Source organism: Sardina pilchardus, chromosome 5 (assembly GCF_963854185.1).
Source record: "Sardina pilchardus chromosome 5, fSarPil1.1, whole genome shotgun sequence".
NCBI classification, from domain to species: domain Eukaryota; kingdom Metazoa; phylum Chordata; class Actinopteri; order Clupeiformes; family Clupeidae; genus Sardina; species Sardina pilchardus.
The window spans coordinates 5,838,496-5,909,438 of record NC_084998.1 but is presented as its reverse complement, the minus strand read 5'-3'; the positions used below and the strand labels follow the sequence as shown (position 1 = coordinate 5,909,438).

The 70,943-nt window shown below is 42.0% G+C and overlaps 6 protein-coding genes and 1 long non-coding RNA gene across 8 annotated transcripts; 1 reads left to right on the top strand and 6 right to left on the bottom strand.

Annotated features, from left to right (window-relative positions):
* Positions 1-267: 267 nt before the first annotated feature.
* On the bottom strand, positions 268-6,630 carry oafb (OAF homolog b (Drosophila)). Its single transcript, XM_062536122.1, has 4 exons — positions 6,056-6,630; positions 3,542-3,676; positions 2,838-3,015; positions 268-1,951 (listed from the first exon to the last, which is right to left on the bottom strand). Exons 1-4 carry the CDS (start codon positions 6,311-6,313, stop codon positions 1,689-1,691), a joined length of 834 nt encoding a protein of 277 aa, XP_062392106.1. The 5' UTR covers positions 6,314-6,630; the 3' UTR covers positions 268-1,688.
* A 3,465-nt stretch (positions 6,631-10,095) lies between these two features.
* On the bottom strand, positions 10,096-15,245 carry pde9ab (phosphodiesterase 9ab). Its single transcript, XM_062535824.1, has 18 exons — positions 15,177-15,245; positions 14,839-14,909; positions 14,318-14,395; positions 13,978-14,021; positions 13,766-13,820; positions 13,555-13,625; positions 13,162-13,249; positions 12,582-12,663; positions 12,398-12,472; positions 12,111-12,197; positions 11,791-11,895; positions 11,618-11,700; positions 11,216-11,372; positions 10,949-11,062; positions 10,738-10,842; positions 10,462-10,590; positions 10,274-10,372; positions 10,096-10,140 (listed from the first exon to the last, which is right to left on the bottom strand). The coding sequence occupies exons 1-18, from the start codon at positions 15,243-15,245 to the stop codon at positions 10,096-10,098; spliced, it is 1,557 nt and encodes a 518-aa protein (XP_062391808.1).
* Positions 15,246-18,408: 3,163 nt separating this feature from the next.
* On the bottom strand, positions 18,409-33,933 carry slc37a2 (solute carrier family 37 member 2). 2 transcript variants are annotated; one of them, XM_062536120.1, is made up of 18 exons: positions 33,265-33,933; positions 32,564-32,645; positions 32,263-32,353; positions 32,029-32,107; positions 31,723-31,858; positions 30,702-30,778; positions 29,537-29,703; positions 29,255-29,292; positions 28,842-28,991; positions 25,911-26,001; positions 25,395-25,457; positions 24,557-24,642; positions 23,510-23,558; positions 23,061-23,134; positions 22,856-22,934; positions 21,502-21,599; positions 21,221-21,285; positions 18,409-18,958 (listed from the first exon to the last, which is right to left on the bottom strand). In XM_062536120.1, exons 1-18 carry the CDS (start codon positions 33,321-33,323, stop codon positions 18,943-18,945), a joined length of 1,500 nt encoding a protein of 499 aa, XP_062392104.1. In that variant the 5' UTR covers positions 33,324-33,933; the 3' UTR covers positions 18,409-18,942. The 2 variants fall into 2 exon arrangements, with proteins under 2 accessions (XP_062392104.1, XP_062392105.1); XM_062536121.1 differs by having other exon boundaries at positions 28,842-28,988.
* Positions 33,934-34,018: 85 nt separating this feature from the next.
* LOC134079954 (uncharacterized) lies at positions 34,019-46,947 on the top strand. The gene is made up of 4 exons (XR_009939140.1): positions 34,019-34,080; positions 45,833-45,940; positions 46,582-46,722; positions 46,815-46,947. It is a non-coding gene; the product is annotated as an uncharacterized LOC134079954 (long non-coding RNA).
* ccdc15 (coiled-coil domain containing 15) lies at positions 35,302-42,620 on the bottom strand. The gene is made up of 10 exons (XM_062536117.1): positions 42,120-42,620; positions 41,674-41,823; positions 41,213-41,398; positions 40,843-40,959; positions 40,497-40,670; positions 40,235-40,354; positions 39,904-40,007; positions 37,543-37,737; positions 37,006-37,154; positions 35,302-36,408 (listed from the first exon to the last, which is right to left on the bottom strand). Exons 1-10 carry the CDS (start codon positions 42,303-42,305, stop codon positions 36,290-36,292), a joined length of 1,500 nt encoding a protein of 499 aa, XP_062392101.1. The 5' UTR covers positions 42,306-42,620; the 3' UTR covers positions 35,302-36,289.
* Positions 43,899-49,971, bottom strand: hepacamb (hepatic and glial cell adhesion molecule b). The gene is made up of 7 exons (XM_062536119.1): positions 49,805-49,971; positions 47,200-47,541; positions 46,577-46,858; positions 46,264-46,354; positions 46,040-46,125; positions 45,864-45,934; positions 43,899-45,277 (listed from the first exon to the last, which is right to left on the bottom strand). The coding sequence occupies exons 1-7, from the start codon at positions 49,890-49,892 to the stop codon at positions 44,930-44,932; spliced, it is 1,308 nt and encodes a 435-aa protein (XP_062392103.1). The 5' UTR covers positions 49,893-49,971; the 3' UTR covers positions 43,899-44,929.
* Positions 49,972-52,994: 3,023 nt separating this feature from the next.
* Positions 52,995-58,022, bottom strand: nrgna (neurogranin (protein kinase C substrate, RC3) a). Its single transcript, XM_062535543.1, has 3 exons — positions 57,908-58,022; positions 55,108-55,254; positions 52,995-53,592 (listed from the first exon to the last, which is right to left on the bottom strand). The coding sequence occupies exons 1-3, from the start codon at positions 57,920-57,922 to the stop codon at positions 53,572-53,574; spliced, it is 183 nt and encodes a 60-aa protein (XP_062391527.1). The 5' UTR covers positions 57,923-58,022; the 3' UTR covers positions 52,995-53,571.
* Positions 58,023-70,943: the final 12,921 nt, after the last annotated feature.

Here is a 70,943-nt window from a genome sequence, read left to right as displayed (position 1 = left end):
CCAAGGCTCACTGCCTACAAAAACCTACAAAATGGGCAATCGATGCTGATTGTTGCTGCAATTGCATTGTCCATTACATGGTCTTAAATACAAATTACAACATTGAACCACCAGAGGGCAGTGTTCAGCTATGAATCAGAAACACAAACAACTGCCTCTGGCCTCACTACAGACATATGGGAGTAGCATAGTGTGTTGAGACATCACTTGTGTGGGCGACAAGTACGCCTACTTGGTGTAATACAGCAATTTGTCAAATGAGCCAGACCAATCTTTGTAAGAACAGCATTTTATTTAACCATCACAAATGCAGGTAATACCCTCAGATTTAGTTGTACAAAAATAGTTAAAGATTTATATCTCAATATTCTACATACACGTATGTTGCAACTTGGACCATATTTGGCTTGTGTCAGTTCACAGTAATATTAGCATCACTTTCATGTCATTAATGGTGCATATGGTCACCCGTAGTGATGACGGTAGGGCATACACATAATGTAGAGAAAACCCTGGACCTCTTACAAGTCCCATTACCATCCAACAGTGAAATTCGGTCTGTGAGTGTCAATACATGCGTGCAACATTTCTACATAATGAAAAATAAAACACCTTTAAATCAAAGGATATGGTGCAAAAACAGACACCCTTTGAGGGACGGTTTCCTGAACATAGACGCCTAGGTCTAATACCCAAGTCGGGAGCATATAGCATTTTCAACTGGCATGAATAATCTCCGTCAATAATAACCTTTACCAAGCAAGGACAACATTTGATCAACATCAATATAACACTTAATTAACATTTTATTAACACATCGAACTCCTAATGCCTCACTGCCAAGCATAACAAGACCAGCTGGAGGTGAAACAGCTCAGGCACCTCTGTAAAAAACAAGTAAGGGGGAACTTGGCACCTGGTGGAAAGGCACTGAGAATACGTTTAATATACTGTGTGGCTTAAAGCCAACATGCCATAGTGGCCCAGCATTCATTTTAAGGCAGGGCAACGTGTGGTGGAGTGGTGACTGAACCTGATGTCAATTATGATCATTTGAAACTGAGCAATGAAGAAAGACATTTGCATGAGGTACAGGTTTATGTACTGTGAGTGAGTGCTACTACCAAGTTGTGATCTACCAAGTTTCCAGTCAGATAATCTAATCCAAACTTGTCTTTTAGTGCTATAAAGATATTTCTAGCTTCACGGATATCTAACCAGCTACTGTTGTTCATAAATAATACAATAATAATAACAATAATAATAATAATAATAGCAAAAGAAAACTGCATATGTAAGGAAGTCAAACTAAGAGATAAGACTCTTCTCCTCTGGGATCAAGGCGTCCAGCATGTGACGTTGGGGCCACTGTGTGTCACCAGATCATTGCACCACTGCACAACATACTAATTATCCCTTAACACGGTGAGTGTGACGGCTCCTTGTGAAACCGTCTTCCACGTACTCTGGCCCTGGGGCACAGCGTCACACACACAGCGTCACGCACACACAGCGTCACGCACACACAGTGTCACAGAAAGGCACACATCTTTTTTGACGTTCAGAGATGCAGAGGAAAAAAGATAAAAAGATACATCTCGACTGCTTGTGAGGAGGAGAACATCTCAAGCTTGGCACACTTGGCATGTGAACATACGGGCACACGGCTGGGCACGGGGCACCGCTTCCTACGCCTCCTCGTCCCAGAGACAGAGCTGTCTGTGTGGCGTATGGAAGCTGAAGCGGAAGGTCTTGCTGCAGCTCCGGATGCCGCACTTGTAGGGGCTGGGGCCTCGGCCGCGGCAGTACTTGAGCAGGCAGGGGTACCACTCCAGACTCAGGCCGTACGAGCACAGGCAGGCCTCCCACAGGCCCGTGGCCGCCGAGCAGGCGGGCAGAGTGGGCACGTCCGGGTCGGAGGGCTGGGCCTCAAACATGGATCTCTCCAGTCCTGCAGGGAAACAGAGAATCACACACTTGCTTAAAGGCGTGGTCTATGTATTGGGGCTTTTTTGCCTTTATAGGACAGGACAGCGAAGAGACAGGTAGTGAGTGAGTGGGAGAGAGAGATGGGGTGAGATTGAGAAATTAAATTAAATGTGTGCACTTATCAAAACAATATGGTATTCATACAAAATCTTGACTCAGTATTCAGTATTCCAGCCAATCAAGATGTCAGACTGAGCCATATAGTATTCCAGCCAATCGAGATGTCAGACTGAGCCATATAGTATTCCAGCCAATCGAGATGTCAGACTGAGCCATACAGTATTCCAGCCAATCAAGATGTCAGACTGAGACATATAATATTCCAGCCAATCAAGATGTCAGACTGAGCCATATAATATTCCAGCCAATCAAGCTGTTGCTTCAGAAGCATAGGAGGGAAGGGTGTGGCTTGGTTGGCTATTGTGCTCAGATATCCTTCCTGAGCCAAATCATGGTCACTACTTGAGAGGGAGAGATTGATATCTAAAGGCCAAACTTGCTGCACAGCAACAACAACCACCACCACTACTACTACTACTACACCCACACTGTGCACGTGTCAATCAAGCACATCGTCTGGAAAGTCCTAGAAAGACTTTATGTTCTACCCAAGGCAAATGTAGGCACTAGTTTAGGTTAAGTAGGTGCATGCACATCCCACCTCACTGGGGCCAGGTGCAGGATACAATAATTGCAACAGTGATAAAAGACAGTAGATGTCCGCACACTGGAGACTCCAATACCGACAAGGTTTATTTAAAACCAATTTGAAATAAACCTTGTCGGTTTTGGAGTCTCCAGTGTGCGGACATCTACTTTCTTTTATCAGATGTAGGCACTCTACCCACCTCTGCCGGTCCAGCGGCTCACGTCTGCCTGGCTGGTGTAGGCCTGCTGGGCCTCGCCACAGACGTTGCGCACGTGGGCGCTCAGCTGCCAGGCCTGGGTCAGGTTGACGGCCACGTCCATGCTGAGCTGCTCCAGGCCCCGGCTCTCGTCCGCCGACCGCACCACGTGAGAGTTTTTCTAGAAGACAGGAAAAGAACGGAGGGGATTTTTTATTTTTTTTTTTACAAGTGTTGACTATCAGGGTGTGGGGATTAAGGCGGGGATCACACTGGCAAGCGGCAAGGAGCAAGGGTAACGCAACGCTCAGACCATAAGGCGGGGATCACATTAGCCAGCGGCAAGCGGCAAGCGGCAGCGGCAAGCGGCAGCGGCAAGCGTAACTCAACGCCCAGACCATAATAATAAATCTAAACATTCTATCTCGTTCCTAAGTTCAATCTTTGTTGCTACATCCTTAGACGAATCTGATTGGTTAAAATACCTAAACATTCTAAAACTGATTGTGACGAGCCGAGCGTTGCGCTTCAAAGTTGAACCAGGTTCAACTCTCAGTTTGCTCAACGCCAGCGTTGTCACCGTTCCGCTGCCGAACCATAGAGAACAATAGGAAGCTTGCCGCTTGCCGCTGGCTAGTGCTCCCCGCTCCAGGCTCCACCCATGTCCTGGGCAATCATTCACTCCTCAGGTGAGGTGACTCACTCACCTGGCGGAGCCGCGCCATGGACTCGGTGGGGATGAACTCTCGAGGGTCGAGGTGTGTGATGAAGCACAGGGCCTGGTACTGCGTCTGGCCCCGCTCCGGTTCCCCGAGGACCAGGGCACGGAAGATCTTCACATGCTACAGTAGAAAGAGTAGTGGTGGAGGGGGGGGGGGAATGATTCTGTTAAGTATCGCGATATTTTGTGCACACACTTATATCGATACAGTGGCTCAAAGTATCGCAATACTTAATTATAGAATTTATTTATCTATTTTATTTTTATTTGAGTTGAGTTTACTCAGGGTTTACTCAGATAACATTAAATTAGCTTATTACACCCACAAGGTGACGCTTGTTGTGGCGTTTTGTTGTGCATTCAACCATTTAAAATGGCTTCACAATAACACACAACGCTCCATCTGCTAGAAAGAGCACAGAATGATGACAGGAATGAAGGATGGGACAGCAGTGGGCTCACAAGCAACGAGGGCCTTGCCAGCAGTCTTTCCTTAATCTCAGAGTGAGTCACTGAACAAACTAAACACTAGATCATGGCTGAACTACCGACAGTAGGTTATTGTTACCAAATAAACCATTACAATGCGGTCAGGAAGTAATAAGGCCTGAGAGGATCTATTATTTTATAATGACCAACTGGTTGGACGTAATCCAATTTATTCCATGGATACCAACTAAACATACCAACCATTTCACTACGCCTATTCAGAATGTGTGTTTTTTTTTTTTTTTCCTGTTTTGTTGATAGTTTGGATTCTAAATAATCTAAAATAACTCTCCAGCTGGCAAAGTAATAGACACCAGTCGTCTGTGGCACCTGGCAATTAGGATATATACCCTCCAAACTTAGTTAACAAACCTGCTCATGGAGTAGATTATTGTAAAGAGGCTTAACTTCAAAATCAGTCATAACATGGCAGGCATTAAACAGCTTTAAGTTTCGCAATAAAAGTGCAATCTGACCTACTCAGCTAAAATGGGTTGTTGGTGACGCGGGACAAGACCCAGAAATGTGAACCTGCCGTCTGACCACTCTGCCTCCAGCAAACGTCTGCATCAATCAGCTGATCCCCTGACTAACTCACTGACCCACACGCATACCACACACATGCAAGCCCAAGTGCCCTGAAAAGGGAACAAATGCTCAAATGTTCACACAGAGCTTCTTTAAATGGCCAATAATAGCTTATTCATTCCATTCGCCTAATGATCAGTATTATAAACATGTTGAATTTGTGGCATTAGTAACAGCCAGCTCAGCAGGCATCAAGAAATGATCATATCCACTGTCTGTCCAGACTGGAAGATATTCCAAAATGTAAATTATAGAAAGGGTGAGACACGAATGAACATAATAAACACATGGACCTATGACGTGGTGGCCTAATAACAGCCGAGACGCTGAGTAAGTGTCCAGGCATGGGTAACCTCAGGGAGGGAAAGGGAGAAATGCAATGCTTGTGTATATTTGTGTGGGAATGTGAGGTGGGGAGGGGGTCAAATCTAACCTGACCTGCGCGGCACCAGTCTCCTACTGTTTCACAGCGCCCGACGTTGCATCGTAAATCACACTTGCTGACAGGTAATGTTGTGAAAAATAATACAAAGAGTCGGAGGGTTCAAAGTGGAAGGATGTAGGGGGACTTATCTGCCCCGTTTCATATTCAGGTGAGTATGCTGCGCATGCAGCAACCACGTTGATAGGCCATACGAAAAAAGGTTTACAAGTTGTTCAACAAGTAAAAGGCTTCATAAATCTGCCATTTGCAATCTTGCACACAAGTGAATGCTGCCTTACTTGCCACTTGGTGGTGGCCATATACCTAGGCTACTCGTTTATTTATTTTTCCACATAATTAGTGGAAAGCAGTGATTGGAAGCACATGGAAAGAGGCAGGCCTCTAAATTGAGTTGATGAGCTCTGGCAGAAGAGTGCGTTTCAGTGTCGTAGGCTACATTTCCAATCTACATGCAACAATACTATCTACAGTAGGCCTGGCATGAGAGAGAGACTCTTCTTCTCAGTGGAGACTAATAGATTTTAGGCTATATCACATATAACTTTGAGCTTGGTTGTATTAGCAGATGAATAGTTATGTAACTTCTGAGTTGGCATTTTAAGAACTGAGTCATTTCTGTGTCGACATTGCATTTGATGCTGCTTATTAAAGTGGTCTCAAAATGTCTTTCACGAGATATTATGAGCGCTATTACGCATTTGATTTTGTTTATTAAAAACGCGAAAGAAACACTTAACTTGAATATAAAAGAACCATCAGCCATTGCAGCTGTCCACAAACTTAGATTCATAATGAAGACAATGAATTGCATGTTTAATTGTGCTATTTCACGTCAAATACTAGATCGTGACTGCGCTTCAATGGAAGCTAACTATAATAATGCAACAACAACTCTGATGGACTATGAAGTATTCACAAGGTATTGGGTAAAATAAAAAATGTAGGCCATTATTAAACGAAGACGATATCAACACTCACCCGTTTAAAGTCAGCCAAGACTGTTATAAGAGTACCATCTCCTTGCTTGAATTCCACAGTGATAACATCCCTCTCACTGTCTGCCTCCAGAGTTTCCTCTGTAATTTGCCCATCACTCAAACGAACTAATACTTTAAGGTCTGTGCAAATACCTACCGTTAAAAATAACGTAAAAATAAGGAACAAAATCGTAAGTAGGGCTGACAAATTCTGTCGTGCGTACATTCCAAAACCTCTGGGGAATTCCAGCAAACTCATTTAACGCAGCTACAAAACATATCTCCGGAACGTGTGTTCTCTTTAATAGCAAAACACAAAGGTAAAATGGAAATCTTAAAGAGGTCTGCCCGAGCCGTTCATGTCGTTTAAGTGTTGAATATCACTCCGTTGTTTAGAGTTCTGACCTAATCCAAAAATGAAAATCCAAGTGTTCAAAAATCTAAGACGCGAGAAAAGTTTACAAATGTTGCGATACGAGACGGCATGTAACAATATGATACTTGTTTTATCAAGTCAGCTTTCCCCCCATTGTCCCCTTCTTGAAGTCCCATTACTTCCTCGGAAGTTCAAACCAACTTTCCTGACTGCCGAGACTCAAGTGCTTGAGTGGGGGGCTACTTCTTAAAGGAACATCGCCCTGAGAAATATTTCCCCATGAAAAACACCGATGAGAGAGCTAGAATCTAAGATTGTAAATGAATTTGTTATTTGATGGAGTTACAAAAAAGGAATCACTTTAGCGTAAATTTTACCAAAGCTATCTTTGGCTTATGTAAAGCTGCGTAATTTTGTCCTATCTGGTTTGGCGGTCACTCCGCGTGGGGCAATTGTGTGGCTTTTCATCTTTCTTGTGATATAGTCACCAAAATGCTTTTCTTGGCAACATAGAAATACAAATCATACATAGAGCCACATTTTGTTTTCTGTAAAGGCTTTTGCTTTCATTTAGAACAAAGGCTAGGAGAAAGTGAAATCAAAGACGGTTTGCAATGATTCTCTGTTTTTCGCAGCTAGAGGGCTGCCTTACATCAATGTTTTCTATGCCCACTGATGTATATGTCCAACAGAATGATGACTCCATTGACAGATGAGATCAGCATTTGGGGTATTATACATCTGAACACAAAAATGCACATGAATTTCAAATGACCTTTTTGATCGTGCGTGCAAACTTGTGTGATACAGTAGCTTATTTGTGTTTGGTCACAGATACGGCCTTCTCATGTTGATGAAAACCCATCCAAAAATGTTGTGATTATCTGGAGATGTTGACAAAGACTACACTAAAAACAGTGAATTCAGACATAACACTGCCAAGGTTGTCATGATTGAGAGTTTGCGTGGGGATTGCTATGGATGGCCCCTGCATCCTGAAAGCCTCTTTCATTTGAGCAAGAGAGGAGAGAGGGGCCCCCTGCCTGCCCTCAGTCACTCTTTGTCATTACTTTACAGTGGCTGGGGTCAGGAGTGACAGACAACCCCAAACCAGCCCCTTTTGTAAGGCAACACATGCAAACGCAAAAGGTCTGGAAATCACTGCTCCGTTATCTTACACATCCAGACATGCAAATATGGACCCGTCTTTCAGACATTGTTTCAGACATTCAGAGACATACGCAGTGTAGTCTTTATTTACTGCAAAACCAGCCCCTACTTTCAGTGCTGCTGCAATTGTACAGTGTAATCTTGGCTTCAAAATAAAACGACTGAACCAGTCATGCATGCGAAATAAAGCCCGTGGTGTACTTGGCAGCACTCGGCCCCTCTTGGCTTTGAGAGGGGGCGTCGGGAAGGGTGCTGCGACTGAACCACTTGTGTCTGACCCCAGTGGGCTGCTGTGGGTGATCTTGAGGATACCCTTACATATGAGCTGGTGTCATGTGTCTATTTCAAACCCCAGACTCTCTGGAGGTTCTGAAAAATGTGCTCCTCGTGGAGGTGAAACAGCAGAGAATGTGTGTGTGTGTGTGTGTGTGTGTGTGTCTGTGTGTGTGTGTTGTGCATTAATGAACAGCAGCACACACACATTTTAGGTTAACAACAAAAAGTACAGTAGGCATGGATCTGGCAATTTTCTCCCCCCCCCATGTTATGTTATAAAACACCTGGAGAAAATAATTTACAAAACTCAGGAAATAAATTAAAAGTCTGTTTACGTAAATTACATATTCTTGAGAAGTAGATCTTAAATACCAGAACACTGTTCCCCATGTAACCCCTGTCTTTTGTAGCATGGAAATTCTCATCTTCTGTATATGCAATGAATTGCTAGCACATTAAATCTGAAATATAAAAATATGTGCAGTTATAATAATGGTGCCAATCAAAACACAGAGAACCACGGAGACCACACGTCCCTCTTTTGAAAGATAAAGAACAGATTTTTAGACGCGTTACCATTCCTCTATCAGTGCACAGATGTCACAACAACACAGTGACAGAGATGAAGTGCTCCATAGGGTCGATGCTTTGTGAGCTCGGTCTCCCCCCTTGGGACCTTGGAGGATGAGATTAAAATCCACTGCCAATAGCAGGCTCTCTAAAGTGGAGGTGTCGCTCTCACCTGTGGCCAAGAGGAACACTTCCAGCACACACACACACACACACACACACACACACACACACACACACACACACACACACACACACATACACGGCGGAGCAGGTGCCTCTGACATTTTGTCTCAGGGACACACTGAGCTGTGCTGACAGGAGAGGATGTGGAGAGGAGTTGTGGAGTCGTGTTTAGGCTACGCTCCGATCTGACTGTGTCCTCTATGAGATTATGCACAACCACAGAGGCCTTCATTTAATCGGTTATCAGCACTTGTATAGTTTATAGAAAGGAAATAGGTTTGCTAATATGCTTTCCTAAGAAAGTAGGTGTCAAATGAAGTCAGTCAGCAGCTATTTAATGAGTTCTCCTAATACAGAATTACAAATGTATTCATTTATTGCCACCCAGGCATGAATGCCATGGTGCTTAGCAGAAGTATGTATTTCATCTACACCATACTGTGATAACAACATAGAATATATCAAACATTTGACACTGTACAAGGATCACAAGGATTTTGTTTGGTATCACTGAGTATGTGTAGCTGTAGTTGTTCATGGTAACAGTTTGTGAAAGTATAAATTAAGAGTATGCAGAAACAAAAACAGCTAAACAGAATCTAAAGTCACAGTCAAACATACTAACATCTATACTCTATTCAATGAAGTAAAATAACAGTTTTAGAGAACCCCCTTAAAGTTACTGCATTAAACCTAAGTCAAACTGCCACATTGGATCCTGTAGACAACTGGAAGGCCTCCACTGAATAGAATAAGGTTGTGTGAACAGTTCACATTTTTTGCAAGATCGGTCTCAGTGCCTATAGCTGACGTGGACAGGCCAGTTAAGGCTGTAGTCTGGATCCTCAGTGAAGCACAGCCCCTACAGAGCAAGAAAATCCAACAGTTGGAGGTTAACGTTAGGTGCCACAGTGGCTGGCCAAAGGTAGAACCACGCAAAGTACAGGCCCAGCACGAGCTATGATAATGTTGTGGTTGGGGAGAGAGAGGAACCACAGGAATGTGACCTAAACAGTTCCAAACAAGAGCATGTGACCTGAAGAGAATCTTATCTAGCGTGCAAGGGTCAGGGAAGAGGACGGACTCAAGGACAAAAGATTGTGGATTCAGAGTGGCAGAAAACAAGACGCTCAGAAGATGAAATAGCTCAAAAAGATATATGTTATGAAGTTATAATACGTTAGAAAGACTAAAGAATAAACAACTTACTAGAAAAGAGAATCCACTGCATTCAATAGGGGGCATTCCTCTCACAAATAATATCTTTTTCATTATATGTGCTATGTTATGGGTTGAGACGGCATCTATGTTTTACCTGAAGTTGCTGTGAAAATGCTTTTAAGGGTGAGGTTACTGAGGTTGTACAGTTGTATATTTTAAGGGTTTACTGAGGTTGCAATACAGCCAGGACACATTTTCTCACTACTTACTTAAACACAAGTAGAAGATAGTTGTTTTCGTTTTTATTTTTTCTTTCCTCCTAGGGGCATACTGTCTGTCTTCTTCTTCTGTGCCTGTAGAGAAACGAGAAAGGAAAAAACCACTAGCAGAAAATGTAGCCACCTTCTCATTTCTCACAGGCCCATAAACAGAGCAACCTGTCACTGAAATCAGCTGAGAGCATTGGAAAAAATGTGTTGCCACCTCAGTCATGGCGTCGTCAATCGTTTTCAGTTCTTCATAATGGTCACGGGAGTCCCGTAAAGGTTGCACCATAATTTCCTCAATCTGAGGGAAGAGCTGTGACAAAGAGAGGAAGCAGATACGTGACCACAAAACACCCACTAGCACCAGAAAGTCACCACATCTGAGACACCAGACCTCCATACCTTCATGACTGTCTCGAACATGGGTATCAAGACAAACTTGATGAAACCAATCTGGGCGGTGGGTTTGGTCACCTTGTCCCGATCCATGAAGGGAGCAACTGGAAGGCCTTCAGATTTCTCTCTGTCACTCTGGTGAAGAAAACGTACAGTACAAGACTGAACATCCACTATCTGTGCTTCCTGCAGCTCAGTCCAGTGAACCTACTCATCAAAGATGTAGCCTACATATGTAGAGGTAACCTCAAGCCTTTGTAGGAACGATATACATGAAGTTACCTGCATAAAGTATTCTTCAAGCAAACAGTCCACCCATGGCTCAGCTACTTCAGTGGGCCTGACTTCATTGGAGATATCACAGCACTTTATCAAAACCATCTTTAACTGCAGAAGAAAACACAAAATGATCTATGTTGGAATTGTTGTAAGGAGTGGCTGTAAAAAAATGTTAATATCAACATGTAAACAGTACATATATGTGAATACATACACATTTCACATGCTCCTCATTGGTGAAATCAAAGTTATCCACTTTCTTTTTGAACGAATCAAGTATCTCCCCATGCCTGGCCATATCAGTGGCCAATATGAGGGTAATTATAGCCTGCAAAACGATGAATGATCACAGTATGATTAGGTTAGAATAATTGCATAAAATGTTGGAAAAATGTAAAAAAATTGGCAAGACACCGTTGATCGCTTGACAGATTGTGTCTGTTAACAGTTGAATAAGTTCATACTGTATGTAGACACAGACCTGTCGTATCTGCTTGAAAGCCTCTGGATCTGTGTTGGAGAATATGTTGCACTCGGGCAGTGAGAGGATCTGGAAGGCCACTGCGCAGTGATGGTTCTCCAGAGGGGAGATGTCGTTGTACCGCACAGCCAGCTCAGTGTGTGCATTAATCTGATAACTGATTAAAGAAAGAATTCAGGTGTGAACATCCTTACAACATTACACAAAATAAATGCATTGAACTAATAATTATTCTTCCACTATATGCAACGAGAGAGCTTGTTTGCCTCTAAGCCAACAGCCAAGACCAAGGGCCAGGCAAAGTCTAAAGTTGAACATGTTAAATACATATACACAGACTATATAAGACAGTAAATTAACTCATATTATGGCCCCTGATGTTAGGGTGTATTGGTGACATACGTGTTATTATATCCTGGGTGGTCCAGATCATGGCAGACTGCTGCTGTCATAAGGATGCACATGTCTGTCATTGTGAGTGTTTCCTAAATAACAAATAATACGGTTATAGACATTAAACAGGCCAGTCAAATCATTAGGTGTAGGACTGCATAGTAATGTTTACATTGGCTCACCAGCAGGTTAGTGAGATGAATCATTCCATACATCATCTGGCTAACGCAGAAACAGTGGCGGAAGTTATGGAAGGGGTTTTCACGATAGTGTTCCTGAATACTCAACTGTAAACAGAGAAGAGATAAAAGTAAGATTGTGTTTAACAGCAAGCAGTCGGGTGACTGTTTTAACAGTAAGTTCAATGTATCCACAGAAACTGTTCACTTGTATTTTTGTATGATGAAAGTGAGGTACAGTAAACAAAAAAAACAACAACAACAAAAAAAAAAAAAACAGTAAAATTTAATTTTTCTCAATGAAATAAAGCTGAATATTTTACCAGCCATCGTTTCAGTGTGATTGGATTCATGTTAAACTCTTTCACCAGTCCCAGGTCATGGTACATGTACTCTAGACAGCTTAGCATCTACACATAACAACAACAACAACAACAACAAAACAAAAACATAATTAATGAACAAAACAGCACATTTACTGGAGTACATTTGCAGTCTCTTGCTGTCTCTGTGGGCTGCACATTGAAAGATTTTGATAAAAAAGATAATGTGTCCCAAACCCGAACAATTCTTGCAAACACACAGAGACAATTCATGCTGAGTAAAAGACCTCATTATGCTCCCAGTGCCAGACGTCAAATGTGGGTTTCTTCAAAGCCTCAATAGTCTCTTGAGATAGCGTGTACTGCGAACAAAAGAAGGAAATGACACCATGAGATCGTGTCTCTTAATTACAAAATTTCACATCTCGGTTCACTGTTCACGGTTTCACATCGTGGCTCACTTTCATTTACCTTTGGATAGCTCGGAACGTCGCGCCTTGGGGACAGTTTTTTGCCGTCATCTGTGAAGTTGTATTTACAGGCACAGGTCATTCTGAGAGAAGAAAGGAGACGCCACACAGTGACATGGTGAAATATTTGGGCTTATGGAGTTCAGTAAGAAATATGCACACTAATGAAGTACATTCTTAAAGAAAGTGTGTTGAAAACAACACAACTTGCGTTGCTTTTAGCTCATCTCTGAGTCCAGATAGGGACAACACAGCTTGTGTTACAATACAATGGGTTGCATTTTTTAAAAACACATCTCTGTGTCCAGATAGGGACAACTTTGTTTTAGAAGTGTACAATATACTCAAACATTTCATTACACCATTTGCCTTAGATTAGATTAAAAAAAAGGTTTAGATTAGATTAAAATTACCTGATACATATTGAAAGCTAAAATGCTGCAATTTTAATTTGCAAAAAGTATCTCCAAAATACCACAACTATAAATATATGTTGAGGGATAAGAACTTTGCATTAAATCATGCCTGTCAATTAAGTGTGTTAAAATTGTGGATTTAGTTTTTGCCCATCAACATTTTACCTTCCCCCTCCCCTGGAGGTCATTTCATCCCGTAGCCTTCTGAGGTCATTCTTGCATTTCTCAATCTCAAGCACCTTCAGGCCTTCCACTGAAAGAGACAGGCAAGGCATAGTGGGGCCTAACTTAAATGCTGGGAAAAGTGTCTTAAGTCAAGCTAAAGCTGGCTTAATAGCTTTGCAAATTGAATACAATGAGAAAGACAAACAACACAAACAGAGGTACTGTAGGTCAGAACTTTGCTCATAGACTGACTTTACACTTGGCTTTGTAAGTTATGGCCCATAATATCTCTGCGTAAGAAAGTAATGTTGCACCTTTTCAAAGCTGAACTATTAGCTCTAGGTCTAGTTAGGTCTAGTTATCACAGGTGGCACATAGCTGAACGAGACTCACACTCGACTCTCTTCTCAAGCATGGCCAGTCGGTTTGTCACTTCAGCTTTTAGTTCATTGATCCTGAAGGCCCTGACACATTCCCACACAAAGGAAGGAAGAAAAATAACATAACAATAAGAATATTTATCAGCAGTGATGCATACAGTTATCTTTTGGATACATTTAGCATTTTATGTTAATGATTCTTTGGAAAACTTTGATTTTTTTACCTGCTGAATTGCTCTGCCACCTGAGCCAAGACGTTCTGGAACATATCTTCTTTCTCTGGAGAGAAGAACAAGAGATTGGTCAAGTTGAATGAATGGTTAACATGTTGAATGAAATGTAGAAATACAAATACAGTAGACATAATAATCATATATTGAAATAAAGGGTGTATACAGTCAACACAGTAAATACAGTAAAAAGAGTTTAATCTTACCTCCGACTTGACTTGTGGCCTGTGGCACTACTTTATATAAACGACTGAGGAAGGAGAAGCATTCATAGTGTACTGTGAGCAGAGAACTCTGATGTTGAATGTAGCTTTTCATATGTGATGTGATCTGTGAAAACCTTTGAAAACCTGGTGCAATTTTTCCAACTTATGATTCTGATACCATCCTAGCAACATCCAAGATTTGCTAGGGGACAGTGTCCAGAATGTTGCCAAGATGGTATCAGAATCTTGAGTTGGTGAAATTTAATCAGAGAGGATCAAGGATTTTTGAGTGCACCATGTGGAAAATACGTGAAAAAGAAAGAGAAATGTAGCTGCTCACTTGGGAGAGTTGGTTGGCATGGTGGGATAGATAGAAACCATGGCTCCGTCTGGATCAACTAGGGATATGGCTGTGTTCCTGCATGGATGTAAAAGAAGCGACCGTTAGAATTTTAAAAAACGAGGCAGTCTATTATTGGAGTGATAAATACTGTTCTTAAACAATAAGCTACTGTATACCATTTGAGTATGTTTATAGTTAATGGGTGTTATATTGTAGTGTTTCTGGAAGGATGAAAAAATAGTTGATATAATTCTGCAGTTGGTATTCCATTCTCAACTGTTTTACAGTATTGTCTGTGAGCATTCATGATTTCTCACTAAATCATTGTTGCATTATTTCCCATCTCAGCCTATAGGGGGCACTTACCTAGATCTGTTTGTCGCTGGCTAAATATACTTTAGACATTAATTATTGTTTACAAATAATATTTACAACAATAATCAGTTATTTGAAGGCTTGAAGCATATTCAAACCAAACAAGTTGGTAAGTGTCTACTGTCTAGGGAGAGTGCAGTTACCTTGCTATGTTTGATGAAGAACAAAGAAGTTCTCTGATGTCATAAGGGCTGCAGCGTTGACTAAAAATCACCTAAAAGTACAAGGAACGGTAATATCACAAACTCACATCTACAGAAGAAACAGGTACAGAAATAAAATGAGACAAATGACAGAGTTCTTATTTTTGGTCTGTTTTACTAAGATTCTTATGAGGTACTTTGAAGGGAAGTTCCAGGTTGTGAGTATGTTGTATGCATGCCATGTGCAAGTGATTAACCATAATAAAAATAATGAAGAGAATGTGTCATGCTTGAGTAAGTAGGACTAAGCTCCTCGTCATTTGTGCAGCTGGACTTGCCTTCTGCATTTTGCCGTCCACGTCGAGGTAGAGAGCTCGTGGATGATACGATGAGGAAGCTGATCCCATGGTGGTGTTCTGCAGTCACTGTGATACACCAGCTTGTGTGTGTCAGGGCATTCACAACTCTGAATAAAAATAGTCAATAGTCATGAATAAAGAGTCACTTGAGAGGGCATATATATCAGAGGTGGAAGCTAAGTCATAGACCAATCACAGGCAGAAATTAATCCCTGTGAAATTTGAGTGTTTGTTTAGAGTTTGAAATGTGTAGTATTCATCTTAAACAGAATGTAGGCTGTTAGTGAATAATTACACAGAAGGATCATTACCTCCAAAAGTATGCATCTTAACTACAGGCAAAGCTTTGTATCTGAAATGAATCCTCCCAGTAAACTTGTGTTTAGGTCAACACAGATTAAAACTAACAATACACAAATGTTAATGTATCATTTCCGTGTCTGACATGGAATCAATGATGAACCTGTGCAAAAAATTATAACGAGACAACTTACCACAGCAATGCCCGTGCATGCATCCTTAGTGCTGACAGTGATAGAGGTAAAACAGGCAACTAGGTGAAGGTGACTTACATATGACTGCCAGACCCTTAAATATGAGCCCACTCCTTGAGGTTGCTTAGGAACCGTTTCTATAGTAAGGCAAGCTGTGGCTTGGGTTGGAGGTGAGGTAATTGATCCATCTCTGATATGTTCATTTTCATCTCGGTAAATCTCAAAGGGGCAATGCAGATCTGTTAATTATTTAAGAAATACATGGTAGTACATACAAGTCCGTTTGGCAATCCAGTAATCCAGCTATCTTATTTGTTAAATGACTGAGTATGCAGTTTATTTGTGAGATATGAGTAGCATGTCGGACAGCGGCGCCTTAGTTCTGTCCACAGATGGGTCTGTCAGCTTCTGACCTCTCGCCGCATGCACTTCCTGGAGCTCCTGTAAGGCTTTTATGCTGATAGCTGGTAGATGTGTTTAGATGTGTAAGTTAAGTTGGATGTGTATTTGATGTCACAGAGAGTGCATTCAGAATTATTTGAAATTATTTTTGGGGGATAAAACACAGATCATGAACAATGTGTTGGTGGTTGATGGAAATAAATAGTTGAGTTGGATGTATTCAGTTTTCCTAATTATGGAAAATAATGACTTGGAGTGACGACAATCTTTTTCCACTATACTGTCACACCCACCTAACAATTATCACATGATGGGCTGTGCAATGTCCACATGCACGGGCACATAACATACAGACATAAACACTTACAGGGGGAGTATTGAACATATCAACATTATATTTCAGTAAGTATACTTCCAGTGGGGCAATTTGCATGAATTTTTCACCAGACCTTAGTATTAACTCAGGTAATCTACACATATACAACAATCCAAACATTAAAGTCCATACGTAGAGTTATGTGTAATAAAGTGGAATGACAGGAAAAAAGTATTGAAAGAAAAGGCAGTACACCAAGGCGAGGCACGAGTTGGAATCTTTAAGGAGAGTAATCATCCCTCCTGTCTATGCAAATTAATATAAGCCAGGTTAGAAAATATTTGTTACCATGGTGTCACACAAGAAACACTTTCATAATGGATAAAAGCAAAGAGCTCTCCCAAGACCTTTACAACAGTATTGTTGCAAAATATATGAGTGGAACTGGTCACAGATACATTAAAAAACCTTCTGAATCAACCAGTAAACAGCATTGGGGCCATTATTATCTGTATCTGTAAGTGAAATCACTGCATCATCAACCGGCCATGCACAGGATCTCCTCACAAGACTTCTGACCAGGAAGTCAGAAGGATAGTCAGAAGAGTAGATAGATAGATAGATAGATAGATACTTTATTGATCCCCAAGGGGAAATTCAAGAGAGTAGCCTAAGACACCAGGACCACTCTGAGAAGGCTCCAGAAAGACTTGGAGACAGCTGGTACTATTGTTACAGAGTAAATCATAGGTGATACTACACGCCACTGTCATGACCTTTCTGCACGCTCGTCACCCCGCACAACTCCATTACTGAAGGAAAACATGTCAAAGCTCGTTTAAAGTTTGCTACAGAACATTTGGACAAGGCAAGCCTATGAACTGAGAGACTGAAGTCTGGTCAGACAAAAGCAATGGATGTCATACTACACACACCATGTTTGGAGGAGAAACTGCACTGTACATCACCCTGAATATCAACGGTGAGGTTTAGAGGTGGAGGAATCATGGTATTGGGCTTTCCGGGAGAATCTTGCCATTCACAGGGATGATGAGGATGAAACAGGGCTAGACCTTCCAGCAGGACGACGATATAAAGAACACAGCAAATTCAACTCTTAATTGGTTTCAGAGAAAGGAAATGAAGGCCCTGACTTAAATCCAATTGAACAGTTCTGGAGGTTTACTAAAGATAAGGATTTACAAGGGGGACCCCTAGAATCTTCAAGATTTAAGGACTATCTGTATTTTTTTTTTTTTTAAAGAGCCAAAATCACATTTCAATACGGCAACTGATTAGTTTCATCATACAGGAAATGTTGTGAAGCGGTCTTTACAAATAAAAGCTTTTCCACAAAGTATTCAAGAAATTTCAGGGGGCGCATTCAATACTTCTTTCCTGTCATTCCACTTTATTCCACATAACTCTACCTATGGACTTTAATGTTTTGATAGGTGGATATATGCAATTAGTCTCACTGGAGGTATACTTACTGAAAATAAGCTATATTTTGACCACAAAAACAATGTCATGAAGCACTACTTTAAATCATGTTATGATGGATTATGGAAAGTAGCCATTTAACACTACAAAAACGTTCAGCTATAAACCATAAACACTAAAGTAATTATTATAACGAGCCAATTAAGCAATAATGATTTTTCACTACCTTCCTTTGTCTCATAATCATAATAATGTAAGTGCACCATTTAGCGTTCACACTGAGCCTTTAAAAAAATAATTGGCATGAAAGCTACAACTATGTTTAGACGCACTTAACAGAACACGTTGTCGTCTCTTTGGTTTTACTGATTTGTTTAACGTGTACTTTTATTCATTTGTGTATTATATTATATACATAGCTATAGGAGTGGCCCAAATATTGGAGAGTTACAGATGTGGTGATGGGTGGTGAGGGCTATGACTTTCTTTTTTGTGGGCTTAGACAAATGAATTGATAGCGTGACTTGGATGGAAAAGAGAAAAACAGACACCAGAGTTTAAGGAATCGCACAAAAAGGCCATTTTAATGATAAAAGTACAGGCTGGATTTGAATCAGGTAGAGAGGGAGGCACATCAAGAGAGATAAATTAGTTTGTAAAAACACTCATTAATAAAAACATTAATAAAAAAACCCTTTTGTCCCCCTTTCTTTAAGTCTTTCAGTATACTGACGACTCTTTTAAACCCTCCCTGACCTGATTTTACCAAATGAATTTGTTCCAACACCAATTTGAAGTATGTAAGTCTCTTAACATATTGCTAACAAGGACCTGCAGTGTTACAGATATGAAGCACCGTGGTTGCATAACATCCCCTCAAACCCCTGCCAGAGTCAATCTCCACAGTTTAGCTCAAGGGCCCGAATGTGGGAATGAGTAAGTGAGAGTTGCAAGAGAGCTGTATGAGGTATTTGGTATTCACGAACGGCCTGCTGGTGTTTGTGGTTTCAAAATGTGGTCCCTTCATCTGTTCTGCTGGTGATAGGAAGTCCTGTGCTGAAGTGAAGGCCTCTGTTGCTTGCTTACTGCCTCAGATTTCTTTAAACCTGTAACAGAGACAGGAATGTGAATCATTATGCCCCATCAACTGTTGCAATCCCCGAGCTTACAAAGGATGGCTGTTTCAAACGAAAATAAACCAGTTGTTACGTGAAATAAATTCTTCCTCCTCTTTGAAAAATGATAACCCAAACAAATAGAGGCAGCTGGACAAAAAAAAAGCAGAATTCCCAGCAGCATCCTTCTACTGGCCTTTGGTAGCTTACCAACACGGTTACGCTACCTTCCAACTCAGGATGAAAATTCTCCACTTTTTAATTGTCTGTTCAAAGTGGTCAGCAACGCTTCCAGGCAGTGGCTGGGATCCTGCACACTGTGCAGCATAATTGCGAGTGTGGTGGGAGAAGATTGATAGTGGGTGGGGCCGGAGAGACAGGATACTGAGGCTAACTCCATATGTTTACTGTCTGCGTTAGTCCTTCTGGTCGGCCAGATGGTTACACACAGTGTTTTGATAAGCTCTCGCATATGTCCACAGTGTAGCAAATTGTGAGGTTAAGGTAGAGTTCTCTGTTGATTTTGCACGTTTTTAATAAGGCGCTTTATATTATACAAGGCGATAAATTGTGCCATTTGATAGAAAATCTTGATGTTACTAGAACTCATCCAATAACATGAAAAAACAACAAAAACAAAAAAACCCCACTAAGTCATAAGTCACCAAGTCATTAAGTCACACCCACAATATTTCCACCAGCTGCCACCCGAATGGTACCACTCACTGCACGGAATTAGCTTTTTATTAAGACTGGAACCAAGTTCCATCAAAACCCACATTCAGCTCAAATAATAGTCCACGCCTGTGTCGGCCACACTGTCAGAAAAGCAGCGTGCTGAAAAGCAGACTTGTGCAGCATGTGCTGGGCACAGGCCATTATTCCACTGGTTTAAAATGCACAGCAATGAGTGACATTAGGCATCAGGGCCAGAAGGGCTTTGCACGGGTCTCTTTCCACATGCTCACGTGTGCCAAATGAACCGGGGTCATTACCCTCCAGCAACAGCAACAGCTGACTTGTTAGGCGTTTTTAGGAAACTGACAGCTTTATGATAAAACATCTATCTTTACACTTCTCCTTCGTGTACCGTGACCGCACTTGTGAGGTTCTCTCAGAATTGTATTTTGATGGTCATCAATATTGCTGTATGAATTTATCAACAGTGCTTGATCAAAAAGGAAGGGGCCATTTCAACTAATGGATATATCAAGCACTGGCTGATTGGAACCTTCACAAGCCTAGTCCACAGAATAATGGGCCAACTAGTAGTTATACAGCATAATGAAAACTCACTTATCATAACAGAGTGACTATTTTATAATAACCTTTTTTTTGGGGGGGGGGGGGGATGGTAATAAGAGGATTCTCAATCATTCAAGCACTGGTTCCTCATTGAGTGTGTTAATATCGAGCATCAGCTATGCCGTTGCTTGAGATCTATTAATGAGCTGGGGGCTCTACCCGTCTAGCTCGCCATCAGAATTAGACGCACACTTCAGGACTTGTTGATCCGTCCCTCACCTAGGTGAAGAAAACGGCACCCTGAAATGCATCTCCTGCAAATGGGCTTTGATATCTGAATAGTCTGATTAAAATAGTTACAGTAAGCTTGTGTAACATTAGATATTGGGGGCTCTGCAGAATGGCATGTGCTGGTGGCTAAAGGGGTCTGTGCTAGTTGGCTGCCTCTTTTCAGCAGAAAACAGAGAGGCTGGTCTCTATGTACAAGCCATTGCTAACTCCCAAGACCTACAGAAGGGTTCTTAATTCAGTCAATGAATGCATGTGAGTGATATTAACATTTTTCTTTTTCTTTTTTTTCCAGCCAGTGAAAACCGCCGGATGACTAACTGATGTGTCTTTGAGACAGATGTTACATTGACTGTTCAAAGGCCCCTTGTCCCTCACAGCACTATTCAGTAAAACGGACTTTGCACTGGGGCCAGGCTGCAGTTAAAAATAGTGCCGCCTTAGAAAAGTATTGGATCACACAAGAATAACACACTGCGTCCATGCGTTCATCTCATGTGGACTCTCATGACTGCACTCTTCTGTGCATTTCAGCTGGGTGGATTCAGTCGGGTTTTCGGTCAACCAAACATCTACTAAACAGGAAGCTGCCCTACATGGAGTTTGGACAGATGGCCCTACTGGGCCTACGGTTTCCACTCCTCAACTCCTGATGTACACATTTGCTGTGCCAGCTCTGTTATCTCTCAGGAGATAGCTAGCGGAGGTGGAAGTGCTTACCCTCTCATCCTTGTGTGATATCCACACCACCCCCTTATCTCCTTATACACCAGTCGCGAGAGCAGCTGAAACAAACACACACACACACACAGATACAGTTAGAGAGACAGACAGACAGATAGATAGATACACACACACACACTGCCAGAGGTAGAGAGACACACACACACAGCCAGAGGTAGAGAGAGGTAGAGAGAGAGAGAGAGAGAGAGAGAGAGAGAGACACACACACACACACACACACACACTATTACAGAGAACATTTTCAAACGGTCCCTCACCAAACAGGCCAGGCAGTCGGAGGTGATGAGCATGTAGAAAACGTTGTTCCAGCCCGTAGGTGAGATGACGCCGGCCAATAGAGGGCCAAGGGCAGCACCTGGTGGACGTTCAGCAAACATGGAGTCTTAGTGGAGATGTTGCGCAAGAGCAAAAGCCTTGGCAAATTACAACCAGTGAACCAGATGTGGTGCTCAAACATTGTATTGACAAAACACAAGACACTTCCATGAAATATATTACTGTTCCTGCCGAGCAATTATTAAGCATGAACAGGATTTGTGCAGAGAGCTAGAAATGTATCTAATGATCTGTTAGTTAATTAATTTACATTATAGTAATGGGTAGAACCAAGACCCAGCAGAAGGCCAGGGAAAGTCAATATGGACTTAAAGAAATTCATTTCTGATAATGCTTAAGGACATGTGCAACAAATAAAACAAGAAGAGCTCAATAACAAGCCTGTGTGTTCTTGACCCAATGCAATCCATGAGATGCCAGTGATCTTTGTTCCAACGTGAAAAAGATTACCAAGAAAACACTGAATTCTAACCATTCTAATGTGCTTAAACAAAGCGCTAAGCTTTGACAGTGGTGCATATGGATAAACGCCCATATCCACAGGCTGAGGCCCACAGCCCACACTGGGCAAATGACATGGGCCCAAGTCAATGAGTTTCCTCAGCGTCACAGATTCCACTGGCCTGTGTCAAGTTTGCCTGTGGCATCTGATGCTACTCCCCAAGTCAATCTCATTGCCATTTTGCCACAAGTGTATGCTTGGACCTGTTACCTTTAGGTGCTGTGTCCACCAAACACGTTTTTTACAGCCAGAGCGCCCTCAACCTCCTTTTAAGTGTTTATTGTTGCTAAGTTACCAAAACCAGAGACGGTTTATAATGAGAAGTGACATTGACGAGCCTGGCGCTGTTCTAAAAGTTGAACAGATTTCAACTTGAGCGCTCTGAGCGCTGCGGTAAAAAACGGTCAGCGCCGAGAGCTTTTTTCCGCCGAGGGCGCTCAGCGCTGTGAACGCTGAGCTACATAGACTTTATATTGAAAATTGTCGCCATCGGCGCAAAAAACGTGTTTGATGGACACAGCACCTTATTCAGAAAAAACAAATATATGAAAGGAAAAATTCCTGTTCCCTTCTCTTTGAAATACTATCTAAGGTGCGTCTCTAGACCATGTTTGTGGACTGAACTGACTAGCTCTATGGTGGCTCAAATGGGAAAATGGGATTAACTGTGAAACAAGTAGACAAACATATGAATTGGTGTATTAATTGTTATTGTTTCATATGTCCCAAGCTCACTAATTGGAGCAGATAACAGCCCATTCTGTCCCTCTTACCTATGGATCCCGTTCCGTCAATAATAGCCGTTACTGTCGATAAAGCTCTGGAGTTTCCTCTCAGACACTCGTGGGTTCCCTGCAGATGAGGAAGGAGGGGGAAAAAGTGAGAGAGAGGCCCTTAATCTGAGTCCAGTTCAAACTGCCCAAACATCAGACATGAGCTGACCTATCGTGCACATGGGACTCAGGCGGCAGAGCTTACCAGGTCAGCTGACACAGCCGTAGTGATCAGGGCGTAAGGGCCATTGACCAGCGCTCCACACACAAGCAACATGCCTGACAGAGAGAGAGAGAGAGAGAGAGAGAGAGAGAGAGAGAGAGAGAGAGAGAGAGAGAGAGAGGTCGTCATTAGACACCATTCAGTCACCACGCCAGTTGAGCATGCGGTGGGATCCATACAAACACATCATTACACACACTAATAACTGTAATCATCACTGAGGGATGTCACTCAGGGAATGCATGCAGTGAATCAATCAATAGCACAAACAGATTGGAAAACTAGTGTTATGTAACAGCAACATAACCCTTGACTGGTGTCTCAAATGTGTCAGTTTAGCACAGTTGATTTGACTGATAAAAAGTTGATGGACTACATGGTTTTTTTTTTATTTGATTTTTTTATAAAAACACAAAAAAGAGAGAATTTACCGATGGTGGTTGGCACACCGTTCTGGCCGACATGGTTGTAAAGAAAGAGCTGGAGGGGACAAAAAAAACACAAGATGTTAGAGGTCTCCCAGCCGGAGAGAGGCCTACAGATCATCCTAACACAGTTGTTTGCACAGAGCGGCTGGTAAACGGAGGCGTGCGTTCAGACGGGCGTGCCACTCTTCACCTGGGCTCGAATCCCAACGCACACTTGAAGCGGAGGTGAAAAATGACTGGCGCGCTCTCGCGGGGCCTTGACACCTGCCCTTGAAAGTGCGGCCGCTGCTGCCGCCGATACTAGACACAAGAAATGTGGCCAATGGCTTCTTCTCTCTCATTCATGCTGCTCAGCTAGTCAGTACTTTTCTCACATTCACCACAGAGCATAAAAGAGACTGCTTTCCTTGTCATAGCAGTACATCTATCTAGTAATGCAAAGAATGTCTGTCTGTTCCACGCATAACTCTCGAACCACTCATCCGACTGCTCTCAAATTTGATGGGCGTCATCCTAATGGCACGAGTGTGTGCAGTGTGTAGCAATTTCATGTTATACAAACAAAAAATGCCACATCTACGGGCTCTGCACTAGTAGCAGTAAATAGCAGTAAAATGAAAAAAGGCTTTCTGATGCTAGACAATAATAATCCATGAGATCACACGCCCCTTCATAATATCACATTGCTACTAACAGTTCTTGCCAATTGAACTTCCGTCTTAAATATGAACATGTGACTGATATGAGTTCAGTGCTCTAACAGCACAACAGCTCAGCAGAACAGCTCAGCAGAACATGCTCCACTTCCTTCGCTTACTCTTTTGTGCAGAGTATGAATATGTCTTGCAAAGCATAAAATACTTCCTAATCCTAGCAATGCATGAATCATGCACTACCAACAGAGCGCTGCAAACTGTTGTGCAAGGAAATGTATTGAATTAGTGAATTACATCATTAGTAGTATATCGCAAACCATCGGTTTTGTAAAGCTAAAAATCTTGCATAATGTATCTTTAACTCGTTAAGACTTGTTCAACTGAGCACACTCACCATTGGGGCAGCAAAGATCAGCATAACACAGCAGGTGGAGGCTCTTCCTCCGGTGTAGTCGGACACCACCCCTGCCATGATCCCCCCTTAACACACATAACATAGGACACGACACATTAAGCATCCAGATAGGGTGCCATGATCCCCCCTTAACACACATAACATAGGACACGACACATTAAGCATCCAGATAAGGTGCCACATTCCACCTGAAGCATTGCCTCTATGATGGCAGGGTCAGACTATGCGATTTTTTTGTCGCTCACGATTGTCGTTTACGATCTACCATGTCACACTATACGATTTTAGAACCATGAAAACCTCTCCGCGTCTTGGTCGGGAGAGTGGCCACATACACCGAAAGCATCGGTCGCGTCATATGACTCCCGTCAAATTTCTGACAAGCCTTTCTTTTTGTCGGGCTGTTTTAGAACGTCGTGAACGACAAATCCCAAGTCCTGAAGCATGACACAGAAGATTCACTCCGCGTTGGAGGTCGTGCCCGACCATTTGAAATCAGATACGACGCTGTAAACTTGTCGGTCACGACAAATTCGGGCCAAAATCGGGCTGATATCGTGTAATCTGACCAGGCCATAAGGGACTATAAGGGAATATGCATATTTCAATACAGTATTAAAGATCAAGGTTTAATAAAGATAAAGATCGTTCAACAAGTGGCTGCCATAATCAGTGACCGTGTCTGGCTACCTCCGAAGATGAAAACTGATTCTTTTTAAACAGCACCATCTACAATATAACATTAGGGGAGGACTATGCACACACACTGGACATGCAGTTAACTCCATTTGGGTCAAAGGTGAAGCGACAAACTTACCTATAATTCCTCCAACATCAAATAAGGTCGACATGTCTCCTGCTGCTTTGGGGTCAAACTGAGCTACAAGGACAAAAGGTTTAAATGTTTAAATCTGGGGCACTCATGTGGGTTATATGTTTAAAAGCCTTTCATTACACATTGTTACACATTCATTGCCTATTGTTTTAAAACATGCTAGGGGTGTAACAGTACACACACACACACAAAAAATCACAGTTCGGTGTGTACCTCAGATTTTAAGTCACAATTCAGGTTAACTTTCGGTACAGTATGCCTGTACTGCCAACCTAAAATTTTGGGCTGTTCCTTTGACATTTTAACAGGTGATAACATGACTATTAGGCTATGCTACAAGGACAGAGCTACAAAGACAGTAAATACTGTATTGTTGCCATCACTGTTATTGAGATGACTATGCCATGTGCCATCTGGCTTCAAGTATAAATAGGCCACAAAGATATGACAACTAAGGATATGAAAAGAGAAGATGGCGTATGAATCTGTTCCTCTTACCGACATTTGCGATATATAGAGGTAGCCAATAGAGGAAGGTGTAGCTGACCAGCTTGGCAAACAGGAGACACAGGGAGAATTCAACAACACCCTGAGGGAAGAGGAGATGAGGTATGATGCGAGTTTAGTTAAAGGATGGTTACAATTTTACATACTGCATTCATGCACAGTGCACACACACGCACACACACACACACACACACACACACACACACACACACACACACACTTTTTAAACTTAAAATAGACTTCATTTGACATGCCTGGATGACTAATTACATCTGGGGTTAATGGAAAAAACACTGCGAATATGATTTTTCCCTTGAGTATTCCCCCCTCTCTGAGTACACTAAAGGAATACAGGTGTCAAAAAGAAAGGAGCAGTATACAGACAAAAGAGTGGCAAGAGCTCTGGGTGTTTGAGAAGGATCACTATCACTGGTTTGCTAAATTAGACTCTGGCAAAGTCTATCTGTTAAAAACAAACCTGTCTTCTAGTTATTCCACCTTAAGTCTTTTATGTTAATTATTCTTTATTGCTTTCTTTTTATTTTTTATTTCATTATTATTACTATTATCATTACAGTGCATGAAAATGCACTGTACTGTTCTTCCTCGGTCTTCTGCTTCTTCTTATTATTCTTCTTCTAACGCACGCAATTCAGCTTCAACCGCTTAACGTAGAAACTCCATTCAAATTTTGTCGCGTAGGTCTTACTTACGCGATGTGGGCTTTGTATTTTTCAACTTTGTAACTTTTATACTTTTTAAACTATTAGTTAAAAACTATTACAATTTCCCCCATAGACTTAACATTGCTCATTATGACATCACGGCAGCAATTAGAATCTTACGCCAGGTGGCCGGCCACCTGGGCACCAACTGTCAGTTTCTCTCAGGCTAGAGCATACAATCTCATACAAGTGCATACAATCTCTCTGAAGACTACATATTCTGTTCCCCTGTATCCTCTGCGCACAACAGTATCAAAATAAGTCCTCCTAATTCCATCCAACTTTATATCCATTCATCTTCTTCAAACCATTCACTCATCCACCCATTCTAAACAGTCTGCCTGTCAACATCAATTAGACGCTCTACATTCAACTTTTAAACAATCTACTCTGTCTCAGGCTGGCTCTCTTAAGACTAGCCAGTTAAATTGATTACACCTGTATCTGTATCCACTACTCTCAGTAGAGAGCTGTGTCTCTCCATTCTACAAGAATATAAGGCACATTCCATCCAACATTCTATCCATTCATCTTCTTCAGACCATTCACTCATCCACCCATTAAACTGTCTATCAACATCCATTAAACAATCTGCCTATCAACATCCATTAAACTCTCTGTCTATCAACATTAATTAGACTATCTACATTAAACTTTTAAATTATTTACTCTGTCTCAGGCTTTAAGAGTACACTGGCTCTCTTAAGACTAGCCAGTTAAATTGATTACACCTGTGTCAACTACTCTCAGAGAGCTGTATCAGTGTCTCTCTTAACAAGAATATAAGGCACATTCCATCCAACCTTCTATCCATTCATCTTCTTCAGACCATTCACTCATCCACCCATTAAACTGTCAATCAATATCTATTAAACAATCTGCCTATCAACATCCATTAAACATTCTGTCTATCAACATTAATTAGACTATATACAACTTTTAAAGTATTTACTGTGGGTCCCTCTCAAGCAGCGTTTATATGTCCTCCCTCGCTCCTCGATCCTCAATGATCTACATAAAGAAAGATAAAAGAAGGGCTAGACTATCCCATTGTTGCCACTCCATCATTCTTTACGAGATCAGTGAGGAGCGAGAGAGGACGCGTAAACGCTATATATGAGAGGCACCTTCTGTCTCAGGCTTTAAGCATACAATCTCATTAAGACTACAGATCCTGTTTCACTACTTCCTCTGTCCACAACTGTTTCAAAATAAAGGTCCTCACTGCAATAATACACTATTAAATCATTTAACCACTGAAACTACTCAACTATTGAACTATTCAACCATTCTAACTGTCAGTTATCATCCACTATGCCTCCAGTCAACTACATGAAACCTCCATGTACCTAGCAACCAACATAGCAACTATTAAAATTAAGTGTTTATGACCGTTTCCATAGCAACCAACATGATTATACTGCAGTAACTTCTTGTTTCCTGATAGTGGCCACCATGGATACCCTAGCAACAAATGTTTCAAAATAAAAGTCCTCACTAGCAAGTTAACTAGTTAGCATGGTTAGCATAGTTAGCATTGTTAGCATAGTTAGCATTTTTAGCATAACTGCAAAAAATCATCAACTAAGTTAGCTAATCAACCTGGTTAGCATTGTTAGCAAATTTAGCATTGTTAGCATAGTTAGCATTTTTAGCATTACTGCTAGAAATCATCGGTTAAGTTAGCTAATCAACCTGGTTAGCATTGTTAGTAAAGTTAGCATTGCTAGCATAATAAGCATTTTTAGCGTAACTGCTAGAAATCATTAGCTAAGTTAGCTAATCAACATTTTAACATGAATAGAAATCATTAGTTAAGTTAGAACTGGAACATTTCATCTTTAAACTGTCTACCTTCACACTATCAACTCTCTGTAAACTATGCAACCACCATTTTTACCCTAGCTACACCTTAGTAACCATATCTACATTATCTATCTATTTTTGCCTTTTCATGCACTGGTAATTCCTTGGAATTGCATTTCTAGTTATTATTATTATTATTACTACTCTTTGCTCATCTATGCTTTTATCTGCTATTACTGTTTGGTTTTTGTTTATGTAAAGCACATTGAATGACCTCTGTGTATGAAATGCGCTATATAAATAAACTTGACTTGACTTGACACAACAAACACAACAACGTATGTTTTGTATGCATTTTTGCCACTAATAACAACACGTTTGGCGAACTCACAGGGATTCTCAGGGCCCCGCAGAAGCTGATGGCCTCGGTGTCCTCCGAGCGCTCCACCACACTGGGCGCCGTGCCGGGCGGAGGACTGCTGAAGATCTCCTCGTTACTGGACGCGTTCCGCAACAGAGGCTCCTGTTCTGCACTCTCCTGCTTTGAGCGTGCATAGACACAGACACAGACACAGACAGACACACACACACACACACACACACACACACACACACACACACACACAAAGGCAAGTAAACAGACAGGCAGACAGACAGAGAGAGACACAGACACACAGACACACACACACAGAGGCAGAAAGACAGACAGGTCTAAATCAGCTGATGGCTGCTTCAGTTGAAAAGGCATTCCAAAGCAGTCATGTGTAGCTTGTGAGATTCTGGTGCTGTATACATCATACTCACATGATGCTGTGGCGGTGTACAGTTGACGTCCTCGGGGTCTGTGTGAATAATAATAAAACATATGAGTGTGCTTCATTGAGCATTTCAGCTTTCTTCATATTATGTCAAATAAGATGTCTGTTAAGGAACTACATTGAAGAAAAGGGCCTTGTGTATTATGAGTGTTTGTGCCAATGGTACGATGGCTGTAGAAAAGTGAGTGTCTGATCACTTTATCAAGCTCAGTCCACAAACAATCAGAGATGCTTCATCAACTCGGTGCATGACCAGCAGCTCACTTACGTTCAACCAGGAAGAAGAAGCATAACACTCCTGTGGCGCCAATAATGATACCAGGCACAATGAAGGACAAGCCCCAGGCGGACGACACAAACACACCAGCAATCAGCGACCCCAAGATGTTCCCCACAGACGTGTGGGAGTTCCAGACGCCCATGATGAACCCTCGCCTGGAACGTCAAAAACCAGCCACTGAGAACGCCGTCCACATTTAGAATAGAATAGAATAGAATAGCCTGTATACTTTTTTGATCCTGTGAGGGAAATTCAGTTCTCTGCATTTAACCCAATTTAACCGAATTAGTGAACACACAACACACAGTGAACACACAGTGAGGTGAATCACACAACCCAGAGCAGTGAGCTGCCTGCCCAACCAGCAGCGCTCGGGGAGCAGTGAGGGGTTAAGTGCCTTGCTCAAGGGCACTTCAGCCGTGGTGGACTGGTCGGGGATCGAACCGGCAACCCTCCGGTTACAAGCCCGATGCGCTAACCAGTACACCACGGCTGCCCCATTTATTTTCGTTTATCTGACAGACAGCAGCATCATCCATAGTACTGTAGCTCCTAGTACAGGAAACCATGCAGCTGCAAGCCTCCTGAATCATGACCACTGGACCATGTGACCTTTGTGGTGGAAATAGTTTGCTCATCTACACACTAGAGGATTGATAGAAGCAATCAGAAAGCAGTTTATGTAAAAGATCCTTATTTGAACCGTGTTCAATAGTTTGCTCTATTACATGGTCACAAATGCCCTTGTTTTAGCAGAATTGATTAAAGTCACAAGTGAAAAGTCACAAAGTGAAATCACAGAAATGTGCTATAATGACACACAGTTGTGGCTTTGGAAAATACAGGTACTGATACTGCAAGATCAGCAGGGCTTATGTCAGGTGACAGAGGGTGTGTGTGTGTGTGTGTGTGTGTGTGAGAAAGAGAGAGAGAGACTGAGTGAGTGAATGACAGAGAGAGATAGAGAGATTTCTTCTTCTGAAAATCTATTGACATGTATGTGTGTATGTTCAGATTTATTGTAGAACTGCTTTGGCAATATGAGTGAGCTTGTCATGCCAAAAAAGCACTTTGAATTTGAATTTGAAGAGAGAGAGAGAGAGAGAGAGGAGATAGAGAAAGCAGCAAGCAAGCAAAAGACAGATGCACTCACTTCCCCTTTCCGAACCAGTTTCCAACGCAAGCTACCACTGCAGGCCAGCCTGTTGTCTGCACCAAACCATTCATAGCCTATGGGAGAGGAGAGAGAGAGAGATAGATTCACAACAAGTGGGACCTGGCCTCAAACCAAACTCTGTCCATCTGACCTTGGTCACAGTCATGTGATACTTGTTCCTAGTGAGTCTTTCATTTTTCCATCAAACATGACCTAACAAGAACTGTGTGGCCATGGTCATGGATAGAACATGACTGTATTTCAAATTGTAGGATAAACATGAGTCATGTAGTCAGCAACGGAGAAAAACACATCCTAAAAATCTCCCAGATATTTCTTAACCAGCAGCAGAAGAAGTTGGTTATTCGTGTGGTACGACAATCAGCCGCTAACTTGATTGGGCCGGCCAAAATGCAGAAGTGGCTAATTAGATATCGTCAGGCCTATTTACATCTCCAAGACCCAGATGTAAGTAGCAGCAGGCCACTTCAACAGCAAGATCATTCCTTGCAGCATGGTGCCCATTAGAAGGCCCGATAGGGACGGACCTGTCAGGAATAGGGCCGATAGAGCTCTAGCGACAGTTACTATGCCTACTAACATTGTCAGACCAAAACAAAAAGCACATAAAACACCACTGATCCGCTTGTCAACTAGATGTTTAAACCACAAAATAACAATTGAGTAACTCTGATTGTGATTCTCTACTGTAAAGGTGTAGTTTCATCCATGCATAAAGTTACCGCTGGTGGCCTACTTGCACAGGATGTGGTGGCATAAGTGAAGTACAAACATAAAAGCTTCCGTTCTGGCTTACTGTGTGCGATAATGATTTATTCTTCCTGTTACTGAGTGTAAGTGTTTCCTGCTCAGCATTACAGGGAGGTGCGATTTAATTTTGTTGTTACAGTATGTGCAATGACAATAAATGTATTCTATATGTTCTATTCTATATTCTGTATCTAAAATAAAAAACGGAAATTTCAAATGCATCTCAAAAGCGAGGCGCGCAGCTGACCTGGACAAAGGCGTAGTACCAGATGGAGTGGATGTTCCAGTAGTAGCCCAGGCCGAAGAGCGACGTGAAGATCCCACTGAGGATCATCCCGGTACTAAGGTAGTAGCGCAGCGGCAACCGCTCTCCAAAGATGCCACTGTTGGGATAAAGGCAAGCACACCTCAAGGCCACTGCAAAGTAACCTGACTCTCACCAGATCCTTGGCGTGGCGGAACTACAAGGATCTGGCGAGAGTCAGGCTAACTGCAAAGCACACCAAGGCACTAATGTCAAGTGGAGCATATGACTGTAGTAGAACCACCATACCTGAAAAACATGCCAATGGCATAGGCGACCAGGAAGGAGTTGTCGACTGCTCCAAAAAGTGTTTGATAATTGTCCTGGTCTGGAGAAGAAGAAGAAGAAAAAACATAAAGCACAGAAGATCAACCTGATGCTCAGTCATAAGCATTTGCTGTGTGTAAACTAGCACCTGGCAGAGGAATAAAGCATTTTATGTATTGTAGAAATTGTCTCTGTTGGGATGACACTAGAACTCACCAAACGGAGCCCAGTCACACCAGGTGTCATTGTTGGTGATATTCAAGTCAGCAGGCCGAATGACATTGGAACAGTTTCTGTGCAGTTGACTCTGATAACATACAAGACATGATTGTATCAACTTTCCAAAAGTGCGTGTCTGACAAAATTACAATAATCACACATGGCAAGTTTGTCATGACATGCTCACAAGACTCCATCACTTTTGTTTACCAGCCGGTAGGTCTACAGCAGCACAGTGGCATGACCACTATCAGTAGCACGGACATTTCTAAAGGGGACAGTGTGTCACATCTCTTACCTTGACCACACTGATAGGTTTTCGAGACAGATGATAACTCGTGTAGAACAGGAATGTAAGGAACAGAATGAAGCCTCTGTACCTAAATAAAATAAAAACGCATGGGAAGGAGATTAAAATAAATTGACTCCAATAATTATTTGAGAAATGGATTAGCCAGTAAGGTAATTATGAGGCAAGGTAGGTAGCCAACGTAGACCTGAGGCTTGGACATTTATGAAAAGCACATGGACTGAATGAGAAGCGGTTACAGGACACATAATACAGGCACTGTACTACCTATTTACATTTCCAAATGTAGGCTAGTGCGGTTAAGGGAGGCCCATAGCAAGAACATAGCCTACATCTGCAAATAGAGCAGAAGTTCATCAGCAGACTGACTGCACTAGTGCTGAACTGAGCAGCTTCTCATATGTTGAAGCCTAAACTTCGCTGCCTCTCCAATGCAGGAATTTGGCCAATATGGAAGGCTAAAAACACTGTCATACGCAACTCTTGTTTTGGGAACAAAGACCTGCTGTCGCAACAATCTCAGCCGGCAAATCACTGTCGAAGAATTTACGTTACTGACATGACAATAGTGTTAGTTAGAGTGAAACACATTCCTCTCCCCCTTGTTTACAATGGAAACTAGCCATTATTTAGCTATTGTAAGTGATCAGCGGTATCGGTTTGATGTGATAGATAGTTGGGCTACTTACCAGCTGTCTCTTGAGAAGGAGGTAATGACTTTAATGCCTGGAGCTAACGAAGACCTCATCTTCAGTGGAATTCGCTAGCCTCTATGTCTCAATTAAAATCACTTTAAAACTGCCTTTTTAACGTTATAAACTCATGGTTGCAATGGGCGCACCTAAAATATACAAACAGGCTCCTACAATGTTCACACCGCCATGTCTGAAAGTCGCCTATCTTGCTAAAATCGATACAACGATAGCCTACCTGAGACTCAAAACTAAAACTAACAGCACGGCGGATGACAAGCTTTTTTCAAAGTAAGATACAATTAATCCTTTTTTCAAACAACAAGACTGTTCAAAAAGCTAAGCGCGTGTCTAAAATATATTGCTTTAAAATAACAAAAATCCAAAAACGTTTAAAATATGGTGTTAAAGCTGCTCCATTTGCTTCTGTTGTAATATCCAAGAGCAAACATCTTCCGAGAACACTGAATTTCCAAGAATATCCATGTTCACCCGCAGTGGTCGACTGGCAGCATTTAAAGCCGGCTCCTATTAATATTAACAGTCCGAAGTCATCATGTGACTTTTAAGTGTCCCTTCATTTATGGAATATAACAATAATTGTTTCAAAGTAGCCATTCCTGTTTTCGGAATCCAGATCCTGCAACAAACATAGAGCAATCTGGCGGCTTGAGCATGTGATCCCAACCTGACGTCACACTCTAAAGGAACAGGGAGGTTAACCCGTTCGGGACTGGACTGATGACGGAAACTGCTTGGTCTTCTTGAAACTCCACGGTGAATGATATCGACAGAATAAAGACCTTATTCAGGGTAAGACATGCTGCACAACATAGCCTAGGTTGATCATATCACAGAGAAATTCTGAGGAAGTCAAGTTGATGTGAATACCAAACGAGATATTGTGCTAAAATGTATGCTTTTAATGAGTGATTGGTAAGGCATATTTAAAGGGCTTGACAGTAGTGTTGGTGAGTCTAATTTATGCTGCTTCTAACACTGTGAAATGGAATGACAAAATGCACATTTGGACACATTTACTCACTCTTAATTTATTAACAGCGCTGTTATGGAACTTTCATTCAAAACTTATTAATTATGCATGTACTGATAGATATTCAAATCTTTACAATTGAAGATTGTGACAAATGTTACTGATTGAGATGTAACTGACTAAAAAAAACTTAACAAGTTAACCAGATAACAGTCCTGAGCTGAACTCAGTTGCCTCATCAATTGCAGAAATGACTTTGCGGTTCAGATGACTGATTATTCATGTAATATGTCAGAAAAACATGTAGGCAGGAAGTGGAGACTGCACAGTTGAGAACTTGGTTTGTAGGCTATAGCTTTGTAAATAAAGCTTTGTCTTTATTACAGCAAATTGGATAACTGTTAGGTTATCAGAATAATGAGATGGGAGAAATGGGGGTCTAATTCATCCTCACACCTCTTTGAGTAATCACTGTTTACACATTCATCAATTGAAAATAGACTTTGGGTTATGGAAAGGAGGCAGTCACCATGGTCTGGGTTAAAAGGCAACTTCCTCATTCCCCCAGACACGCAATATCTCCCGAAGATTTCTAGGTCAACAGACTTTTCCCCGAAGGAACTATTGACGTTGACCGGGCATACTAAGACCTCGGAATCACAATGCAGGTGCATTGATCTAGATAAGTCGAGCAAAGGTTATCAGTCAGAGCCTGACGGATTGACATTCCTTTCTGGCTTTCGTATCTGCATTTATGATGTAATCTGCAGATTTAGTTTACAAGGTGTATTCTGACATATTCAGTGGATATGAATTGCACTAGCTATGCAGTCCAAGGGTCTAAGAGCCTTTGTTATAGATAGATAGATAGATAGATAGATAGATAGATAGATAGATAGATATATACTTTATTGATCCCCAAGGGGAAATTCAAGAATTATTATGTTATATTATTCGAACACCTATATATCAAAATATCCATTATGCAGTATGTAGTCTGTTTGCCAACAAACTCCTGAAGACACCAAACATATGGGTAGAGGGAAACATTTATTTCACAATAATGACACACATAAAACATTAGTCTTCACAAACAGGGAACATTGCAAAAGTACACCTTAAAGGAAGACCTTCAGCTTCTGAGCAGCACAGAAGGGACCTCTGAATGTAGCAATAGCTTTGTGTTGTCAAAATGTAAACAATCTACTCTTTAACACAGTACAACTATGATATGAAATGATTCAGGTCATTTGGTTGTGAGGTTACGTATGTAGCCCTCAGTGCCACACAATAGCTTCTGCTGATAAGATTTGAGTTTGTTTCCATTAGACAGTGTGCCAACTGAAGTACATGTTTGTCACTTTCACATCAACAACGTTTAGATTTCACATTGTGTCTGTCATTGTCATGAGGCTGCCTGAATACATCAAAACTTTTACAAATCCCCATGTTTGATGTCCCTGGAGAGGCACTCAAGGTAAAAAGCTCTCATGTCTTTTGCCCTAATGGTAAACAACTCCCTCTGAGGTAACAGGTCTTCTGGCATTATCAATCTTATCAATATGTTCTTTTCTCACTTTCATTGTGAAGCAGCACATACAGTATGTCCACTATTTAGTGTTTATCAGTGTTAATATTGTGCTTGCCCTGAAGGAATGGATATTTATGCACACCTTATTTTACCCTGACCAACCTACTGTGTTGCTGGGCCTGAATGTGACCTAACAGTACAACAAACTAATTGAGAAGGAACACTTTGGAATACATTCATCCAGGTAACAAAATCATATGCCCTGCACACCCACTTATTTACAGACTCTCATACTGTATGTCATACAATCCTAAATCAAATGTGTGTGTTCAAGAGGTCTCCTATCTTACAAAGAAAACAAATCCAGTGTCTTCCTCATAGTGTTACAACTTCACTTCACGTCTGAATAACCATGTAATAACCTGGCTTCATTTGGTTCATTCACAAACCAAGAAATCAAGTCAGAAAAAAAAGTGACTTGAAAAGTAGAAACCCCATCACTTCTGCGGGGACTGGGCGTACATGGAGGCCAGCCGGCGGGTGGAGGCGCGGTGTTGGGCGTTCCCCTCCCTCTGGTCGTAGCTCAGCAGCACGGACTGCAGGGCCTGAGCATAGGCTAGAGTGAAAGGTCAAAGGTCAACTGGTTAGGCTCGAGGATGGCAAGGAGCACTCACAAATATACACACACAGTACATGTATGCGCCGGACTTCTCTCTGCAGCAGATGACCATGGCCATGGACCGAGGGAGTAGATACGAATGCAAATGTGTCCGCATGTATTGAGAACCATCTTATCTGCACTCGCCGGGGGTGCAATATAAACTCTTCACATATGAGTCAAATTGGACAGGACAGGTGGTTATGACAACAACATTACACTCTAACAACGCATCAAAATGTCAGTGACTAATGGTTAAAAGACTGATTAAAGACTGGTTAAAGACTAAAGTCTTTATGATATTTATACATTCTATTATACATTCTATTATAGTAATACTGGGTGTAATTCTACCCATAACATATAAATAAAGTATTAAAAGCTCATGGAAGTATTTTCTCAAACACTAAAATTGACGAGCCAATATTCTATGAATGATCATCATACTGTTTGTCAGACATTTTAAATTTAGCACCAGCATCTTTTATTTATTTACTTATTTCAGTGACATGTTCTACTCGTTTCCTTGACCCTTCTGTGTTATGGAAACGCTACCTTTAGGGTTTTTGTAGAAAACACAGTTGTTAGCGCAGTTGTCGGGGTGGGAGTCCCAGAAGCCGTCTCCACAGCAGCACAGGGCAGGCAGGTCGACTTTCTCCTGCGTTATCCTCTCCCGCATCTGCGCCCGCAGGGCATCAATGTACCTGCCACATGGATACATATTACAGCACATACATAACCTGAGTATCATGGCGTTGGCTAGTGCATTTTTCATCATTGATTTTACACACATGCATCTTTGTAGGTATGTATGTGTTCCCGTACAATGTTAGGGATTGGCATAAAAATGTTAATTTTAATTCCTTAGACTCGCAGCTTTTACTGGTTTCTAGTAAGTGCTAAGGGAAATCAGAGAGAGCAAGGCTCGACATTAAGTGTTACCCGGTTGCCCTTGGCTACCAAATTGTTACAAGTGGTAACCAGATTTGGTTGTCTTTGGCAACCAAAACCTCATGCCTGGTTGCCAAGCTTGCGACCACTTTTAAAAGTTAACGCTGAGCCCTGGAGGGTGAGAAGTGAAAAGGGTTTCACCTGGTGGCCTCTCTGCTTTTCTGTGCCTTTTCTTTCCTCCGTACAGTCTTGGCCCTCTCCTCTTCCTCCAGTCTCAGACGCTCCAGAATCAGGTGCTCTCTTTCAGCAAGTGCATCTCTCTCCTCCTCCTGCTGCTGAAGTCTTTCCAGCTTCTGCTCTTCCTCCTGTCTTTGGCGCTCTTTATCAGCTTTTATTCTGCAAACACCAGGTTATTAAGGAAAATAGAGTAAAACCATTCTGGGTAATAATCACTAAAGTGGGCAGATTAAAGCAACACTAAAGCACTTTTCCTCTGTCGCACATACGCTATTTGTTTATCCAGCAAATAACAGACAAGGTAGAATATGTTGCATGATTTTATGAAAGTATGATGTATTGCGACATCGAAGCAAGTCAAATTTGTAGTTTCTGATGTCTCATTTCATTGAACTACAGATACAGTTGGCCACTCCACCACGCTCACCCCCAGAGAATGGCAAAATTACTTCAGAATGTATTTTAAAATAAAACACCAAACAATTTTAAATGTATCAAAATAAACTACAAAATACTGTAGCCGTATTGTTGTGTATTTTTGTATCTTGAAAATATGTACGCAATTTCAAGTGAGCATGGAATCCCTTTGTAAATCAGGTTTGTTTATCCCATTTAACCTATTAAAACTTTAACAAGGCAACATATGGAATACCACACAGCAGAATTTCCAGAACAGTGTAAAGGTTCTAAACAGGCAAACGTATGAGACGGGATGGATTACTAAATGGGCACAGGCCCAGACCCAGACATCCCTGAAACCCAAGCCTCTGTGTGAAGACGCTGCTATGTTCCTCACCCCTGATATTTGAATAGGGGTCATGTTATGTGTTATGTGATATGTGTTAATAGGGCCCCTCAATCCTATACCATGGGTTATACAGTATTACTCACCCTGATACCTTTAATGGGCCCTCTCAGTCAAATAACAGTCACGCTACGTGTGATAATCTTGCTTTGTAATTGGCATCTTTTTTCACAGGCAGGATGCCTTTAATGTGTTCATGGTTATATTTGTACGTCTCGAGCACAACAATTTCAAGCACAACCAACTTTTTGAAAAGTCTGCCATTGAAACATTTCATGCCATGAAACCTGTTGTTGATCAATCCAGCAATGGTGTCAAGTACCACCAACAGCATGTCAGCCGTCAAATATGGGACTGCAGTGTGAGCACATCGATCACAATCAGGATTGAAACTTATCATATCGTATGTGACAGAAAAACAATGCAGTCTCTACCCGTCTTACACAATGTCCTAAAAGGATCTCAGTGAGTGACTATCTTGTATGTCTGCCTACACTGAATCCATTAAACATGCCCTTCTATTGCACATATTTGTCATTCAAAATAGCAGGGCAATGCAAGCGGTAGAAAGAAAATAGAAATGGGTCGTCACAGAAGAGAGAATAAAAGAGAGGCCTATTTTCTCCACTTCATGCCAGTGGCTCTATGCAGAAATACACTGAAAAGACCAGTCCAGCGTCATCACTTGTGTTTACCTCAGTGCAACTCAGACGTCCCTCTTCCTCTCACACACGGAGTCTTACTTGCAGACTTTGCTGGTTGGTGTGGGCATCACCGTGTATTTTATTTTACTGCTCCTCTAGTCATGTTGATTTGTTGATTTGCTTTGTATTTTCCTGTTTACATTGTATTGTATGTTGTGTGGTGTCTTAAGCTGCTGGGACCTTGAATTTCCCCTTGGGGATCAATAAAGTATCTATCTATCTATCTATCTATCTAAAAGGGGAAATAGAGGCTACATATGTGCTATAATGTAGCAGAAATATTGGTGACCACCAATCAGACTCTGAAAAGGAGGACAAGTTGTGACTAAAAAGTGAGGACAAATTGGCCAAAATGAGGACACCCCCAATGTCTGCTTATAGGCCTATTCCGGTTGTGTAGCAACGGTAGCAAGCTGGTACATAGCTGTGCAGTATGTATGTTGTGTAAACTTCCTTTCCAACGCCTTTTGTGCTAGCAAGAGAGCTAGTGGCCTGAGCTTTTAACTCGATTGTTAGCACACTGGACTCCCAAATCCAAGGTGCTGCTGTTTGTGGCTTTGAGTCCGGGGCGAGTGCAGGACTGAGCTACGTGAATCAACACAAGACATTGGTGCCGTGACCCGGATCAGGAGTGAGGTTTACACATAAACACACCATTTATGTTTAAAAGGGGAAGTGGAGGCTACATGTGTGTAGCATAAAGTATTTTGAAGTATGTATTTGAAATGCGTGTATCAGAAATACTGCCAATCGCTACCCATACTAATAATACTACTAATAAGGCATTAGTGTTGTAGTTTTGTGGGACTGGGTCACCTTGCGATTCTTCTTAAATGTGTCCGGTGGCGCTGGTGCTCCTTCACTTGTTCCCTCTCGACGTCCATGAAGAGGCGGCGATACGTTAGGAACTGGGACTGCCTCTACACATGACAACGTGGATGTTGGAAATGCTAGAATTCAACAGGGCTCCCAATCAAAGTATACTGACAGAATTTAAGTGAAATACCCTTAAACTAGTGGAATCATAAGTATCTACAGTTGTTTTTTGTACATTTTGTTAATTCTGCATAATAAGTTCAATATGCAAAGATCAGAACTGATCAGACAGAAGAGAGCTATTTCAGGCGGGTGTGGCTGAAGTGCCAACCTGTTTTTTAAGTTCCTCCTGGTCTTGGTAAGGCCACAGCACTTTGGAAGCTCTGTAGTCTGTGCTGAAGCCTGGACATGGACCAGTCGGGTAGGCTTCTCTCAGCAATCTCTCACACGCCTGGGACAATGACGGGAGAAGAAGAGATAATATGAAGCTAATTAATATTGGTAATAGACCTCTGAAGTAAAGTGAGTAAATCTGGTCATATCAGGCCAACTCCAGCCTGTATTAGCTATAGAAAACACTGAAGTGTCCCAACCTCTGTATTCTGAAAACTGACGCTCTTAACTCTGTTTTCCTTGGATGAGGAAAGATTCTGCAAACAAAGTGGGTGATCATGTTGTCCCATCAGTGAGATCTCCTCATCCTCCTCTGAATCTTTATAGTTTTCTTCATCCTCCTCCTCTTCTCTTGAGGTATGTGCTCTCTGCTTCTGTATTGGTTATGACAAAATGGCATTCAGATAGATACCATTAGCAAGGGAGAAGCCAGGTGAACCTGTTAGGAAATTTGAATTTGCAGTCTGGTGTGAACCAGGCTAAATTGCCATACAACTCACAAAGAGCACATAAATGCCCACAGTGAACAACACCTAACAGACCCACATCTCTTGTAGGGGACACTTTCCATAGCCCCCCAGGGAGTTCAGACATCTCATCACCCTCTTTGACCGTCTGACAGGCAGCTAGTCTGTGCCGGACAAGCTTCACCACTTTGCAGACCTACAAAACAAATGACAACGTAGAAAAGTAAATAAGTGGCTGGGGTAACCGCACCTAACAAAATAATCTCAATCAACACACACACACACACACACACACACACACACACACACACACACACACACACACACACAGAGATGAAGATGTTTGTACATCGAAACATTAGTCAATGTTTTGCACCTTCTAAATAAAAACTAAAGAAGATGTCTGAGTTGCACCGGCGTCCCTCTTCCTCTCACACACGGAGTCTTACTTGTGGACTTTGCTGGTTGGTGTGGGCATCACCTCCTGCATCCACCTCCTGTGCCCTTACCCAGCGGGCTCTGGGGGAGCAGATGGCCAACTCTCCAGGCGGGCAGGGAAGCTGTGGGCCTCTCCTGGGGCTGAGACGCTGGGCAGCGGCGCTGCTTTGCTGCAGTACTCGCCCGTCCTGTTCAACCTGAAAGGCCAAGGTCAGAGCAGTCATCCTTACAACCGTCACTACTGTATGCGACTGAAATGTTAGTGGTCAAGTGTCACATTCCAGTTACTGGTGATAATGATGAAAAGGATATTAGCAGCTCCGCAGAGAATGAGATCACAGTTATCTCTTCATCAGCATTACACCATAGGATGACAAAAGGGATTAATTTGGGGGGCATTTTTGAGCAGTCTGTCTAAGGGAGAGATAATAAATGTTCTATTTTTTTTGTTAAGGATAGCCTTTTCCCTCACCGTTTCATAAGACCTCTGCAGCTGTTGTTTCTGACGGATTTGAGCTTGTTGGGACACACGTCGGCGCACAGCATCTTGAAATCTGAGCAAATCAAGTTCCTTTTTTCGCAGAATCTCGGTCTGCAACTCCTCTGTGTGTACAGCAAGGTCCTGCAAATACAAATACAAATTGCAATCGCACAGAGTATGCCTACAAGATCATATACCGTTACAGCAGGCTAGGGCTTTTTGTCGCGTATGCTATGCATATGAGTACTATGTATGCATATGAGACTACAAAAACAATGGACAATGAGCACAACCACAAGCATTTCACATTTCACCTACATGTCATCTCCTTAAAATTCGCAACAGCTGTCTGAAACCTATATTTGCCCACTATAAAACATAGTAGATTGGCTACAACAAAACATTTAGCAACGTCAGGTAACAGTGTCAGTGCTTACGTTTGGATGTTCCTGCCATTCATGTACACTTTCCACCCATGCTCCTACTGTCATTATAGATGGATTCCTCTCAGCAAGGATTCTGAAGTCGATGTGCTTCCTCTGAGCCCCATGACTTGCTTGTTTGACATCTTTACAAGTATGACGTTTATTCGATGTCCCTTTTTTCTTGGCTGATAGACTCATTTTTATTCTGTCGAACTCGGCACGTCAAATAGGCTAAACTAATTCTAACCTAGCTGTCAACCCTCCTTAGTTTCACTGCTAAGTAGCTAATTTAGCAAGCTCCTTTGGGGTTTACACAGAGACATCGAATGGCTCCAAAGAGACGAGAAAAGTGTTCCCAAATGAATGATAACAGGCTAAAGTTACTAGCTTGGAAAATAAAACTGCAGTTAAGAAGCAAGCTAACTATCACGCAACGAAATGCCGGTTGAACAGTTGTTGATAAGTGACCATGGGGGACAACGACACCCAAACATTGCAACCATTTCAACTCAACCCGCCAGGCGCTCATTGGCTGACTAGGGAAAACAAACCGTACCCACAGTGCGTTCCTTAAATTGTGCCGTCGAAAAAGCTAACACACCAAATTATGGTTCCCCCGTCACCTCCTACAAATGGAATTTTATGCTGTCACTCACGTCCCACCTTAGGTCTTTCAAATGCTATAATTAGGAATGTAAAAAAAAACAAAAATCCTGACCTGGCAATGTAGTAGGGTAGAATCTTGGGGACCGACCAAAGTCAGGGTCGGTTCCAGTCCAGACTAGCCTACTGTATATGGGACCCTTGGCAAGCTTTTCTTCGGGGACCCTGTTTGCATTCCCTGCCTGGTGGAGCTGGGAACTATTACATTTAAAATTATACAGAGGGCTTTTGGCATTACTCTCAATCGAATGTCTATTTTCGATTTTTTAGAATGTCAGTAGGCCTATCTGCTCACCAGAAGGGAGTGGCTTTTGATGTTGGAATCAAAATAAGAGGCTAAATACCACTCTAACAGCAGTTAGGCCTACCTTAATTTGAATCTTGATTTCTGAAGAAATAACACAGCAAATAGGCTGCAGAGTTGATTAGGTTTTGTGATAGAAGTAGGAGTATCATAGCTCAAGACACAGACACATTAAGTAGGCTAACAACTACACAAGGCAATACACTTAAGATTACATGTGACCCAGCTTGCTGGCCTTTCCTTTGGCAGTGGTCATCCTGCACATTTTGAAGTTTACAATTAGTAATGTCTAAATAAAGAAGAATATATTGCATTTTCAAGTTTTGCCATGCCACTTTGGCATATTTGTGCAATATAGGCCTACAATGTGCAAATGAGGATTTCTCTGAGGATTTCTCCTGCTATTTGTACAGAGTGTCCATGTGGCCAGCCCACAGATTGTTGTTCAGACATGTTGTTCCAGTGTGCAAGCCCAGTACTATTCCTAGTGTCTCCAGCTCTGTCTTGTACATTAATGTATATGCATGAATTTCGAGAAGAATTGCAGGCTTTCTCGACAATGCCTGCACTCAAAATCTGTGTCCAGCCAGAACAAAGGACCTACTCACTCTTTTGTGTGAATCAGCAAACACATTCTCTCTGTGTGAGAAGAACAGTATGCACTGTAACTAATGGAAAGAGACACAATTTTGTAATTGTTGGAGTTATGTCAGATTTTAGCGCGGGCACAAAACCACATCATATTTGTTGAGAATTACATCAACATTTTATCTGCGTGTATTCAGTCCAAGTAGGCTGCAAATAATCAGAACACCAGGCAAACATGAAGAAAATGGCTATTATTTGTGTCAAATAATAGAACAAACCAGTATTAATGAAAATATAAAGAAATCCAACAAGACAATATGAGTTCTATGTACATATATAATCATATTTTACATATGGTTTAAATACAGGTGTTTACAGAGAGGAAAAATACTGTCCTATAGATACATCTCCACTCTGTAGCCTACATGTATGACTGAACATGAACATTTTCACACAAAATGTGGACCAGCCTCTGGAGGGGGCCTGGCACAGAAATAACTGTCATCTATTCTTCATCTCGTCTTATGTTCTTATACATGGTATTTGGTGCCGTCTAAAGGTGATGACACACGAGGCAACTTTTTGAGCAATGTTGCTTGGGCAACCACATATCAGGTCCCATGTGTTCTAATTGGATGATCATGATCATTTGCCAACTGATGATTTAAGTTCTCCAGAAAAAAAAAGTTGTCGCCCAATATCAATGGAAATGCGCCTGAATAATGCTCAGTAAACATTGCCCTCCAACATTTAGTCAAAAAGCTACCGTGTGTATCAACAACTTAATAGGAAATGAAAAAAACAGACCTCCTTTAATTCATATGATTACCTCCTTTAGAGTCACAGTCAAAATCCCTACAGATTGCTTAATGTTTCCAGATGAACGTTTCATTGTGACACCAACAGCCTCAAATATTTTGACAGTAGCTTAAACATGTGCATGTCTGGTTGGGCTCATAGAAACATTACTGTAAACGCCATCACATGAGCTCAAGTTGTTGCATTATAATTCTTTCATAGTAACACTTATATGTAGAATTCTGTCATGTAAAGTCTTTAACCCCTTCATCAAAGAAACAGTCTTTCTTTCCCCAAAGCAGTATTTCAATCTAAAGTTGGCAGAAGTGAAATCAAACTGCGCTCACAGCAAAACACCTATATATACATAGATTAAAAAAAACAACAACAACACTTTGTACAGCTTCCTGTTGAGATATGTTGAAGTAGTTCCCCAGCAGCATGATGTCGTGGGCCAGACTGTGGACATTCAGGTGGTTGTGGAGGAGGTGTTGGGCTCTGATGCAGGTTCGGCGTTATCCGCGGGCGGGTGGGAGGCGAGAGGTGAGCCCCTCGGCGTCTTCTGGGAGCGGCTGGAGCTTCGGCTCCGTCCAGGGGAGGGGGCGGCGGTGGCGGCGGCGGGGGGGCTCTGGCCCTGCCTCTTGCGGTGGTGCGCGGGGGGCGAGTTAGTCGGGGTGCGGGGGTAACTGCGAGAGGAGCGAGCGGGGCGCTCAGGGGAACGGGAGACGGGAGGCCCCGAGCCGTTGTGGCTGGAGGGGCTTCCGTTAGAGGTGCAGGCTGTGCATGTAGATCCTGGATCACCGGTACTAGCGGAACCCTAGAGAGACATGTTAGCAGGTTTAAAGGTGTATGTTTCCCTTTGTTGTTCTTTTTTTTGTATCATTCTAAAACAGTATCCCTAGTAGAACGACCCTGTTGTTCTTTGTTTTTATCATTCTAAAATAGTATTCCTAGTAGAACCCTCCATGTAGCAAGCCTGAGGTTTGCAGTCACCATTTCTTGACAGAGAATTCAAAAGTCAGACTTGAGCTGAGACACACAATACAGAATACAGGCTTAAATGCTCACTTTCTCCTAAATGTTTTCCTTGTGATGCACTAGACAGATGAATGTGTTGTGAGCAAGAGTAGAGTGAGATTTTACATGATGTTGCATGCAACCTCTTCACATATGTTTTTGTAAATCATATCTGTCGATGTCCAGTGACCTTCAAGTTCCGGTCAAGATGTAGATTTCCTATTCCCTTCCATTCGGGCATGCATCTTGTCAGTACTCCTCTACCATATCCATTCTATTCAATATGCAATTTATGTGTCTGCAATCATGTTGTCACTTTTTCTGAAGGCCTCCTATAATTATGCCCTTTTCATAGGCATCACCGAAGTTTGAGACGTCTGAGTTACCTTCTCTTTCAGGATGTAGAGTGCCACTGGGTTTCTGCGCTCATGATTGGTCTTTTTCGGAATGACCTCATCTGCAGGTAAGAGATACAAAGGTCAGAGAGTTTACTTATAATTAAGCAGAGAAGGCCTCAGGTGAAGAGTATTGAACATGTTGGTTTTAAATGAGATTCACTTACTTTCAATCTTGTCTTCATCATGATCAGTAAGATGGTTCTCATGGTCCTGTGCTCTTTTCCTCAACTTTTTTCTTTTTCGGTCAGATCTGAAATGATTGAAAGAAACAAAAGACAAAATGATTATGCAATACAATACACCAAGGCTCAAGAACATTGATACAATATTAATTAATTAATATTAAAATAATATGTAAGATATGAGATGACACTGAAATCCAACCTACTTGGTAGGCTTCCAGCAGGCACACACAGTCACAAGGGTTATGAGGAGAAAAATCCCTCCTGTGGACAGAATTATGTAGAGGGAACTTCTCTCTGGAACAAAGAGAACGGTCCGTTTACCACTGATTTTGAGCTTAAAAAAGCTTTAATGCCCATATTGGTTCATTTTAATAATGTTTAACTACCACGTTTAACTACCTCAGACTATGTGTCATACCGTCACAACTACAGTCACGTGTATCTACATTTTAAAAGTAAGGACAGCCTTAACAAAAATATGCATAACATTGCTTTTCTTGTGTATCATGCACCTACTATAGACTGTGAGTTTGATTGGCATGCTCTTCATGCTGCCCAGAGGATTCTCGACAAGGCAACTGTAGATGTCATCATCGGCCATCAGCACCCGGGTGATGGTCAGGACCTTCTGGTCAGGTGACAGCACAAGGCGTGTCTCATTGGTGAGTGGTTTGTCCCCCTTGAACCAGCTGTAAATAGTTTTGGTGCCTGTGTCATGGCTGCAGTTGAGCATGAATTGTTGTGTCAACTCCAGAACAGTGGAGGACTCCACGTGCACGTAGGGCCTGGAGATCGGCTCTGCCATCAAACAAACAGAGTGCAGTTTCAGCTCATTTCACATCCAATAGCCCTGTCCTCTAACAGTCTATTGTCAAACACCTTTAATGATGTTCTACTGTATGTGAGCGTACAGTATGCGTTTCATCTAAAATTCCATGCAGAAACTTTAGGCTCAAGTCAAATTGAGTCAAATTAGGTGACTTGATTTGACTTGTAGGATCACATTTCAGTTGTAAAACTATTCTATGAACCATATTCCTCCTTCATTTTGCTGTGGTCCTCGAGGAACTCTTTCGTCACATCATTTGCCACACACATTATTACATCACCACCCCCACCCACCACATCCCTCATCTCACCGTCCACCGTGAGGTCGATGCTCCCCTCTCCGGTGAAAGTGTCGTCCGTGATGGAGATCTCCACCTCGTAGGTGCCCTCGTCGGACAGCCTCAGGTTGTGCAGGAGGAGCGTGCCGTTCTCGAACACCAGGATGCGGTCGCGGTACTCGGGCCGCAGGTTGCCGATGATCTCCGTGCCGATGGACTGCACCACCGTGATGGGCTTCTCCTTCTTCAGCTGCCACTTGATGACGGGAGCGTCCTGGCTGGCGCTGGCGTAGCGGACGGACAGCAGGGCCTCGCCTCCCGTCGTGCCGCGGATGAGGGCGCCCAGGGTGGTGATGTTTACCGCCCCTACTCCCCCTGTGCAGACGCAGACGGCACAAGGAGACTGATGCGAAGGCAGCTCCACATGAAATACAGTGCACTTGGTACACACATGTATACAGTAGTACAATGAACAGGGGCACTGCAAAGATGGGGAACGTTTGGATGATTCCAAGGGCCATGCTATGACAGGGGGCCCTCATAATGACTACATTCATTCTATTGCAGGGATTATAATCTTACAATTTCATAGGGCCCAAAATGTTTAGCTGCGCCCCTGACAAATCTGGTCACCTCTTATTACTCCAAATCAGCCTTATTCCACAATAAACAAAACAGCTGTTGTAGACTGTTGATGTCTGGTGTATTTGCCTGATTGGTTGTGATGTAGGTCATAAACGACCATGTTAGTATGCAGTAATTATCTAAAATACATAATACAAATGTCTGTCATATTTAAGAAATAAATGACTTTGATGCTCATACAACCCTGTAAGAGAGACATTTCAGTGGTAGGTGCCTCACAGTAAATAGACCATAATATATTCCATGCTAAGGCTGGGCTGGCTCATTCTCCATTGGGTTACTGTACCTCCCACAGTGTGCCTGGGGACTCCGTTAACTGATCTCCTCCAAAGTAATGAGCATCATGATACCTCCTCTGGAGTTTGGGGTAGTTAAAGCTAAACTGAGCAGAGCCCTTGAATATTAAAGAAATTATGACTTGGGAGTTGGAGAGCAATAAATATTAATTGTATTTACACAGAGAAGTTTCTTTTTATCAGAATGTATTACTTTGTTATGTATAAATGTACTAAATACATTTTTCCAATACTACACTATATTCGGAAGGGTTTATGCATTTTATAAATGTACACAATGTGTAGCCTTTATGTGAGGCAATGCACCATTTAATCATGTATAATCAGCCAGTGTGTTAATTCTGCATAACATTGTAATTCGCTCTCTGTTCGTGCACAAAGTGTGTATGGTAGGAGAGCTGATAAAGGAAGCTCCTGCGTGCGTTTCTCAAAGGACTAACTTGACAGCCACATTTGCAGAGCAATGGGGCCAATGGCCAGTGGCCATGCTGTCATATATGCCCCCTCCCACGGATGCCCAAGCGATGGGCACCCGGGCTGGCCTGCATGGAGGCTCTTCATCGCCCTAGCAACCATTCTCAGTCCCCTGGGCTGGTCAGGATGTGAAGACAAAGGCTGGGATTGTTCTGACCAATTTCCTCCCTGGCAGCCCATGAAAAGTCCCCTCACAGGCGCACAATCGATGTGATTGGATGGACGGGGGGCACACAGAGGCCCGAGTGATTCCAGCGATGACAGCACAGTCGAGCAATACAACGCAACACACGCGGGATCTGTCACGGCACATAATCTAACACAAGACCCTCAAAATCTGCCGTGGTGCAGTGGCGAACCCTGGCCAGATAAGCACAACTCTTTTCCTCTGCTCGTGACATACAGACGGACAATGACAATTGTTTGGACTTTCCTCTTTTAACAACTCTGATCCTCATCATCTCATTGCTCCGTCCGTTGTATCAATTCCAGGCTGCCCTCTGCCCCACAAGCAACTCCGTTGTGCTCTTCTGAGCTTGTCACTTAACGCTATATGAGACCCTTCAAGTTTTTGAAACTTCATTATCTACCCAAAATGGGAACTGTCCATTTGTTATTGTCTTTAGCCACGACAAGATATACTCATATAACCATGAGCATAAGGTAACATATATTAAACATTATGTTGAATTATATATTTATGTTAAAAGTTCTAGTTCCAGCACTTTCAAATTCTATGTTCTGTGTTGGATCTGTATTAAAATGTATAAATAGTGAAATTCTTCTGTGTCCCATTGTGTAAAATATGTAGAGCCATACAAATAAATATAAAGTGGATTTCAGTGGGAGACGTGTCCACAGGAATGGATCATTAACAGACATGATTGTAAAATCAGTTGAAATATAATTCTGTTCTGAATATATCAATGTCTCAATATTTGTTTTGGATTTTGAATAATATACATAGTTATTCAAACAGTATTTGTATAGAAGAGAAGACAGACAAATTAAAAATAAAGAAATAAGGAATTGAAAACTTTACCGATGCAACAAAACACAGAAAAGCAAGTAAACAGAACGTGTTTCTTTATAAAACTTACTAAAACAAACACATAAACACGTCAACGAATTCCCTGCCACTCCCACTACAGACTGGCACTGAGAATTCCTCCAGCACAGCACTGAGCTCCCCAACTGCAGAAAGTTGGCGAGGTTTCGCTTACCTGCTTGGAAAGTGATGACCAGACAGCAGGCGAGCATAAGCGAAGGGGCAGCTAACGCTTTGGAGAACGCCTCTCTCTCTGTCTTCATCTTGGGTGTAAGGCTCGGTCTTTCTCCAAAACGATTAGCATGATTTGACCACTCCAAGCACGTCCCCTGAATGAGCACACTGCCATTCCTTCAAGGCAGGGCTGTGCCAAGGCTGGACACAAACAAATCAATGCACCGAGACAGAGGGGTGTGTGTGTGTGTGTGTGTGTGTGTGTGTGTGTGTGTGTGTGTGTGTGTGTGTGTGTGTGTGTGTGTGCGTGTGTGTGTGTGTGTGTGTGTGTGAGAGAGAGAGAGAGAGAGAGAGAGAGAGAGAGAGAGAGAGAGAGAGTGTGTGTGTGTGTGTGTGTGTGTGTGTGCGATCGCGCATTTGTGTTGTGTGGGGGTTGGTCAATGGTGGGACAAGACAGATCAACACAAAAGAAAACTTCACGAGACCATGAAGCATGAAGACTGATTTATCTTTAGCTGATAATAAACTAAAAGCAAGCCATTGTTCACTGCGTTGAATTGCACTAAACAAGAAAAATATCCTTTCATAGAGGAGGGGACAATAGAACCAGTGCATATGCAAAACACACCTGCCATGATGACTGTTTGGCTCAGGGACCTGCTTTTTTCCCACACCCCAAAATGGCCTGAAGTATAATGAATTTCAAGAACATCACAACAATAGATAAGTGTCTCTCAGCACTGTGCTTAGAGACACTCCAGCCATACTTTTGTGGCAGTGGTCTGAATTAGCAGATGATGACATGTGAAGTCTCATAGCAGTGAAGTAGCACTCAGCCTGTTCACTAATCAGAGTCTGCTTGGTGATAACCTAACAAGTCTAGGGAACAGGCCTTCTCCAACAGGCAGTTTCTAAAGACTGGTGGATCTTCCTCGCTTTTGGTACAGTACAGTCACTAGATGAACTTGAACTTTGTAAGACAAATTGTTAATGAAGTAATTTCACAGCATGATAACTGCCACTGAAATGTGTTAGAGAGTCTTTTGTCAGTTTCAGAGAAAACACTTACATGTTTAGGCTATTTTGAGATATTTATATCACAGAGTAGCCTATATACTAATCTATGATATGCCATTTGTGTAGCCTACCGTCAGTTATAGGTCATGTGTCTTCCATTCTTTAAAACATTGAGGTGATATGACACAGATCCAGCTTTGAATCATTAGAAATCATTTGGTAGAATCCTTTTCCCCCAAATCTTTTGAAACGGCACTGGGGGCCTTTATCTTTGTGATCACACAACACCCTCTTCTGGTAATTGCAGAAAGTGCTTCTATAGGGCTTTATGGTGAGCACAGCCTCGTCAACTGCTGGGACTGACAGAATGTCTGATAGCTGTGTAACTTATTTATCCAGTAGCCTAATAACTGCAAAGTTAATAACAAGTTACAAAAGTACAGTATAGCCTAGATATCTAACAAAAGTAGGCTATGTGTGACATTTTGACTTTACAAACCTTGCTGCGTAACCAAACCTCTATCAAATGTTGGTGCGTAATCGCCAAATAATCCACACATTTTTTTTTATTATTTTTTTTTTTTGCAGTTGTGTGGATGTGATGGTGTGCATCTCTGAACCTCAATGCTACCATGTGTTAGCGGTAAACATGAGACATTTATCTGTGATATAAAATGGATAAAAGCTTCGCGCTAAAACCTCGCGAAGCGGGATAGCCATGTTTTGTTGCCATTGGAAACCTCGGAGAAATTCATATTTCATAACTCCCACCCCCGGCTGATTCCCTGGACGTGTCAGAGTGAGTGGGTGCAGGCGTAGGTGGCAAGTAGGCTCAGATGCTCCAACTTGAGGCCCCGTTTCCACAGCAAGGGTGAGCACAACTTGAGGGTGAATAACAGACGCGGTTCTTTACCACGTCACGTGGATTTGAGGGCTATTTCAGGCATTGTTCAGGGTTTCTGTGAATAACGTTTACCGTTGGATTGCAGTTATTTGCTTCATTTAGTTTTTTCCATAGGGAGAACAGGCAGCTTTGGTTTATTCAGCATTCAATGCTTTGTTTTTGCCTACAAATGCAATGCATTATTTTGACAGACTGAACTGATGTACTGTAGGCCTACATGTCAAATTCACCATTGGCTTGCTATGTTTCAGGTGTGTGAATCACACTACCTTAATGGCACCTGTATCACAAGTTCTACTTTGCCGCCATGTCTCACGCACTTCCTGTTTTTCCCCACGCACTCACTACATCCTGGTGGGCCTTAAGCACGCGTCTCCCCCACATAGCGTGTCTTGGGCTCCAACCTTTCCAGCTGAAGTTAAATATGACTGAGGGGGGGGAATCAAGTGGATGTGATAAGTCACTACCAAGGGAGATCCAGGGAGAGATAATTACCACATGCTCTACTTTTCCCTGCCCATTGTGATTTGAACATTGTAATTAATACATGAGCGAAGGGGTAGGGAGGAGAGTTCCTCCGGAGCGGAGTCTAAACAGGGCCTAAACGCGCCTAATAGATGGAGGGATACAACTTTAATTGTTCCTTGTGAAGAGGAGTCTTAAGACAATTCCAGGGGGTTCTCATTGTTGACTCTACCCAGAACTTATGGCTGTAACTAGGCTACTAACCCTAAGAATGGAAAACTCTTTTGGAATGATGCGGTGGGTGCCTGTGTGTTTATTTCATGTACCCATGGCTAAGTGACTTGCCTTGTTCCGCCACAATCAGACATGATCTGAGATGATGGTTACAAACATGTCCATGCAGCATAACAATATTTCAACTTGCTCCACTGCACGCAGCTACTGCATTTGACTAGATCCATTTTTAATGACCATCTGTGCTATTTGGGAATGTGAGTCTCACAGTTTGAAAGATTAATCATCTGTGTCCCAGAGAAGAAAAATTACACACCAGTAATGTGAAAATCTTCCATGTTATTAACAGTAGTCTGTAACGAAAGTGACAGGATTGTAACAGAAAATATTTCAAGTTTAGTGTTGTCAGTTAAAATAGCAATTAGAATTTAATCGTTTTTAGGCTATAATAGTTTTATGAACCATTATGGGCCTATTCTGAAAAATAAAACAATGACCTGTATTGACAAAGAGGGAAAAAAACTGTTAAGAGTGATTGTTTCAATCAAATAAACAACAGAGGACAGGGTAATAGCGTCCAAATCCAAGCACTTGACTGTAGATTTATTTAACAGGCAAAAGAAAATCACATTAGAAAAGGAACTGTCATGAATTGAACGGTAATAATAAAATGCATTTTGTGTATGTTGAGACTAATTAAAGCAAAGAGGTGAAGAGCTAGAATATAAACAACCTCACAATCTTCACAGAACGTACTCTGCTTATGATATATTAAGCAATAAAGTAGTTGGCTATATGTTGCAAACCTGCAGCCAAACAAAAAAAGAAACATTCCACTTAAAAACAGTAGGCCTACATTTCCAAACTGACTAGAGCGTTCACTGGAATGATAAATAGTCATGCTGTGTGCGAGGTTCGTTTGTGTGTCACTGAACAGCCATCCTGACATCCTGACTATGGGACGAGAAGAAAAGGGGGAGATCTCGGTTCTGTGGGGACAAGCTCCAAACCTAGATCTATGGTCACTTTTACATGGGCGGGGGTTCCCTTGGAGAGAGGAGCTCTGGTTATTGCAGTGATGTGTGTTTGTGTTCTGCCAGTCTCAGGATCACTCTGTGGTCCTTGTGGGGCCGGCCCGTCTTCCTCTTCTACTTGTGATCCCGTTGTTTCTGGGAACAGAGCAGGTTTACGTAGAGGTCAAGACTGAGTGAGTGAATCATGTGCTGGATATTTAGAAGAAAGCAACATTGCTCCATCTGTGCACAAAGTGTATATTGTTTTATCCTTCTGCTGGAAATCACATTTTATGAATACCACATCTCAAATATTTCGGAAATCATATTCCATCAAGCCTCAATCTAAATTGTTGGATGTACACATACGATATAATCTGATATACAGTGATTTTGGCACATTGAAGTTTTACGTTTGGGTGCATATGCTATTAGATTTGGAAAAGTTACAAATGTAGTCACTGTATTTTCTTCTTTATTAAGACAAACTTAAACAGTCCATGTCCTCTGCCATCTCAGTTACAATTCCATCCATCGTTCCAGGAAAAAGGAGTTAAACATATAACATACTGTATCATGAATGATTTGGAGAAGATTATACTGGCTGATCGATCGTCTGCAAGCAGCAATTTGCCTATGCACAAAGAACCGACTCCAACTGAGAGAATCGCTTTACTGCCCCACCCCAAAGAACCGACTCCAACTGAGAGAATCGCTTTACTGCCCCACCCCAAACCCACACAGCAACTAGAGCCATTTGAATGTGACTCATAGTTACACTCCACAGCTCTCTACTTTTGTGATGGCATGTTTTGTAAACTGAGAGATTTGAGTACAACCTGTGCGATTAATTTCAGGCGGCATCTTATTGAGTAGCCTATTGCATGCTTCAAGCCCATCAACTGTCATGCCTGGCAAGACTACATGTGATGACGGCACTCAAAGCCAGTCTGATTGAAAGTGACCGATAAGAAGAGACTCCCCAACCCGTCTGAACGAGCCCTTTGCCCCCCGCCTCCAGCGGTGTAGACTGCTTTACCATAAGGGACCAAATCAATGAACAGTATATCTGACCGCAATGGACAGCACAAGACAGCAAAGCAGAGAAATAAATATAAAAGTCTCCTCCTGACTTTATGTTATCTGTATAAAGCGAACACTGCTATTTACTGCGCCGTGCATAACCAATGCAGTTGAGAGAGTGCTCCCTTGACATTCACTGGGCACCATCTGTATTATTGCCTAGCAACCAGTAATTAAGGCTTCATCGCTAGGATACCATTTTAACCATTCTGAAGTTGATGGAGACAACGCTGATTCCTAAAGGACAGGGCAACATCTATTTTTCAATTCCTTTGGTCCAGAGAGATTTGGATCATGGGTTTCAAATTTAGTTACAACTCTATATTCTATATACTGTCTTCTTTAAGGGGAGGGGGAAAATATTCTTTCTCCTACTCATGCTGAATGGCTACTACTATGGCTACTATGCATTTCTGTACTATCAGAGTAATAAGTGCTATCAGTATTTTTAACAATGGCCAAGATCAGAAGTAAGTGTGTTTATTCCAACATCTACTGCCTTGGACACCACTGTTGTCCTGTGTTCAATACTGAGACAGACAGACAGACAGACAGACAAAACAACACTTGTCATGAGCTTCTGCTCACCTCTTCTCTGGGTTTCTCATCCTTCATTTTCTTCCTGGTCATGTGACCGCGGAAGCCTGCTTGGATCTTGGCGGCGGCCTTATTTGCGGCCGGATCATCCAGTGGGATGTCCATGATGTCCTCGTCTGGCGGCTGGTTGCACCCTTGCTAATGGCGGAGAGAAAATGACACATGATGAACCTGAACAGTGCCCATATATATCGGCCTCATCTCTCAGGCTAATGTCCTGCTCCCAGTGTGATAATGAACGGTGAGGAAGAGAAAAAAAAACATTCACTGTAGCCACATGAGTAATCTACACTGAGTGTTGGATTTTATCGCTTCAAAGGTGACTCACAGTGATTTGCAGTTGCCATGGAAATGTAGTTGGGAAAAAAACCCTCTCCTGGCCCTCACTTGGGATCTATGGTAATGTTGTGTCGGATCCGTCTGATGTGGTGTGAACAATAGTGTTTTATCAGCAGAGTGATCAAAAAATCTTTCCTGCTTTGTTTCCGAGCACGGAACTTGCGCTGCTGCCTCTACCTCTTCCTTTGGGTGGAAGGTGGCAACAGTTCCCTCCCGAGGCCCGAGTTTCCGAGAGCTCATCTAATTTGCCTCACCCGCCGGGGGAGTGACGTTAACCGGGGAGCAGGCGCGGGGACGACTGTGCATCACTGCCAGTGAAAGGCACCGGCTGAGCCAAAAGGAAACAACACGTTCCTCAGGGCTTTCCATCGTCTAACTCAGGGATAAACAATGAACTATCACACAACAAACACGACAACTTAAGTGTATGATGGAACTCTTTGTTGTAGATTTTCCTACAACAGTTAAGATCAGAGTTGTCTGAGTGATCTCATCTCAGTAGTTAACTAATACGATCATGATGTGTGGAAATTATCATCATGATTCCTGTGGTTCTAACTCTGCATGTGCTGAAGATTGGAATACTTCATCTGTTGCTCTGAAAGGCCCACAGGTTACTGCCATGGCCATGTACTCCAGAAAGTGGTTCTATCTGTAGCCTTTGACTGACAGCTACTGTACATGCAAATGTCCATCTGTCAAACAAGTCGCAAGTCATGTCCTCAAATTATACAGAGTTAATTGCTCTCTCCTATCCTCAACAAGTTTTGGGGCCATACTGTGGGCTGGAAGCTGTGAAGTACTAGCCATTTATGCCAGCTATTTACGTAAGAAAATGCTCAAGATCTCTTTAACCTAGTTCTTGAAGTAGATACTGGAGAATAGGAAGTATGCAGGTGACTTATACAAGAAAATGTTCAACATGCGTAACTTAGACGTTTTTTCACCAGCTACAAGTGTGATTTTTCTGGTGGTGAGATGACTGATGATTGAATATTGAAATAAGCCTATATGCAGACTCTATAGGGCCCTTGTATTCCTCTTCAATGCCCACTTCCTGGCTGCATAGGGCCATTAGTGGACAATAGAGTAATTTCTACATTTATTCACATACGCCACTTTCATCCGAAGTGACATACAGTACTACACTATCGTGCAGCTGCACATTTGCAATCAGTACACCGGTGTGGTTAGCACCGTGTTATAACAAATGAATATGACAAATGACAATGTTTTTAGTCGCTAGGATTTGCTGATGTCAAATAAATTAATATTTTCTGGTGTTTTAAATAGGCCCTCACTCTGGCATTTCAGCAGGATGTGGCTCAATCATCATGACAGGTCATATGTTTTATTCAAATGCAGGAGAATAGAATCCACGCAATTAGGCACTTTGCTGTAACCGTGGGGTCTGTCTGAATGTTTTGGCTCTCTGTTGGTAAATGGCTTTGCATCGGTCTGTTCCTTGACAATCTTAATGGGATGTTCCGGTCAGTAACAGCAACAAAAAAAAAGCTTTTAACAACATTAACATCACAATTATGTTTGCATTCCTAATGTTTACACTCAAAGTCAGCATCACCTTGTTGCACACACAATATGGAAAGATTCCAGAGAACAGCACAGATAGCCATTTGGAGTCCACTGGGAGGTTGTGGTTACATAACAGATTTTTACCAATTACTTTGACCAGAATAACATTCCACAGCAATCAGTCTTCAGCTTAGGGTTCAAGATGAGCTAGTGTATTAGACTCCAGATTCATTTTTACCATTTTGATCTGAATAAATTACACCTTATCTGTGTACCTCTTTATCTAATCATTCTTCTGATAGATTACACAATGTAATTAAAACAATGCAAACAAGATTATACAGTTGTTACGACCATTCACTCAGGACAAACAACACACGTCAGACTGCTTTCTCGGATAGGTTTCTTGTTTACCTTATTGGGTCTAAATGGTCTAAAACAGTCAACTTTCCAGGTGATTTACACTTTTGCAAACTTGTAACACGGAAATTAAAGCATTGTTGTAAATACATTTGAATGTGGAAAATAGGCTACTTTCACTGGTGCACGCAACCACAAGTGTCATATCTCAGTCTATTCACTGGCTCAGCCCAGACCGCTTTTGTTTTGAGCCTAATTAGACACTAAAACGGGTTTACAATCGCACATGAATTCAAAACAACAACGTGTCTTCATCAGTTATGATAGTTTTGCAGCTGGTAAGAAAGTTACGCACAATTTAACGCAGTAACAGTTTGGAGACGTCAAATCACCTCAGACTCAAAGGTAGATTGGTATTTGATTCAACCATCCTCTTGTTGGTCTAAATTGACGACGTGGAAGTCGCTGACATAAAAGTTGAACTATGGCTACAAACTTGGATTCCGCGTATAGATTTGAACACGAAAAAGTCCAATTAGATATCCAAAGATGTACTTACGTTCCGGCAATCCATTGCAATAGGATGATCCTAACAGCTGTGGTCCGAATGTAAGCCTGTCTGCCAACGTTACAGTGTTATTCTCTCTCTCTCTTGTTCCCTCGCTCACTATTCTATCTCTCCCTTCCTCTCTCGCTCATTCGCTCTTTCCCCTCATCCGTGAGGACAACCTGAGCCACCAATCACAAGGACAGGCAGTAATTTAACCATTCCACATTTGCACGAAAATGTATCACGAAGATGAAACGCTGCAAACACATTTCAGGCGACAAAGAAGTGGTTTAAATCAATAATTATATTCTAGGATATTTTAAATTACAGATGCTTCAATTTTGTGTAAATATGTAGCCTACGCATCCTTCTACATTTTAGTTAAACAAGTTTTGGTCTCTGTGGAAAGAGTGCTAAGAGTAGATATAATAGGTAATTAAGTTGTTTATTGATTGGTATTGGATGACAATGCTGCTGTTTAGGCCTACATAGCCTACTACACCAACATATCAACATGCACTTAACTAATACTTTAACAATAATGAACAATCCAACAACTTGTCAGACATGACATGAGCACAGACATGGTAGGCTACCTGAAGAGTTTAAACCTATCTTCTCACAGGTATGATCATAACACAGGGAAGAGGATAGGCTATTGTAATCAGTTCAGTCCATTGTATCTGTCCATCTCTCTCTCTCTCTCTCTCTCTCTCTCTCTCTCTCTCTCTCTCTCTCTGTGTGTGTGTGTGTATCCACTCTTCAAATTCTCATACAAGGTTGAGGGTCACTACACTGTCATCATGCACAAATGTTTTTCTTTTTTCACCCTCTCCTGACTAGTTGTCAGGGCATATAACACATTCACACCCGAGTTAATCAGGCCTATTTACAGTCAACTCTGGTCAAACAATGTGAGAATATGGTGTCCATATCATTTAGGCCCCACCATGCTTTTGTCTCTTACATTCAGTAGACCTCCAGCTGACACCTGATTGTTAACTCATTGTGCAGTTGTGATCTTGACCTGGACCTAGTGTTACACTGAAACTTTCCTTCCAAATGTCCTGGAGAAGTCCTTGTGGCACCAGAGGGATTGTGCCTTTCAACTGAGATGGTTTGAATACTCAGAGAAGTCGTCCAATAATAGCAAAATACTGAATTGCTTTCCTATGAAACCCCCAACTGAGTGTTGGATTGAGGGAGGCAGTGTGTGGAATTGGATGTCTTAATAAGGGGGGGGGGGGGGGGGGGGGGTACATAAGTGACACAGGAGACTATAGATGCATACAGTGCATCTTTCAATCTGTTTCTGGTGAAGCCCAATCCAGCATATGCAGAGATGTGTTTGCTGCCATCTAGTGGTGTTCCGAAGAAAGGCCTGATATAGCCTATTGGTGACATTTAAATCAGAAGACATCAACAATCCACCCCATTCACATAATCATTGTCATTATAATGTATAATTAACACAAGCATGTTTTCCGTCAAATTATTTTTACACTAAATTTAGAATTGAATACATCAAGTAACTGAAGCAAACAATCTCATTTGAACATAAATTCCTCTGGAAGTCAAAACACTTATTTGAACACACATTCGTCTGGAAGTTACAACATGACATTCACCCAAGAGCCCTACTTGTAATGCAGTCTGTGACTGATTGCTCAACTTCTTGAGTAAATTGTTATTGAACATAAAACAGCAGCAATAATATTAACAACAATTAAACACACTAGGGATGTCGCTGTGTTTATGGACTGTGACATCTGCACTGCCAGATAATCACAAGCAAACAGATGAGAAAGGAGAGAGGATTTGCATGACCTAAGGGGAAGAGAGAGAACAAAAGGATATAGTTATGCTATTTTAACATAATTGTATTAAATATTAGCCTACATGTTGAGATTGAACCTTGATGATTTGTGTTTATAAGAGGGGTCTAAAGGCATATCTGTTCAGCACTTAATTAAGTGGTTCTTATGAGCTATGCTTTGTATTATGCTATTAGTTTATTTTCATTAGGCTATTGATCATTGATATCGCATTGACACTATTGTTTATTATTGCTATTTTTCTTAATGTAGTCTTTAACATTTTAAAAAGGTTACTGTTCATTTTTAACTATTGTCTATATCTAAGTCACTTTGTACAAAAGCGTCTGCTAAATCAAATAACCATAACCATATAGTACAAAAAGAGAATGATCTGCAATGATGATCAGGTAATCATATCATATTACAGTACATGTTTTGTATAATCTATAAGAGATAGTGGTCTTAAAATGGCATACAAAATCATCTTAGCTGAAAAGAAGATAGCAGATAATGGTTGCCTTGACTTGGCAGCAATACTCATTGTAACAGTTGAGCCTACACATTACCTGAATCACATCCACTGCCCACTGAAGAATTTGAAGATGATTCTAAACAGACAAGAATATATTAAGCTACATATGCTTTGCTACTTGCACTGAAGATGTGGAGCCCTAATGTGAATGATATAGCAAAGTACTTATACGTATACATACACACACACACACACACACACACACACACACACACACACACACACACACAAATACACACACACACACACACACACACACACACACACACACACATTTTTATTTGTGCATAGTGAACATATTTGGTACAATGTGATTCTCATGTTTCATTCACATGACTTAAGACTTGTGGTGAGCCTGTGGTGTGCACTGCAGTCACAGTGGCCACAAATGACAGCCTAGCAGCCTAGCTATCTTTGGTCGTGGCTTTTAGTGGCCACACTCACCTGACTTGGAGACGAGATCTATGCTGAAGTCAGAGAACTCGTGGCTCTTGCTGACGGAACACACATGGGTCCCGAAGTCTGTCCGCCTCACCGCCGCGACGGTGAGAGTGATGTTGTTGGGGGTGTACTCCAGCGAGTAACCCGGGGTGCAGTTCTGGTAGGCCTTGTGCTTGATGAAGTGGCAGAGCAGCTCGTTACTGGGGCTCTTCCACTGAAGGGAGAGCTGCTTGAGGTGCTCCAGAGACTCAAACTCATACTTACAGGGAAGCCTCACTGTCAGTCCGAGAGGAGAGTAGACCCTTACTGCAGTGACTAGAGGTTGAAATACATGAACACGCATTAGTACTGACACGTGAAGCCAACTGAAGTCGAAGAGCAGCTGTAATATTTTGTATATGCGTCAAATATTTAGTGATACAACATTGTGTATTTGCTTAACTGTCTGTGATTTCTATAGCCTATGTTAAGTTTTCAGACATCATTAGCCGAAACATGGCATGGACAGCTGTAAGGTCTTACCTTCCACGACGAAGAAAAGCAGCACAAATATGGGATTTGCCATTTTTCAACACCTCTTGTGTATTTGTTTCCAGGGCCACATCTCTAAGGTGAAGTTAGACAGAGAGAAGCAGCTGACTGCTCTGAGCACTTTCGGTTTGGGAGACTCTGTGCTGACATGATTTCTGCTTACCCATTCAGTTTGGACTCGGCTTGGCTGGAAGGTACCTACAGTACTGTTTAGTTCTGCCGTATACTGTATATTCTGTAGGAGGATGGGATGATAAACGCTGCCAATAAAGGCCATTACCTCCCACGCCTCCTCTAAATCACCTTCACTCCACTCACCCCTGTCTGTCTCTGATGGGCACATACACATATACATTATACAGTACAAACACACACACACACACACACACACACACACACACACACACACTCTCTCTCTCTCTCTCTCTCTCTCTCTCTCTCTCTCTCTCATATATTCCCTGTCCTCCCCTCTCTTCTCTCTTTCAAAATCACAGACACACATACAGTGCATAAATACAAAGAAACCCCCCACTCACACGCTCTCCCTACCCTCCCCCCTTCTCTCTCTCACATACAAAAATACATACTCACAGACCCCCACCACATACTCACATCAAACACACACACACACACACACACACACACACACACACACACACAATATAAGGCATTTCAGTGAAAAGGTCCTGGCATTCTGTATGTGCTTCACTTCTGTTTGGCTTAACACAATCTTACTGTTGGAATCACTTATTTCACTTTCCTCAGAGTCTGAGAGGGCATGTGGGGTCTCCGCATATTTATAAAACACATCATGGAAAACACTTCTGGAGTAGGCACAGGCTGAAATGAGTCACACGCTGTTTCTATGCTAAATAGCCTCCCGCAAATAAAACAATCCATTTCAAACTCTCAGGTGCAATGAGAACTCCCTCGCCCCCGTAATATCAGCACAATTTGAGTAGCTACAAAAGACATCTGGGAGGCCACCCAAAAAGGTAAATTGTATTATCTTCACAACAATGCAGTAACGGCCCAACAGCCTGGGAGACCGCCGCCAGCGGTGGAAATATTATACTATTGTCAGTACCGGCAGTTAAAATACAAAAGCCACATTATATACTGCTGCTGTTATGCTAGGGCTGTGAAGTACTGCTACAGTAATGGGAGAGGGTGTGTGAGAGTGATGCTTTATGGTCCATCACGTGCACAGTGGCTCGAGCATCGAGTCAGATCAATGACGGAGCTTCACACAAGCGGCGAAGTCATGATCATAAATATCTGCAACCAATGGAAATATACATGTAGGCCTATGTGTATGTCCATTTATTAAATTGTCTGTTTGACAATCTAAATTACATTTACAGCCAAAATCATTAGACAACACCCTGTATGAAACACACTGCGATGTCGATATGGGGTTAAATGTGATGCCAGTGATCTCTGTATGATGTTCACAAACAACACAAACAGTTTAATCATTAACGTGACATTGCAGGAACATGGCACTCTCTCCACAGTGCCTCCATCATCAAGGGAAAACCCTCTGCTTTGAACCAACTGATGCCAAGCTCCACTGAATCCACGCTTTGAGTGTTTATGTCTCCATGCCAAGAGCCCTCTCGCCTGACCTTTCTCCCGGCCCTGGGCTTCTGAGACCTCTCTCACGTCCACAGAATCCTCCGCCAAGCCATCATCCACCACGGCTGCCCTCCAACACTTAGTGTGTGCAGGGCAGCGGCAGCTCTCCTGACAACACGCCTGTAGCCAAGTGTGGCGTGACATGAACGCCTCCGGGGAGAGGTTGGCATGGCGATGCGGAGTGCAGCTCAGACGCCATCTCTGCTGTAAATACTGTACAAGCAGTCTCTCGGGGCTGCAGCGCTTCACACGAGACTGCAGTTCAATCTCTTTTCCACCAGGGGGCAGAATACACCTTCCGATATTATGGGGCAGTCGTGTAATTGGAGAGACTCAGTCTGCATGTCTGTATTTTGTCTGGTTGTGATACAGAACCAAGTGTTTTTGCACCCGTGTGAACTTGTTTGTCCTTTCATTACTTTGTTCCGTCTTTCTTGAGCAGCAGATTTTCATGATGACTCCACAGGCACCACAACACTATTATGGTCACAACAGCGCAAATGAGCCATGGGATTTAAACAGAGCTACAGAGCTTTGAGGTCCAGCGTTCAATAGCACTCAGGGAACAAATGCGTCCACATTAGCGTTTAGTGAATGGTTGCTCCACAGACATCTAAGGACCAAACATTCTCTAGACATTCTCTCTCAGCGGAAAGATAGACATGGTCATAATCGCTAATGGAGACACCTCTTCTTCTTGTGTAATGATGATGATACAAACAAGCAAAGTGAGAAACTGAGAGTCATCAGATGAACTGTTATGAGGCGATATGCCCATAGTAGTAGCCTACTCACGGTAGGTAATGGCCCACCTGTGTTAGAAGCATCTGGAATCTGTCTGGCCCAGTGATGCCTGCTATGACTTATTGTCGTAGGCCTACATTGGAATGATCCTGTGTGCACACAATTACGTCGTCTACATATAATTTCTTGCATCACGTCTGTCTGACTTTTCTTGACTGCTCCTCACATAGAGTAGACAGAAATAATGGCCATACCTCCATCTGAAGGCGTCATGTACACCTCTAAAACAGCGTTCATTGTGCCATTTGAAAGCATGTAATCAGTGGAGACAGTGGTTGGTTGGTTGAAAATGCTCGGATATATCGTAATGATTATACTGATTGAGACAAGACATGATAACAGTCACCACACCGCCGTATGAGTGGCTTGGCTTTCAATTTCAACAAACAAAACAGCTCTATGAGGAGTGGGTGGATGCTGACAGTAGCCTACCATGAGTTGCACTCATGCCCTGCTTTTCTTCACTAGTATCTGTTCAGCCTCTGGTAACATAACACAGAATGGATTCGAGGTGAAGGTTATAAGAGAATACCTTACATTTAAAACATACCTTAAAACTTTAAACAACCTAGAAAATGGCTTTATTGTAGCCTATGTAGTGTTTTCATTTTGGTCAGGTTGTGTCACTACAAATAAAGATTAGAGTGTTAGATTCACTCTTAAAATGAATGTGTTGAAAACAACACAACTTGCGTTGTTTTGAACACATCTCTGTGGGGACAACACAGTTTGTGTTGGTTATTTTTTTTTTTATTGCTACACAATATGTGTATAAAATAACCCAATTTGCACTGAAAACAACACTACTTGCCTTTTTTTGTGTTGTTTTGTTTAAAACACATCTCTGTGTCCAGATAGGGACAACCCATTTGTTTTAAGAGTGTTGGAGGAGGCAGGATATGATCACCACATCCATCTTCACACACTTCATTTCACCCCATCAAATGACATGCTCTCCCCCTCTCTCCTCTCCCCTCTCCCCATCTCTCCCCTCTCCCCTCTCTCCTCTCTCCTCCCCCTCTCTCCTCTCCTCTCTCTCCTCTCTCCCTTCCCATCTCTCCTCTCTACTCTCTCACAGAGGCTAAGGATGTCATGCCAGCTTTGTGTGAGGCACCTGAGAGAGGGAACACCAGATCTGTTATGTTAATCTGAAAGACCATGGGGAACAGCAATGAAAGTGGGAACAGATGTTTAAAAGTGCTTTAAATCATCTAATTGTTTATCTACAGTATGTATTCAGCTTATTTTTTTTGTTTGTCTTTTTCATTTTCCCCCCAGCCTAAACATTAAAGGCAGAGTGTCTAGGCACTCAACCTATGACATACTCTCTTTGTTAAATGATTGACCTGCTTACAAGATTAGCGGATTGTTCTGTAATCAAGGTAGATCTTAACTAAGAGTGGGTCAATTCAGGTGAAATTGCACTGGTGGGACACATTCATATTGAGCGGATTTCAATTAAAGGAGTTGACTCAAAGACAGATGCACCTTGGGGACCCATCTGATGTCTCTGAGACAGGTCCGTTGACAATAAACAAATTGACAAATGCACAATCTTAATGGCAGGCACTCTTCGCTGCGTGTATTGCATAAAAATGCACTAGTTTACCTGCACTGTGCAGGGTTTGTGATATGTTTTCCTAGAACATTGTGTTGTCATGATATGACTTGAGTGCACTTTCAAAATGAATGTGTTATCTGTTATCTGGACACACAGATGTGTTTTTAAAAAATGCAAGTTGTGTTGTTTTCAATGCAAGTTGTGTTTTTTTCAACACATTGTGTAACTAATAAAAAAAGGCAACAACACAAACTGACACAGAGATGTGTTAAAACAACAATGCAAGTTGTGTTGTTTTGAACACATTCCTTTTAAGAGTGTGATTATAGGCCAATGTGCTCCTCAAACATATAGCATATTGAGAGAGGAAAGAGAGTTCCCTTATTGGCCACAGGTCTTTTCCAATGAGTCAACAAGCCCATCTCATTCAGAATGGTCCTCCTGACTTTCTCTTATGTTAGAGAGTCACATTTCTAAAAATCTTTAAAATGTAATGGGAGAGCATTGATGAGATGAACATTATACATTTAAAAGAGAATTCAAACAGAACAAAAAGGGAATAAATCGACATGTACCACAGACTTGTGAAAACAAGCCTCCTGAGTTGTAAGCATATCTTTTAATACAACGACAAACAGAACCTGTTGTTTAGGATCTATAGCATCTAATGGTTTTGTTACTGCTAAGCAGTTCATGGATATAAATAGGAACCAGCCCATGCAAGGCCTAAAGAGAGATCAATAAAATCTTAAAATCAATTTTGACTGGCTGGAATGGCAGAGATAATGTGTAATGAGGTCTTCACCTTTTGCAGATTGACTGGGCCAAGGCTGAGAAATTGCAAATTCGAGTGGAGACTTTATCACAATAGCCTACCCAAAGATATGTACATTTGTCAATATCAAGCAGTCAGAGAGAGCAGGCCACACCTTAGCCATTTGCTCAGTCATTTGAGTGGCTCAAAATATGGTTTGATGTGTACTGTGTACTGTATGTTGTTCTGTTTCTAGAAGTAATCTCATTTACAAAAAAAAATGAAAATATTTAAATTGAGCAGATCTCCCATAAAAATGTGTATGCTTATTCAATATGTTAGTGGTGATGAGATTAAGCACAATAGTGCAAACAATGCCATTGTTCTATTCTTCGTAGCCTTCTCCATCTGAGCCAAACTGTTTCATGAAATTTGAGTCATTTTTAGGAACTGTGATGTTTGATTACTCATCCATTTATTTTATGACAACAGAGTTTATGGTTGATTTGCACTGCGCTGTTAAACAAAACTTTATGCCCCTTCAGTAAGTACTTTTTAACAATACTTTATGCCCCATCAGACGAGGGCATTATCTTTAACGAGATCATCTTCTATGAAGCTCAGTCAATTTGATCTCCTGCATTCATTTTAAAGGCTTAGAGTGTGAAAAACTACTACCTCTCTTTGCCCGCTTGACCATCAGAAATAGTATGTGATATTATCTCTGTTAGTGACACAATTCCCTGTAAGGAGGACTTTTGATGCCCCCTCAACACATACACACACACGCGCATACTCACGCATGCACGCACGCACGCACGCACACACACACACACACACACACACACACACACACACACACACACACACACACACACACACACACACACACACACACAGCGTATTGTTGTCCAACAATACCTCTTCATATATAACATTTTACAGTATGTTCTGGAAAACATAGCAACTAACTAAAAGTCCAAAAATGTCTAAAAATGTGTTACTGTAATACTGTAAGTATACTATTTCACCTAAAACAAACCACCATAGCTGTTTCTGCACCACGGGGAAGCACTGGAGAATCCATGGCCTATATGGAAGAGGACACATAGAATAATCAGCGGTGAGCTGTGCGTTTGACTACGTACTGTAGCTGGCGTCACGAGTAGCCTTCCCCACAGAGCAAAAAGAGACTGAACCGTAAATAGCCATTTCAGTCAATGTCACGCCGCACCTACTGCTCGACTGGCCACCACTGGGTCCCAACCTTGCCAATGGCACAATTGACAGAAGTCATTTGTGAACGTAAAAGTGTGTTTTCCACGACCACACAATGGAGAGAAGCATAGAGGGACAAGGGCAGCACTATAAATGTCAAAAACCATTACGCCTACCCTTCACATGCAAGAACACAGCTTGCTCATCCTCACTGTGCCGCGCACATACAGTACCCAGTAGGCTTCAGCTGATCATGGCACCTCTGAAGGAGCAAGGAGACATTAGCATATGGCCAGGTAGATCATGTAGATTTTTTATGTGCCAAAAAAATATGCAAAATCAGATAAAATTGTGTTATATTCACAATCCCATCCTCTTGCCGTCTTGGGTGCGTTCTTTTTGTGGGTGGTCTTTTAAGTTTTTTGTAAATATGTAAAAACTCATTAAGTAAAAATGCTAAATCCACAGAGCACGATGAATAATTTCGAAGCCCTTGATTTTGAAACACTGCTGTATTATTTTGAACCTCTTTTCATTTTCATCAAACATCTCCGTTTCTGTGTGTGTTTTGTTGGGCCTGTGTTGTTGGAGGCAGTTCTGTTTGTCCTACAGCACACCCTGCTGTGCCTTTAAAGGGACACTTCACCGATTAGCATTAAGCTTTGTATCTTTAGAAAACCATGTTTTTGAATGGTCGTGCACCATTCCCTCAGTTTGCCTTGAGATGGGAGAAATACGGATTTCAATTAAACCTGTGAATAGGACTTCCTGCTTTCAATGATGTAAAATGATGATTTTTACATCATTGAAAGCAGGAAGTCCAACATTGAAATCAGTATTTCTCCCATCTCAAGGCAAACTGAGGGAATGATGCACGACCATTCAAAAACATGACTGGTTTTCTAAAGATACAAAGCTTATCGGTGAAGTGTCCCTTTAACAAGTGCTATTTCTAGTGCAGTGTACTGTACTGTAAAAGGTAAGGCTGTGGCCAGTGAGCTGGTCTCAGATTGAAGGCTGTCTGTCTCTCTTTTTTCAGCTGTGCACCCATTGAGCGCACGTGGCTTCCACTAGGTCAGCGTCTGGTTTGATGTGAAGGACTTTGAGTGCTGCTGCTGCTGCTGCCTGGTGAGGCCTGTGCATACAAAGTGAACCCTTAAACAAAAAGAGCATTAATGAGCCTCCATCTGAGACCGGCGCAGGGGCTGCGCCACTAATTATGCATGTTGAGAAAGCTAAATGGTTTTGAGGGCCCTGTGACGCAAGGACTATTGTTAAATAAATGAACACCTGGATGTCTCCACAGTGATAATCTCACAAACACAGGGGGGAAAAGCATCGGCTCAAGAGGCAGGGAATTTTGTGTTGACATGTTTAATCATCCGACCACGCAGCATGTGGTGGCTGTGTGCAACATGTACAATGAGAAGGCATTGTCACATGTAAGTGCTTTGAGTGAGAAATTGAGGTTACTTTCATAAATGCATTTGAAACGCCATTAATGATTATGGTTGAAACCTAATTGTCTGAAAAATGTTTCAGATTCGTTTAGGGAAAATGGTAAAGCCTGCAGGGGATCGACATTCCCTGGAAATAAATAGATGCATGCCTCTGCTAAACAGATTTGTATTTACTTTATTCTGGAAAGGAATAGCATTATTTCCTCGCCTGGGTGGAACCAGATGAACCTGTTAGCAAATTTGAATGTGCTCTGCTTTCCGTTTTATGACTTCCACAGGCGTCACCTGGAGTGAAATTAAAGTTAAATTTGTGCATACAGTACATTCCTGGGCTTTTAGTGATTTGCAAATGGACATCAACGGGCTCCTTCCCAGACAGACCAGCAGAGAAAATTCAAATTTGCAAGCAGGTTCGTCTGGGTTCACCCAGGCTAATTATTTTCAGTGTCATAAATAACAACTTATACTGCACTGACTTCACAGTCAATACCCATTTCCAACTACATGTCTGACCTTTAAAATTACAGTCACGAAGGTCAAATATGTGTAAAACTGTGAAGCCCATTGAAATGAGGCCTAGTGCGAATCAGAGTTTCTTTTTTGCACGTAATATTGAAATGACATGGTCCTTGTGCATGCCTTTACAGATAGAGACTTGCATATACTCTCCTCCAATCAAATGCTCTATATAGCCTACTCTCGTCCAATCAGATATTGATAAACAATTCGACCAGACCTAACTGTTGGAATATATACCGCATGTTGTGACAATTGATCAATATCTGATTGGACATGAGGCATTATCCCAGGACATCCCCACTTGGGCTCTAAACTGCTAGTAAACATAACGTGATGACCTGCAATGTTTCAATGTTTTCCCAATCCGTTTTTAATAAAACGTTATTTACCTGAACGATGAGTTTATGCTGAAGATACAGAAGGTTGGCACCTTGGCATTACTGTAAATCAATCATTTTTTTTAATCAAACACAGAAACATATGGCTGATTTACGTTGCCTCTCCTCCTGTATACATGCTATATGCTATGGTGGCAATGAATGACACAAGACTGATAGGCAGATCATTATCTTGATTGGATAGATCCTGGGGACCGCCTGATCCCCAGGTGCAGATCTTAGGAGAGATTACAGGACCAGAGATTGTGACTCAGGGCATCGACTGTATTGACAGAGACTCTCGACTAGATCAGAATTGTGCTAAATGTTACCATGCTGTGACAGGTACACTACACTATCGCTGCCTGGCCCCTCAGTCAACATGTTGTAGTTTTGCCCATCTGATATGTTTTTTAAAAAGATATCGAAACCATTTCTGTCATTGAACCTTGTCAGGCACATGTCAGTCAGTACTCTAGTAATGTTGTGAAAAGCTGTGAGGGGAATATTGTGTGGAAACACCCCATAATATTTCTTGTTCAGTGTTACAGCGCAGCGTCACCAAGGAAGCAGCTGGATGGCAGAAAATACAGCTGTTCCATGTAGTCCCCTAGCTAGAAATGTTTTGAGCGGTGTGTCAAGTCACAAGATCAAAGTGTTGGATTTGACTGAACAGTGTTGCTGTGTTCTGTTTTGCTTGCCCCTAGTTTAGAATGTCATTTCGTTTGTCATTCAAGAGTCCACAGATAATGATGTTCGCAATATGCAGCAAAGGTTTCACATTCATGCCCAAAATGTCTTGCATTTGATTATAACTGTATGAAACAAGAACTGTAGATGAAAATATTGGAGTGAATTTCTATTAATCAGACCACATGAATGCACATCATTGTCATCTTCCCAGTGCAAGAAAATACCCCCTCTGCACCAGCCTTCACTTATCCAGGAATAGCATTTATATTCCACATTATTTTCTGCATAATGTGGTTGGGCATTAGCATCGACAAATCAGGTGCAACACTTTGATGTGAGCTGCTGGGCTGAGCTTTCTTCGCTAGTGACGTGACCATTTGTTTGCCATTTAATTCAATTTGCGTTCATACTTCCAACACTTCATGATTATTTTACTGACAATCCCTCCTCATTGGCTATGCAGGGGAACGTCGTCAGATGAAAGAAGCCCTGCGATGCCATGCTTCCACTTTAGGCTTTGTTCTGAAACCTTGATTGGCTTATAAACTGAAGCCTCCGGTTACAGGAGCCTCGAAAAAGAGATCTTGTAAACCCCCCACTGTTAAACTGGATTAGAAGATTTTTTATCGAGGAAAATTTCAAAGAGCCATTTGGGCATATAAATAAGATCCTTTTCCAGATGGTTCACACAGCCATAATC

Coding starts and splice junctions, on each gene's coding strand:
- oafb (XM_062536122.1), bottom strand. CDS start 6,313: ATGAGTTTGCTGGAATTCCCCAGAGGTTTTGGAATGTACGCACGACAG. Junction 3,677..6,055: donor TCTTGGCTGACTTTAAACGG/GTGAGTGTTGAT, acceptor TTTCTACTGTAG/CATGTGAAGATCTTCCGTGC. Junction 3,016..3,541: donor CCATGGCGCGGCTCCGCCAG/GTGAGTGAGTCA, acceptor CCTGTCTTCTAG/AAAAACTCTCACGTGGTGCG.
- pde9ab (XM_062535824.1), bottom strand. CDS start 15,245: ATGGGATCAGCTTCCTCATCGTATCATCCACGAGCTCTCTACCTCGAC. Junction 14,396..14,838: donor TCTTCATCAAACATAGCAAG/GTAACTGCACTC, acceptor ACATCCATGCAG/GAACACAGCCATATCCCTAG. Junction 11,063..11,215: donor CTTTCAAGCAGATACGACAG/GTCTGTGTCTAC, acceptor ATCGTTTTGCAG/GCTATAATTACCCTCATATT.
- slc37a2 (XM_062536120.1), bottom strand. CDS start 33,323: ATGAGGTCTTCGTTAGCTCCAGGCATTAAAGTCATTACCTCCTTCTCA. Junction 32,354..32,563: donor AACCTATCAGTGTGGTCAAG/GTAAGAGATGTG, acceptor GTATGTTATCAG/AGTCAACTGCACAGAAACTG. Junction 21,600..22,855: donor TGACGGAACGGGATCCATAG/GTAAGAGGGACA, acceptor AACGTCCACCAG/GTGCTGCCCTTGGCCCTCTA.
- ccdc15 (XM_062536117.1), bottom strand. CDS start 42,305: ATGAGTCTATCAGCCAAGAAAAAAGGGACATCGAATAAACGTCATACT. Junction 40,671..40,842: donor AAGTGTCCCCTACAAGAGAT/GTGGGTCTGTTA, acceptor TAACCAATACAG/AAGCAGAGAGCACATACCTC. Junction 37,738..39,903: donor CATTTAAGAAGAATCGCAAG/GTGACCCAGTCC, acceptor TGGTGTTTGCAG/AATAAAAGCTGATAAAGAGC.
- hepacamb (XM_062536119.1), bottom strand. CDS start 49,892: ATGAAGACAGAGAGAGAGGCGTTCTCCAAAGCGTTAGCTGCCCCTTCG. Junction 46,859..47,199: donor CATCGACCTCACGGTGGACG/GTGAGATGAGGG, acceptor GTTTGATGGCAG/AGCCGATCTCCAGGCCCTAC. Junction 45,935..46,039: donor TGATGAAGACAAGATTGAAA/GTAAGTGAATCT, acceptor TCTTACCTGCAG/ATGAGGTCATTCCGAAAAAG.
- nrgna (XM_062535543.1), bottom strand. Junction 53,593..55,107: donor ATGAGAAACCCAGAGAAGAG/GTGAGCAGAAGC, acceptor CTCTGTTCCCAG/AAACAACGGGATCACAAGTA.